Source organism: Lathyrus oleraceus, chromosome 2 (genome assembly GCF_024323335.1).
Source record: "Lathyrus oleraceus cultivar Zhongwan6 chromosome 2, CAAS_Psat_ZW6_1.0, whole genome shotgun sequence".
NCBI classification, from domain to species: domain Eukaryota; kingdom Viridiplantae; phylum Streptophyta; class Magnoliopsida; order Fabales; family Fabaceae; genus Lathyrus; species Lathyrus oleraceus.
Genome location: NC_066580.1, coordinates 8,795,801 through 8,867,889, shown reverse-complemented (window position 1 = coordinate 8,867,889; position 72,089 = coordinate 8,795,801). Strand labels below are relative to the sequence as shown.

Genomic DNA, 72,089 nt, shown 5'->3' with positions numbered 1-72,089 from the left:
GGTGACAGCTTCACACCATAAGGACTTTGGCAAGTTATTTTTCTTCAACATGCATCTCGTCATATCCAATATGGTCATGTTTCTTCTTCCTGCTATTCCATTATGTTGAGGCATATAAAAAGCAGCTACCTTATGATCAATACCATATTCTGCACAAAGCTCCACAAATATCTTGGGTGTGTATTTTCCACCTCCATCTGTTTGCAAAACCTTTATCTTCTTTTCACTTTGGTTTTCGATAAGCATCTTGAATCTCTTAAAGATTTCAAATACTTCGTCCTTTCGCTTGATCATATAAATCTAAAGCTTTCGATTATACTCATCGACAAATGAGACAAAATACTTGTTTCCACTAATAGTATGATCCTCGAATGGGCCACATACATCTAAATGTACTACTTCTATCAGATTTTTCAAAAAATCTATGAGTTTTTACCGGATTTTTCAAATATACTATCGAATTTGTCAAAAATCTATGAGTTTTTATTGGATTTTTCAAACAATCTATAAGTTTTCACCCTATTTTTTAAAAAAATCTATGAATTTTTACCAGATTTTTCAAATAATCTATGAGTTTTTAAAGAATTTTTTAAAATATCTATAAATTTTTATCATATTTTTATAAAAAAATTATGAGTTTTTACCAGAATTTTCAAATACACAGTTAGATTTTTAAACAAATATATATGTTTTTACCAAAATTTTCAAATACATTAACGTATTTTTTAAAAATTCTATGAGTTTTTATCGAATTTTCAAATACATTATCAGATTTTTTAAAAATATTATTTTTCTGAATTTTTCAAAAAAATCCAATAAAAAATTTCACCTATCAATTTAAAAAAAAACGTAAAAATACATACCAAAATTTTTAGAATGCACTAACGTGTTTTTTTTATTCATATTGTATTTTTCAAATGCACTGCTAAATTGTGAAAACTTTATCTAGTACCCCTACAATTGTACCCACACCTCTAGAAATAATTTTTTTGAACCAAAATATCCTTATATAAATAGGGTATATTTTTCAGACATGGAAATTTTTCCCATTTGCGCTTGAAGACTTCCGGAACACATATTTTTGCATTTTTTGGCATTGTAAACCGGAACACTAAGAGTAAATCTTCTGATTCACATAGTGTATACCGGAACACTTATCTAAAGTCTTCCAGTTTGTTGCCTTTTGGGGGCATTGAACCGGAAGTCTTTTAGAAAGTCTTCCGGTTTGGCTGGTTGTATACCGGAACTCTTTCTTAAAGACTTCCGGTTTTGATGAACTAAATCGGAACTCTTTTAAGAAGTGTTTTGGTAGTCAACCTTTTATTTTTCCACACCGGAACTCTTCTTTGAAGTGTTCCGGTGCATTTTTTTTTATTTTAATTTTTATAATTTTTTTATTTTTTAATAATTTTTTTATAATTTTTTTTTGTAATGGTTCGAAGACGAGGTGCAAATGGTAGGATTCCAGACCGCACTTTAGGTCGGGGCGCATCTTCATCTGCAGCTGAGCCGGTTGGATATCCAGGAGGACCGTACGATACGTCTCTTTTGGTGAAGTACGAGTATCATGTTGCTCGGCATTTATGGTTTGGTGAGGTAAATAAACGGGATATATTTGAAAATGAATAATAGTTGAATATTTTATATTGTGTTTTCTAATATGTGTTTTAATTGTTTTTAGGAAAGAGGTCCAAAGAAAGAGTTGAAGGTTGTTGGACATGGACTGAAGCTGACATCTAGGGTTCCATTGGCTCTTCCACCACAGATGGAGAGTTGGGTATCTAGATCTGGTTTATCTTCACTTCAGAGAACTAGTCTGAACAAGATAGACACAAATCTTGTCTCTGCATTTGTGGAAAGATGACATCTAGAGACATCTTCATTTCACATGTCGTTTGGTGAAATGAGCATTACTTTGGATGATGTCTCATGTCTGCTTCACTTGCCCATCAGGGGTATCTTCTGGAGTCCTCAGGATGTCACGGAAGAGGTAGCTGTTGAACTTGTTGTTGACTACTTAGGAGTGTCACAGGGTGAAGCACAATCACATGTTCGTAGCTGCAGGGGTTCGTATTATAAGTTGGAGTGGTTATATGATTTATTCATACAACATAGAGCTGCTTCCAGCTGGGCATATGCGACCAGAGCGTATCTGTTGATGTTGGTGGGTTCCACCATTTTTGCCGATAAGACCTTTACACTTGTAGAGGCACGATACCTCCTATTGTTTACGGACTTAGATAGATGTTTAGGATATAGTTGGGGAGCAGCTGCACTAGTTACCCTATACAAATATCTTGGAGATGCGTCCATGTTCAGTTGCAAACAGCTCGGTGAATATCCTACTCTCCTACAGGTATATAATTTAATTTTGTTTATTAAGTGTTGGATTCATTTTATAAAATATGTTAACTTAATTTATTTTTTTTATTATGTTTGTATTTTGTAACAGTGTTGGATTCACGAGTACTTTCCAACTGTTGGAAAAAGAGGGGAGAATTGGAAACCAGCTGATAATTGTGGTCTTCCTCGAGCGATGAGATGGTCGTATAGGCAAGGAGTCCTGAAGGTTGATGATTTACGACCTATTTTGGACGAGCTGACACCTGTCGACGTCATATGGCGTCCATTTGAGGATCATAGAGCACGGCGTCAGTTTGATGAGATATGTCTTTACATGGGGTATTTGAAGTGGGGTGACGCAGTTGTTCCATACTTGCCTGACAGATGTTTACGTCAGTTCGGGTACAGGCAATATGTTCCATCCCACCACTTGATTGTATGATGGCGACGGATATTGATGTTGATTGGATTGGTTACCATCAGAGCGTTATCACTGTGATCCGTCCAACTACCCTGGCCACCACTCCATTTGATGTAGAAGATGGTTATCTGGAGTGGTATTATTGTGTTTCACATCCATGGTTGGTACCTCCCCATCGTGACGATCCAAGAGAGGTACCAGTTCCTGTATATGACGCCAGACCATCTGATCTTGATTGGGCTCGTGTATCTACATTGATTCATCGCTATCTGAGACAAGTTAATGTCGAAGAGGAAGATCCACAGTTTGCTGATTTATTTGAAGCTTTGCATATTTCTCGTTCACATTGATTTATGTATTAAGTTTTAGAACTGAATATAATAGACATAATATAAAATTCATGTTTTTATTACATATTCATGTTTTGAGTACATATTCATGCTAATATAGGTGTAAGTAATTGCCAATGTTGTAGACGTCCTGCAAATCCTAACATCCAAGACGTTGTTGTATGAGAACGAAATTTCCTCCAATCTAATGCGACCTGTGGCAACGGAAACCCCTCTTTCATGTTAACATGATAAAGTGAAATAATTAAAATATTAAGTCATATACAATATTAAGTGAAATAATTAAAATATTAAATCATATAAAATAACTTGTCATACAAAATACGTACCTGAACCCAATGATTTTGGTTAACAAAACCAATGCAATAAATAGAGACATTTGGTGAATGTGAACTTGTCATCGGAAAGAAAGTCATGCACGGATTGCCTAAACAGACAAGTACAACATTATAGCGATTCTCTATCAAGTAACCCATATCTGGTAGAGTCAACCATTTTTTAGGTGGCTGTGAACCAAAGGATTCTATCATTAAAGATTCTCTCACTTCTGACAACCGATTAGAAAATAACTTGTCATACAAAGTTGACCTATCCTTGTCTATTATTTCCAACCCCAACTCTCTGCGAACCATTGGCCAACCACTCTCACCATATCCATGCAATGATGCAATGGCTCTAAATCCACAATTACCATCTGATTCAACATTAACTACATCTTCAATGTATGACCTAATATGATTAGGAAATTGAAGAGTGAATTGTGGTTGCTTCTTTGATAACTTTAACTTCTTCGAAGTCTGTGATGGTTAAGATTGCCTTTGTGAAGATTGAGATGCCTTATCAACATACTCATGATACGAAGGGTCCCTATAAACATCATATTCTGCTGGTTTTTTCCCTTTCTTCTTCACTCCTCCTTTGGTTTTTAGTTTCTCGGGTGGTGGACACAATGGAGTCATTGTTGGGTATGCTAGTTCACATACCCTACTCTTTAATGCCCTTTTCCCAATAACATCTAATGACCTAAATCGTTTCCACAATTCATCCATTGCACAAGTCATATCCACCTCTGATCCATCATCTGCACATACCTCTAATTCAACTTCCATAGTTAGTTTCCTCCAATGAACATGAACAACGTCTATGGGTATCAGTATACCACCTAATGCGTATCTTCCTAACTCACAAGCACAAGGTAACCCATAAGATGTTCTAAGAGTACAACCACATATTTGCCTGTTAGTTCCAACATAATCAACTCTCAATAACTCTTTAGCAATACGTCTCAAAGCAGCTCGAGATACAGAACCACACAAATAACCATAAAAGGGACTTATGTGCGCGTGCTCAACTTCGTAAAAACTCTTTTGAAAATAAGCTCTAATGTTTCCCAGTTGTAACCTCAAGTTGTTATTCATAGCTTCCCAACATTTGACCATATCACCTATACTGTTTCCTAACATCTGCTTTAACTTCCAATGAGCAGATTCAACCCTAAAAATATTGAAAATAACACATAAAAAATACATAGAAAAAATATCACATATAAAAATAACACATAAAAAATTATAAGACGTACCGATTAGTCGTTGTGTTACCCAAATGTAGCACTCGATTAATCCATGCTCCAACAAATCTATGTCTATGTGGAGTCAACCATGTGTCTTTCACATAATTCATAAATCCACTATAATTAACACATGCTTGCTCAAGTTGATGCAACCGTTGACCATACTCAACCTCATCCCTAGCCCAAACAACTTCCATCCATAATGTGTCTATCGTCTTTTGCAGGTCATTCACCACATGTTGTTTGCATTTGGCACCAATGTTTTAGTTAATGTGAAATCTACATAGCAAATTAATCGACCTGGGAAACACAATTTCAATTGCTTTCATCAAAGCAAGATCTATATCTGTCAAAATCACTTGTGGACACAAGTCTTTCTTCACAAACAACTCTTTTAGTTTCTCCAATACCCAGCAAAAATTCTATGTCTGCTCAGACTCCATATACGCAAATGCAACAACAAAAGTCAACTCGGTTGATGTCATGCCAACAATTTCAAACAAAGGTTGTCTATATTTGTTTGTCTTGTAGGTGATATCCATAACTAACACAATCGGAAAAATATTCAACAACTTAACTGAATCAGGATGGGCCCAAAATATCTCTCTCACAACTTCCGAGTCATCCTTTTTTCTACTCCAATAGACATAGCCTGCATCCTCAATAAGCTTAAACAGATGTTGTATCTCACTTCTAGGACCTCTTATCTCTTTTTGTATCACACCCTTATGCTTGTGTACTTGCGCAATCCGAGTGACATTCTCAGGATCTCGGTCTTGCAAGGAAAGCAATATGTGTCTAGGTGGTACATGTCTCTTTGTCAAATCAGCGACATGTTGCTTCTCATATGTGGTCAACCTACCAATAAATGAATGACCTTCTAATCTATCAGGTAAACCATGATTATGTAACCCACATTTTACATCAATCTTCCAACCAGACTCATCTTTCGCTGGAGCCGACCTGATTTTAAATGGGCATCCACATTTCTTAGACGCACTTTGGGTACCACTATCAGTACTCTTGTGTTTCCTACCTTTATCACAACCAAATATTAATTTGTTACTTCTCCCTCTCTTCCCTGTTTCAGTATCTGAACGATTGATAATAATAGTTACTTTATTATCGATTCCAACCTCTTTAATCCATCTGATCACCTATTCTCGTGTACCAAATCTTTCAGTCGTTATAAACGCATCAGAAGTATCTATACATATTTGGGGAAGATTTTCCATTCCTGCACAATAAAAAAAATTATAAAAAAAAAACAAACCGGAACACTTCTTCAAAGAGTTCCAGTATGTGTCACTTTGTTTACCGGAACTCTTTCAAAAAGTGTTCTGAAACGTGACTTTTTTCTTAAAGAACCGAAACTCTTTCGTGAAGACTTCCGGTTCATTACTTTGTGTGTTCCAGATGTCTTTTGTGAAGTCTTCCAATTTGGAAAAAATACATACCGGAAGTCTTTTTCCAGGAGTTCCGATGCAAGGGTGAAATGTGTAATTTTTGAAAGTTTCAACTGAATGGTAAAAATGAAATGGTAAATTGATTAAAATCAATTAAGGATAGAATTGGAATTTTTGAAGAATTATAGGGGTATGAGGCTAAACGTAGGGGTGCGAAGTAAAATTTTCCTAAATTGTTTATGTGCCTTTTTTTAATTAAATTATATCAAAAGTATTTTAGATATTATTGAAAATTGGGAAGTGTCAGGTTAAATTTTAGGGGTATCAGGATAGATTCTCTAAAACACCACGTAACGGCCCAAACCACGGCCCAATTTTAGAAGGAGGGGGTTAGTGAAGCAGCAACAATTTGGTTAACAAACGCTAAACTCCTTCCTCCTATCTGAGAACAAGAGGAAACCCTATTTCAAAACCTCTACGCTGAATTTGCAGTGTTTTCCAATTTTCCATTCAGAAGAAATCGAAAATGGCTCGTAATGAAGAGAAAGCTCAATCCATGCTCAACCGTTTCATCACCATGAAAGCGGAAGAGAAGAAGAAACCAAAGGAACGCCGTCCTTTTCTTGCCTCAGAGTGCCGTGACCTCAACGAAGCAGACAAATGGCGTCAACAGATTATGCGTGAAATCGGTCGTAAAGTCGCCGAGATCCAAAACGAAGGTCTCGGCGAACACCGACTCCGTGACCTCAATGACGAAATCAATAAACTCATCCGCGAGAAGGTTCATTGGGAGCGGCGAATTGTCGAACTCGGCGGTCCCAATTACGCTCGACATTCTGCCAAGATGACGGATCTCGACGGAAATATTGTAGATGTACCAAACCCTAGCGGCCGTGGTCCTGGCTACCGATACTTTGGTGCTGCGAAGAAGCTCCCCGGAGTACGTGAGCTGTTTGAGAAACCTCCGGAGCTTCGCAAACGAAGAACTCGATATGACATCTATAAACGAATCAATGCAGCTTATTATGGTTACCGGGACGATGAGGATGGTATTCTTGAACCCCTTGAGGCGGCTGCTGAGAAGGATATGCAACGTGAAGCGGACGAAGAGTGGCACCGGCTTGATATGATAAGGAAAGAGGCTAGGAAGGCTGTTCGAAGTGGGGAGGTTGCTGAGGTTACAACTGCTGCTAGGGAGATACTTCATGAGGAGGAGGAAGATGTGGTGGAGGAGGAGAGGATGAAGGAGAGGGAGATGAGGGATAAGTCGGATATGAAAGAGAGGGAATTCATTGTTCACGTGCCGTTGCCTGATGAAAAGGAGATTGAGAAGATGGTGTTGCAGAAGAAGAAGACGGATTTGTTGAATAAGTATGTTAGTGATGTTCTCATGGAGGAGCAGACTGAAGCTAAAGACTTGCTTAACATTCATCGCTAGCTAGGTAGGTGATTTTTATGTTCTGCCCCGAATTGGATTGGAACTGTTTACTTACATCAATACATGTTGCAGTTGATTTAGACTAGTATGTTTGATGTTTTCTGAATGACTTATCTATTGTTGTAAATTGCACTGGATGATGTTGTATTCATTAAGAGAATTTAAATGCATATAGTGTAGCATTGATTTGCAAGGAGTTTTTGAATTCGGATTAGTCAACAATTAATCATTGAGAGAATTAAAATTGCAATGGATGATGTTGTATGGTAAAAAATTTATAATTAATCATTATTAGTCAACAACCTTATCTTTTGGTTAACCATATAAAGATTCAAATCCAAGATAGACATCTCTTTTTTCATGTTAATAAGTAATCGCTGAAACTCTACCTTGCAAGTATTGCTTTGAGTGGCATTATATACTTATATTTTACTTCATTTTGAACTCTTTCATTGATATTACCTTATTAACTCTCTGTTCAGCCCTTATATAATTCTTGCATAGGTATTTGATATTTTAACTTGTGAGCTTAGTGGGTTTTTTTTATCTCTCAAGAGTATTTAGGAGTTAAAAAAAATGGGGAGCATGCTTGCATGAGTGAACAAAAGAGTTGGAATATATGTACCACTGCCAAACCTGTGAAATCATATTTTACTAATTTCTGTTTTGGGTTCTTAGTTATGATATGTATCGAATGTGTGAGCATTGCTTATTTAGGATTCCTAAATTTTGACAGCGTATGGTAAATAATGTTATTTCCCTTTTGAAAAATATATCTTCTTCTTTGTTCTCGTCACTTTTATATATCACACCTCAACTTAACCTAACCCCTCAAATCAGCCTATATCATATGTATAGTAGATCATCACTATCAAAATATGAAAAGGAAGAGAACTTCCTGTTTTGTCCAAATGTGCTTGAATGATAGTTTACATGAATGGTTTTTCTGTAGTCTTGAATGCTTTGGTTTACATGTTTAGGTATGGAGATCAAAAATATGTCATTTTAACTGTTAAACTTAAATCAGCCTACACATTCTGATATTTTAGTGTTTACTATAAGTAAGAAATTTTTGAAATCAGATTGTTCGGTGAAGCATAGTGTGTAGGAATAATTTGCAACAGGGGTGCTAATTTGGAATCAGTTAAGGGCATTATATTGTCTATCTAACGTGTTGGCTTAATCACAATTACGCAACATTTGCATGGCTTGCAGGAACTATATGTAGTGTAGCACAGAGAACCAACAATGAAACAGTACACAATGCAACAAAAAAAAAGGGATATGTACTTTTCATTGATAGTGGAGAGCAAGATACATTTAACTCGGTACAAATAGTAATTAGGCCTAGGAAAAGGAATTGGCTTAGAATGACCAAGTATGACATCTAAGAAGATCCTTATGTAATGTACTATGCAGGAAGATAGAAAGGAATATCAGAGAATCTAATCTATATAGGACTAGAAGGAGAAGAATTAAAATATCACTTAAGGATTATGTAGTAAAGCCTTCATAGAGTTTGTTAGCCTTCATAGAATCTTGTGATGTGCCTCAATTCCCTGTTTGTTGCATTGTCTGCCATCTGTCATACAACTGTCAATGAGTCTGTTATTCCTTCCACCATATCAATTCCCTAATTTGCCCTTTGTGCAACACTATGTTGCTGGGTTTGCTAACAGCAATTAACCTTAGACTGTTTTATGTATTTAGCTAATTTTTTCGTTTACATAGTATCAAGTATCAATTCACTAAGTTTGGAACCTCAACATTTACATTACAGGAACCCTACTGATTTTGTGTTGGATAAACACTGGATATAGAGCAAGAGTTAGTTCTGGTTTGAATAAATTTTGTAAAATAGATGATATTCAACATTAAGGCAGGGAGTTAGTTTGGCAGGGATCAATGCAATGAAGGGTTGAAAGCAGGATGAATATATGACCGGCTTACGGTTTTTCCATGTTTGTTGGCATCCTGTAGCTTAAATTATTTTCCAAGCAAAACTGGTTAACCTTTGATTTTGGACAACGTAACCTTTTGTAATTGGTATTTCTTTTCTGTAAAGAACCCAAGTTATGTTGATATGTATGTGTCCAAACCCAATGTTATCTAACCTACTAACCTTGAAAAAGGCTAAATCATCTTTAATATCATATGGGAAATAAACAATTTGACAATTGGTAGTGTTTCGAATGGGAATCAGAATACATCATTGAACGATTAATGTGGATTGCATTGGTGGACTTGAGTTTCTAGTATGAAGGAGAAGGAGAAGGAGGAGACGTGTATGATTAGTACTTTAATGCTCAAGTTAGTATGAGAGTGAGATAGGTCAAATGAGAATTGAATTTATGTTACTTATGGAATGTTGCGTTTTTCATCTTTTTGTTCGGTGTATGGTGAACACTTGTCCTCCAAGTCATTGCCTCAGTTTTATAGGGTGAGGGTTTTGCCATTCTCCTTTCTTGATTGGTCATTGTTAGGCCAAATGTAAGATTGTGAAGTGACATCACTTTTATTGGAAACTCGTGTCTTAAATGCATTTCACGTGTTAGGTGTTTTTTTTGTTAAGAAACACTACACATGCCCTCTCACTTACTTAACAATGATGGCCTTTGACAAGTAGGACACTTGAGAATCTATCTAAATCGTCTGTAGTGTCTTCTTCCATTTGAGAAGGAGGACACTTGAGAATTTATGAGGAGATCTAAATCGTCTGTAGTGTCTTCTTCCATTATTATGTACAATTCTTTTTGTTAGAAGTAGCTACAAAAGTTTCTTTGCTCTGTATTTTAGGTGCTAGTGTGAACACCACAACTTGCATATATAAACGTGTATACATGAAATTAATGTTTGGATGTCATTATTACTTGATTATGTATACGTGCAAGATTCAGAGTATGTTGCTCTAGGAGATAACTTTACTTTCTAGGTTTAACTCCAAGTTTATTGGTCGATAAAGTTTGTATTTCATTGAATTGTCCATCAACTTATATGTTCAGTAATGGATACAAATCTTTTGGAAATGTCAGGTTAAGGTCTGTGTAATCCACATACATTCTTTATTTCCCAAAGGCTTTCTTGACTAGCACAACGTTAGAAAGTCATTTAGTATATTTTGCTTTGAAGATAAAGTTGATGTCCATAGACCTTGAAACGTTTTGGTTAGTAGCTTCAACCTTCTCCAAGGACTATCTCTTTCTCTAGTGGGATATGTACCAGGCATCAAGATTGACATTCAACTGGTGGAAAACAATGACCAGATCAATATCAAGCATCTCATCAGGGGATATGGCAAAAGGATATGCATCAACTCTTAGACATTCGACCAATGTTTCCCTTACTCTTGTTGGAAAATTGGCCTTTATCTTCACTAATCGGACAAGGTTGGTGTCGAGTTGGATGGCCTCAAATTCATCGTCTAGAACAAATCTCTTATAGTGGAAGTCTGGTAGCTTGATCACCTCTAAGGGTGACAAGGATCTTTAGTGGAAGTCCAACGATGTAATCACCTCCAAGGGTGGCAAGGATCTTTCAATGGAAGCTCAACAATGCAATCACCTCCAAGGGCGACAAGGATCTTCTAGTGGAAGTCCAACAATGTAATCACCTCCTAGAGAAGCAAGAACCTTCAAGTGGTATTCCAACAATGTAACCACCTTTGAGGACGTCAATGATCTTCTAGTGGAAGTCCACTAATGCAACCACCTCCAAGGGCGACAAGGGTTTTGGAGTGGAAGTCCACCAATGTAATCACCTCTAAGGGCAACTGTGAGAAAACTTGCAAGGGGTAGATTTCGTCATCATTTATACTCACGCATGACTGTTGGTCATTAGTATGCTTTTTTATTTAGCTATTAATAATATTGTGGGTTGCTTTCATTGTATCTCATCTCTTACTCAAAGACATGAGATCAGTTATATCACTTAATATGCGATTTTTTGCACTATTAAATACACCAATATTAAGTTTCAACACTTACATGAAGATATTGATTACCAATTATCGGTATTATGTAGATATTAAACATAACCATATGTCTAGGCATTAGCATCCAATAAATGGAGACATAGATCTAGTAACAACCAACACCTTTTGTATGTCAAGTCGTACCACTAAAATATATTTTAGATAGTAAATCTAAAATAAGCATTAAAAATAAAAAATTATCAATATTAAAGCTCAAATAGAATTACATAAAATGCCATAACTATAATTAAACATGAGAATATAATGACTACATTCACCCCCAACAAAGAGATTGCTAGATACGCTTACTCATTGTAGTTGTATAGGTAATTTTGAAAAGATAAACTTGGAAGCCATTTGCAGCCTGTCACGCGAGCAGAGCTTTCGCCTTTAATCCCTCTCTCATATTCTTCTGTTGAGACCAATGTGACACTACTACGTTTTTGTACTCCCTTGAATCCACTGAAACTCCCTTGGAACTCCTATTTATAGGCTTGATAAAGGTAGATTTTTTAGATGCGTCGCCCATCCTCTCCTAATTTTTTCTCTGTTAAGTAATGACATTTCACCCTACAACTAGCCATAGCATGCACACCATCCATATTCTCTTAGTGCACTAACCATTCCTTCACTATGAAGTTACTTAGCCATGAAGTCTTCTCTCACGTGTGCTTACCTAGTACGCCCATGGGCGTGGCCTAGTGATAAGGTCTTTGTGTGTTTTTTGGTTGTTTTTCAGTCCCTTTACATGTTTTTGATAATTGTGTCAGTAAAAAGTCTAAACAAACATTCTATCACTTTCATAGATAAATCATGGGTTTTTGTATTAATTGTTTATAAAATAAATCAATAATTGCTTATGTATTTTACATCATTTTAGCACTTATAAAGCGCATTATTCATATTCTACCTTCATTTTTTAGGGCAACGGATTTTAAGAGGAGTGTGACTACCTCTTCCCCTTTCTAGACAGGGGGGAAAGAGTTTGGTGTCTTCAGTGTCTTTGATAGCTTGAAGACTTCTAGATCCTCTCTTGGTGAGTTTTCGTCGGAATATTTACTTGTTCCCCGGCATTGATTTGATTTCTTCGCGAAAGCGCTTCTTGTACAGTGTTGTTCTTTGGATTAGTGTGGTGTAGCCTTTCTTCGACCTGAAGTAGTCCTTTCGCTAAGGACTGAAAGTTATGTTATTGTACCATATTATAAACATTGTTCAACAGTTCATTATCATCTTGTATGTCGATGTTAGCTTGCAACAACTAGAAACTAGGGAGCGTTTCCAGTCTAGGCACCGTCGGCGGTTTAGAGGTCTGAGAGATGGTTTGTCTGTTTGAAATTACACAGCGGATTCTAAGACTGAGAGAGGTTGAAAGACTCTTTGAGATGTCTTGCTTTGAACAAGATCCTGAGGTGATGGTGTGGATGGATAATCTACGAGGACTTGATCTCCATCGCTTTGAGGGAGAGGCGGTGGATCCTTGGCAACTTGAGCGACGACGGTTGCGGCTGCTTCGCGGTGTACAACAGAGCGAGTAGCTTTAGAACCCACCATCATTGATGGATCTATAATGAGATATGAGAAACGATATTAATCTTCAATCGGAGAGGATCAATGATAGAGACCTATAAAACAAACTTAAGAGATCTCAATTTCTAGGTCAAGGAAGCTTCAATTCAATTAATTGATGGATTAATGTTTACATGTGAAAATGTGGGAATAAGATCTCGATTCACACATATGACGTCAATGTTCTATATGGTAACTAGAATTGATCGGTGAACGATAAATTTGGATCGCAACTGTGGACTTAAGCTTCTGGTATGGAGGAAAAAGGGCTAACCTACAACGCTAGCACTACAACTCCCAAGTCAGTATGAGAGTGAGATGAAGCGAATGAAATTTGAGTTCATATTCCATATAAAATGATGTGTTTTCCTCTTTATATAATAGAGCGATTATAATCACTCACATAATTGGAGGTATATTATGCGAAGGACCGTCTTATTAATTTGGACGCTGTAAGATGATCTAACATTTGAGATCATCCATCTTCCTGTTCGATGTATGATTGAGTGTATCGTCCGCTTTTGGATCTTCATTATTCGGCCTTTTGAGTGGCCGGAAACAATGAATGCTTATTTCTCTCATACTCTAACCATTGCTAACAAAATAAAAGCTCGTGATTAAAATATGGGTGAAACAACCATTATTGAGAAGATTTTGAGATAAATTGTCTCAAACTTTGATTATTTGGTATTTTCAATTGAAAGATTGAACAACCTATACAGAATGAAAATTGATGAGTTGCAGAGTAGTCTTCTTGTTTATGAGCAAAGGCTTAGAAACCATGCAGAAGAAGAAGAACAGACTTTAAAGATATCCCCTGAAGACAGATCAGGAAGAGGAAGAGGTAGATGTGTATTTAGAGGTGGCTAAAGTAGAGGAAAAGGAAGACAACCCGTCAACAAAAATGTCATTGAGTGTTTTAGATGTCACAAGCTATGACACTATCAATATGAGTGTCTAGATCAGGAGAAAAAATCCAACTATGATGAATTGGAAGAGGAAGAATAAGAGCTTTTATTAATGTCTTATGTTGAACTTAAACAAGCCAAGAAGGAAGAAGTATGGTTTCTTGATTTCGGTTGCAGCAATCATATGACTATAATTAAAGAGTGGTTTTTAGACTTGGATGAAAGCTTCAGGAAAACCGTAAAATTCGACAATGACACTATAATGACTATTGTGGGAAAGGAAGCGTTTGTATTCAAGGGAATAGAGTTGCTCAAGTAATTTCTGATTTCTAACGTTTATTATATTTCTAAGTCGAAAAGTAATTTGTTAAGCATATGACAACTTCAAGAAAAAGGCTTAGTTATCTTGATTCAACATGGGATGTGTAGGATATATCATTCTACAAAAGGGATACTTATGCAGACAAACATGAGGGAAAATAGAATGTTTTTCTTGTTGGATGCGATGATACCAAAGAAATCTGCACGTTTTAGAATTGAGTCAGAAAATGAATCTCATCTTTGACATTGTTGGTAAGGTCACTTAGACTATAAGGGATAGGGGACACTTTTTTTATTAAAAAAAAAAGGTAAATGAATTTTCTTCACTCAAGATTCCATATAAACTATGCACAAAGTGTTTATAGACAAGCAACTTTTAGAGTCTATGCTTAAGAAGAGTATATGAATGCATCAAACAAGCTACAACTTGTGCATGCAGACATATGCGGACCTATTAAATCAAATTCAAATAAAAACAAGAGATACATTCTAAGTTTATGCATGATTTTACTTGTAAAACTTGGATTTACTTCTTGAATGAAAAATCTGAAGCTTTTGCTATGTTTAGACATTTTAAAGCTCATGTTAAAAAGGAGTCTGGTGAATATATAACTTCTTTAAGAATAAATAGAGGTGGTAAATTTATCTCAAATGAATTTGAAGAATTTTTCAAAGTTCAAGACATATCCAGACAATTGAAAACAATATATACTCATCAACAAAACGAAGTTGTTAAGAGGAAAAATAGGACAACAATTAACATGATGCACTCTAGGTTGGCCGTGAAGTAGGTTCCCAAAATATTTTGGTCAGAAGCTGTAAAATAGAGTGTGCACGCCCTTAATAGATGTCCTACTACGATTGTGCAAAATACAACTTCAAAAGAGGCATGGAAGGGTGTTTGAACCAACAATTATATAAGTCAAAAGCCTACAAATTATATGATCCAGTTTTCTAGAAAATAATCATTAGTAAGAATATGATTTTTTGAAGAAGATAAATACTGGAATTGGGGCTGAAGTGAAGAAGAATGTTGGAATTATGGCAGAAGCGAAGAAGAATGCATATTGGATGTTTTAGAGTGCAAAGATGATTTTTAGAATGACATTGAAGGAGGAGTAGTGGACAATGAATATGGAGAAAATATTGTTGATGCAAGTGAATATGAAAATACCAATGATGACAAAAATACCATTTTGGATTGATGACTATGAAACAAGTGAAGGTTTATGAAGATGGTCTAAATGCAATGATAACACTCACCGGAGATGACCCACTTACATTTGAAGAAGTTGTCAAGAGCAAGAAGTTGGGGGACATGATGATGGGAGAGATTGAGTCGATATAAAAGAATAAGACTTGTGAACTAATTGTTTTTGTCTAAAGGAGTAAATCACATTCGAGTTAAGTTGATTTTCAAGATGAAACTTAACGAGAAAAGAGAAATAGATAAATATAAAACGAGACTAATGGCAAAAGGATATGCACAACAACACACAGTGGATTATACTAAAGTGTTTAATCAGGTTGCTAGACTTGACATCATTCGATTGATACTTATATTTGCAGTTCAAACAGTTGGAATATTTTTCGGTTGCTAGACTTGACATCATTGGATTGATACTTATATTGGCAGCTCAAAACAGTTGGAATATTTTTCAGCTTGATGTAAATAGTGCACTCCTTCACAGTGAACTCAATGAAAAAATATTTGTGCACCAAGCACTGAGATATGAGAAGAAAGGTGAAGAAAGAAAAGTCTGAGATTTAAGAAAGGCGTTGTATAGATTGAAGTAAATACCGAGAATGTGGTATAGTAAGATAAAGACTTAATTTGTTTGAGAAATCTTCGAAAGGTATTTTTGTGAACACATATTATTCACAAAGTTTAAATATGAAGATAAAATTTTAATAGTAAATCTTTATGTTGATATTTAATATATACTAATAATGATAGAAGTATGTGTGATGGATTTAAGAATTCAATAAAATTAGAATTTGACAAGTCTAAATTGGGGAGAATAAAATATTATTTTGGAATTGGGGTGCTCCAGAGCTCATGTGGGGTTTTTATTTTTCAAAGAAAGCATGTTCATCATGATATTTTATCAAGGTTTGGAATGGAAGAAAGAAATCCAATAAAGAATCCTATAGTACCATGCACAAACTTGTTAAAGGATAAAACTAGAACAAAGTTGATGAAACTTTATTCAATCAGGTTGTTGGCAGTCTGATGTACTTGACTGCTACACAATTAGATTTGATGTATGGAGTTAGTCTTATCAATAGGTTTAGATCTTGTCTAACTGAATTTTATTGACTTACAACAAAAAAAATGCTAAGATATTTTGAAGGGTGACATTGAGGTTGGGATTTTCTATAAAAATAAAGGTTGCACATATCCAATGGCTTATGCTGACAACGATTTTGTTGATGATCTAGATGGCCGGAGAAGTACTTAGGCTCTAGATGACCGGAGAAGTATTTTAGGCTTTGTTTTCTTACTTGGTTTGGGAGTTGTTTCCTGGGCTTCAAAAAAATAGCATGTAGTGACATTGTATACTACAAACGCTGAATCCATAACAATTGCATCTTGTGTGTGTCAGTGTGTTTGGATGAGCCGTGTGTTAGAGAAACTTGGTCAGAAAGAGAAGAGTACTCTAGTTCAATGTGACAAAAAACTACTATAAAATTGTCCAAGAATCTAATATTTCATAGCAAAAGCAAGCATATTGACATAAGATTTCATTTTCTCAGAGATTTGACAACAAATAAAGTTGTGGAGTTGACCTATGGTAATTCTCAAAGAACAAGTTGTAGACATGATGACAAAGCCTCTCAAATTAATACAGTTTGTAAAACTCCAAAATATGCTATGAATTGTTCGTACTTCAGTGGTAAACTAATGCTTATTGCATATAATTTTATAGAGAAAATGTTAAGTTTATTTATAGTTTAATATTTGCTGTTTTTATGCTTATAAGTTTGTTAACTCAAATATAGGAATTAAAATTTCTCTCTAATCACTTAAGTTTTCTGTTAGGCTACATAGCCAACTTTTGCTTTCAATTCAAAACTTCTAATGATTACTCTTAGTTTCAACAGTGTTTCAGTAACTTTGGATTGTTTTGTTATTGAACCAAATTTAACAACTCTCGGGATTTATTTCTGTGACAGTTGTCATATGAACACTTTGACAGAACTAGATAACCTTTAAAATTATCATTAATTATTTATAACAGAAGATCAGGTGCAGAAAACAATCACTTTCCAGTTCAGAGCAATAGACATGAATCTCAATAATATTCATTACAATTCGATGGAACTTTGAGTGATGTAACACCCAAGGGCTGGCGTATAAGTCGTCTCCAGTCAATAGCCAGAAACTATGTAGCCTTTCATTTGTGGGCTGTGTAGAGAGTGTGCCTTAGCACATCATCAAGGGATATCATAATATCCATAAAGAAAGCAGAATAATATCTAGATTTCATATTGCTAGAGTTTCTAGTGTAGCTTTATCTTCTTTTTTAGGGAGATTTATCCCTTACCTTTAACCATCTGATAACATGAGTCATGACCAAACGTACATGTCGCATACATAAATAGAAAAACTGTGGCCAAACTGTTATAGCACTGCACTAGCTATATTTCATCATGAATGACATCTGGTAATTCACCTTCTATAATCTTAAACATACCAAATTACAATACCTGAATTGGTGGAAAGAGAGACCAAACATGGGAAGTGTAATAGAGTTTAAACATTTTGAAATTTTTAAAAATCTTCAGGAAAATACCCTTAAAAAATAAAATAGAAAGTCCTAGGAACAAATCTTGCTTCTCACCCCCATCTTTAAGTTATGCTTTGACTAGTGTAGTAATAAAATCCTATAATTTTGTTTTTAATAACTCTAAATCTGTGTTCTATTTAGCCATTTTAGAAATCAATTATGTTAGTTTTGCAAAAGCAGCCCACTGTTTGCTTCATTTCAAACCAAGTTTGTAAAGAAAATATGGATTTGCAGATGTCCAACTGAAATTCAAGAATGCAGCCTTGCAAGAAACATTGGCGGCATCAAGAACAAAGAACAAATATTTCTATCAGACTAAAACAGCTTAAACCTATAAAATCGACAAGTTTTTTCCAGCAACGGAATTATGTAGGCCAAAAAATGATATGGTTCAAGGCACGAAAGAAAATCTACATTTTATCTTCAGTTTAATCACACCTCAATCTGCAGTGGCTTCAAAAGTCTTTGGTGAACTGACAAATCAATTATCATGAAACTGACAATCACTCTTTCTTTGGGTCATCTAATTCAGTATTGTCATTGAATCATTTCCAGAAGCGTTTCTGTCCTTGCGATTTCCTGCATCATTTGGAAAACACCCACAGTAAAAATGTTAGTGGAAATAAGACAGGATAAATCCTGTTTAGCATTTTTAGCATCAATTAAATGATTGGCAATGGGGTGGAGGTGCAGGTTATATATATCGAACCCACATCTGTCCTCCATTTCATAATCTCATTTTGTTTCCCATTTTGGGATCAGGAAAAAAATGCACCTCCACAATAACTTTTGCATCCAAATCCCAGACTATAGCAAAAATATAGAAATAATTCACAAATTCATGAAAAACTATTTTTCTACGGGTGAACTAATAATTAACCAGACAACCAGACGGGTGGGCATGGTTTGTTCTGTCTTCAATTTAGTTAAAAATATTTTTAATAGTAGTTACTATCATGATTTTAGTGTTGTTTCTTGTTTTCAAAAGTTTTGATAAGAAAACAAAATTGACTATCCAAAATTTAAAAATTAGTTAAGAAAATAAAAACAATTAGAATGTTACCTCATATGCTCTTTGGAACGCCTAATGAATTCACTTGGAATATCAGATCCTTGGTAAGACTGTAGCACCGGTCTTATATCAGCCGGACTACTACGGGCAACAACTGCATATGGATAATGGAGAAGGAAATGCAATATTTACCAACCATAAAATGTAACAACAATACTTCCAAACATGAATTTATTTAAACACGTCTTAAGAGGAATGCACTTACACTCAAGGAATGGTATGAAATCCACAAGAGCTGTATCATCTTTATCAGTCTGCAGCCATGGCTTAATAGGGACACAGTTTTCAGGTTGTAGGCAACTTTCAAGAGCATGGCCACTTAAGTACATAACTTTTGCAGGGTTCCTGTTTAGTTTTGTAAGATCCTGCCAATGAAGGGCAAGAGGGGAAACATTTCATTAACGGTATTCAAGATGCCACATTTTATGTAGTATCATAATAAAACGACAGGAAAAAGCAAAGGAAATAATATTTACAGGTCTGTTATAACATTCTTTAGGTGTAAGTTATATTATGAATACAAGTTACAATCCAAGGCATATGTTCTCTAATATAATTTATAAGCAACACTCGGTCGTACACTTAGCACAAGAGTATATATATAAACTCAGACATACTCTATAGTGTTTCCCATCCTGATACTTAGTAGCAGGCCTTGATAGCCTGTACCTAATGCAGTGCTTGGGATCCAACCTCTCTATAACAGGGTCTACAAACTGCACAAATCAACAAAAGCATGAGCATATGAATACTCATAAGTCATAATAATGATAAGGATCCATTCAGAATAGAGAAACAAAACCAGATTACCATATTTTGTTCATCTGTATACACTACTATTTCATAGAACTGAGCTAGATGTTCTAAGAAAGCATCAACTCCAGGTCTTTTAAAAGTCTGCCAGCCTGTATCTCGCTTCACATTCCAAGGGAAAAAAAAGTAAAAGTCAATATATTTAAGTCAGATGTCTGCAGCATGTAAGCATCAACTCCAACAATTTTTGTGTGACATACATTATAGAAATAAAATTGCCGATAAAAAATCATATTTCTCAATCCACAAAAATGGAGCATTTTCAGTAAAAGTCTTACCGTCCAAATGTAGTGAATCAATGTTTCATTGAGATCTAGAACAAGTGTGAACACATGTTGCTCTTGAGGAAGCAAATCTGGAAGGAGCTTGTCTGTGTATGGCTCTGTATAACTCTAGAAGAATGCAAGACCAGAGTATTAAAAGTTTAACACAGGTGGGAAAATAATAGCTGACAAAAAGGAAAACGTACAAGGCCAAAGTCAAGGAAGTAAAAGTATGCACATACCCTAACTTGTTCTTCAATTAACCTTCTTGTGTCCAAATAAAGCTCTATTGCTTTAGCAGGCACTGAGATATAGCATGCAGGAGAATTAGCAGGCCGTAAAAATGACAAACAAATGTATATAACTAATTTGGAGTTTAATACCCCCTCCCCCAAAAAAATTGCACACAATATCTATTAGTTTATGCCAGTCTTGATTGGCAAAGGGGGGCATATAATAGATGTTGATGTTAGTGTTGTCTATGGCGGATGGCGGTCCATGGCAAAGAGCCATAATCCCGCCATACCGGCCGCTATGTGGTTATAGCCGAAAACCCCGCAATATCAGCCGATATTTACCATTGCGGCGATCCCAAAAACCACAATGTATATCCGCCATAGCGGCCATGGCACCGCTATTTGATAAATCAACTTCATATGTTTGAACAAAGTACAGATCCAATGTTACATTTAAAAATTACTGTTAGGTTTAATATCATAAAAACATTTTTTGTACGTAATACGCATGCAAACAGATATTTCTCCATGGGACCCCTACTACATGTTATGTTTGGTTGATGAACCAATTTAAAAGAAATATTGCTTATGTATAGCTAAAAGCACTTCACAAAATCACAAAAAGATATATTGATTAACTCATCCATTCGTTTCATGTAACAAAAACATTCCAGGAATCCGAAGGAAGAGAAACTCACATGTAGAAATTCAAAGTATAAATTATATATTTAAAGGAGCAGAACATTCCTGATATAAAAGATAAGTTATGTACAGAATAAAGTCACGGAACTCACCTGTTACTGCAGTTGAGTATACCAGTCCTTGAAATTTCTGCAAGCATGAAATCAAGAAATGTCAACCTACTAATGTTGAGGCCTATTAACATATTATACCAAAGGACAGATGTTCCAAAGATACCATACCAAGACTAAATTAACAAAATGAGGCAAAAAAAAAAAAAGGTAAAATTCACAGACAAATTTTGCAAATCATTTAAAATTCAAGCAGCGTTTCAAATAACGTGATAACAACATTCAAAGAGCATTCTCATCAACCAAAAACTAATTAATTATTCAGAGTTTAAACAACAATTCATGCCAGAAAAATAAGTTCAGATAAAAAAATTAGCAGAGAAGATCGAATGTGAGGAAAGACTGAGAAACCCTTAGCACAACTCACATCAAGAGCGGTATCTCCATCAGCTGGAGTGTTCTTAGCCGATTGACGAAACAACTTCGTTTTCTCATCTATTTCGTCCGCACTATAAGCTGTACATTACATTCAAACAAAACATAAACAGAAAAAGAAAATCAATTAGTCATCTACATCTAAAAAATCATCATTTCCAGATCAATAAATTTAATTCGCAAGAACACAAAAAGTGTGACTACAGTGAGCACGTAAACAAAGAAGGAGAAAAACGACTAACCGTAAGAAGCATAGCCAGTAAGGAGAGTAGTTCCGGTGAAAGCCCCGATGACGGCGTATTTGAGGAAATTCCAGCGGTTAGGGGAAGTGGCGGAAGAAGGAGGAGGAGGTTGAGGCGCAGCGGGAGCTGCATTGGTGGAGAGGAATCGCTTCGATGAGGATGAAGCTACGGAGGAGAATCGAGATCGGAGAATTCTGAGAGACATGGTTGAGAAGGCGATGAAATGTAGTGAATGGGGTTCAAGTAGGGTTTTGGGTTGGCTTTGCAGTGACGCCGATCAACGCTGTGCTCTGTTTGGCTTTCTGTTATTGTTACATTAACTAATTCTGTTTTGACTGTGGAGTCTTGACGCCGTTAGTTAAACAAACGATAATTCTAGAACCGTAAAAGAATTATGTTTATATACATGGGTAGATGATTTATTTCTTCACCCCAAAGATTTTTTTATTTTTATTTATATAAGCAAGATAATATTCTCCATGGAGTAGTAGGGATAATCCAACCCAAATACAATACTAGCAATAGCTTACACCAAACACACTAGAATTAAAGAAAATTTAGGGGACATTTACACCATTCATAGTAATTACATTTTATTTTATCTTTGGACCCAATCACCAATCACCACCACGAAAAAAGTCTTGATTCTCTGCACGATTTCTTATGGATCCCCTATTTCATTGTTGAATATGATCGCATTTTAGACCACCATATACACCAACAAACGATAAGTCATATGACATATTTTCTCTTCTTAGAACATCTTCCTTTCAACCTTTCTAACCATAATATTAAATGATTACAATACAACACCTCGTTTATCAAATTCACTCCAATCTATATGAGAACTTTCTACCACACTAACATAATCGTAGGACAAGAAATCATAACATGATGAATGTCTTCATCCTGCACAAAACAAAATACACTAAACAAAATACACTGACCTTGTCATGAGGATTATGGATAATCCATCTTTTAGCAAGTTGACTTCTAGTTGGAAGTTTGTCATGTAATAACCTCCGCCCAAAAATCTTAACTTTAGAGGGAACCCTCGCTTCCTAAATCACCTTAAGTGTTGCCTTGACTAAATGATATAGTCTCACCTCCCTAGCAAGCTGCTACAACATTTCATAGCAGGATTTGACAGAAAAATTCAGGAACCCATAGGGTCATAACACCACGTCAGAGTCATTAAGTTTAGGACATATTTCATTCACCAGTACTAATAGATCATCATATGCCTCCCATAATAATGGGTCCTCCTCAAAGTTATTAAATCCCAAATGCCACTTCCATTGATGTCCCTCATAAATCCCCATATCCCTCACACTGCCGTCTTTGGTATTAGATAGAAGGAACAAACCTGGGAATTCTTTATGTAGAGACCTCTAATCAAACCACTTGGAGGACCAAAATGAGATATTAACACCATCACCTAGCCTGAAGGTTAGCGGGTTAGAAAAGCTAACATCATCCATTGAGTCCCCAATCAACATCAAATCCCTCCAACATAATGATTCTTGAGATTTAATTTTAAACATGTCTTTGAACACTAGCCTCATAGCAAGGTTCTCATATCTCTCTTCCAAAATTCCAACCCAAATTGCACCCACGTCCTTGAGAAACCTTCACAACCATTTAGTTAGTAGAGCCTTGTTGAATAAAGACACATATTTAATGTCAATCCCTCTGTCTTCTTTAGGCTTATATATTGCTTCCCAACTTACCCAACAATGCCTTTTTTAACAATAGAATCAGATCACATAAAATTCCTCTATATACATCCACCATTAAAAATACACACATGCGCCAGAGGCATTGACGCCTTCTCATGAGGGTCAATGCAGGCGCCACAAGCATTGACGTCTCCTCATGAGGCCCAATGCGTGTGCGCTAATGCTACTGGCGCCTCCTCTTATTGGTATGAGGATGCGCCAATTCATCTGGCGCATCCTCTACCAAACTTAGTTATTTTGGTATTTCTTTTGAGAAATTGGTAATTTTAGATTTTTTTTTGAAAAATTTGGTTATTTTGAAAAAAAAATTCACCATTATCTCTACTCATAATTATCTAACAATATGAATTATAATTTCAACAATCCATAATTATCTCACTAATATAACTCATATTCAATACAAATGTAGTTAATTTCTTATATCAAGAAAACCTCATTTTAGAAAATATTTATACCAAATATGAAAAAGATATATTTTTTTGGGATAATTATAAATTTTAAAAAATCAGATTTTTTGGAATCACTTGAGTAGAGAACGAGATAATAAAAGTTATTTTCTGAATAATTGTTACAAAATTGATTAAAAAATTATTACTAGATAAAAAGTTTTTCATAGATGAGATAACTTTCACTATTTTCATAAATTTATTCTCACATAAAAAAGTGAGAATTTCTCACATAAAAAAAGTGAGAATGCACATTCCTATTAAACTCTGTCTCATAATTTTTTAGTTTATAGTTTATAAGTTTATATGACAATTTAGATTTTGTTGATAATATATTTTCATCATGAGCGTATTGTTTATTTTATTAGCTTATAGTTTATTTTTCAGACATTATTTTAAATAGAATTTTAGCTTATAATTTATAGCTTATCATCTTTTCTTTTCTTTTTATCTTTATTATTTTAACAAAGACCATCTTTTATCCTTTATAATTTATTTTAGTTTAAAATAAAATAAATATATCTTTTATGTCATTTCATATTTATAATTGGTTAACAGTTAATTTTTCCAAACACTTCAATTAATCTATTAATTATCAGTCATCAACTATCATCTATAATCTATAAGCTATCACTCATTAGCTATCGATCGTCATCCATAAATTATAAGATAGTTTATCAATCAACCGTTATTTTTATCAAATATTATCTAAATCAAAAATCAAATACTCATATTTATATTTTCAAATAAGTTATTTCTAAAAGTAATTTTTGAATCAGTAAAGCAAACATTTCATTTGAGTTTTTTAATAAAAAAAACTAAAAATCATATCAGTTGAGTGGGTCTTGGGAACTCAACATAAAAAGACCACCTAATTTTTATTCTTATTATTAACCAAGATCACTCTGCATGGAGGCTGTTGTTAATTTTGAACTCAAATGGCAATGAATGCTACTTGACAATCAAACCTCAATGAATGCTACTTGATAAAATTGCAAATTTCTATGACAAATAATACTCATGACAACTGGCTACTAGCTTAGTTACCCTTCAAAGTACCTATCAGTGCTCATGACTAGGGGTGGACAACGGGTCGGGTTGGGCGGGTTCGGGTCCAAAAGCACCATCCAACCCAAACCGCGGATGGAACATCAATGCCCAATTTCGTCCAAATTAAAAATCGGTTTTAGCGGGTTGGGTCTTAGCGGGTTACGGATTTATTCGGGTTGGTAGAATTTTAAGACCCAATATAATTAAGATTTTTTAACAAAATTTAACTTTTTAACTCAACATTTATAAATAATAGACAACTTTTAACAATGTTGTTTTTAAAAACTACAATTCATTTTATTGTTCTGTATAACCTATTAAATATTGATAAATATAAAACAATATCACATTTAAAATTCAAGTTGCAATTTATTGATTGAGCTAAATAATATTGAACATTTATGTGTTTAAATCAAGCATCAATGACCTATTTTTTTTAATATAAAATAATAAATCAAACTCCTTAAAACTCCCAAAAACTTGTTTGCCAACTATTTAAACATTCAAGTCTTCCTGCACCACTTGCTCTCATAAACAACAAGAATAGGTTCAACTCTTCATATTTCAACAATTGAAAATTAATGGGCACCAATATTTACATACACTGAGTCTTGGTTCAATTTAATGCAGCTACAAAATACTAATCCAATAGCAACAAAATAATCAATAACAACAAAATAATTGGACCAATATCAATGCAATAATACCAACATAGTACACCAACAGATCAAATAGAAAACTAATTTTGGACCTATGGTTTCTGATAATTCAGTGCACCAATATCAGAGATCTTATCCAATAACAACAAAATAATCCAATAACAAAATACACCAGAGACCTTATCCAATAAGGACAAAATGCAGCTGAAAAATCAATCCCTGGGAGAAAATCTAAACTTTATTCTACAAAATAAAAACATTCCAATACCAACACAATACAATAACAAATCAGATAGAAAAATAAACCATTGTATAAAAAACAATATTAAAAAACAACAGCAACCAACATATTTCTCTGACTATTGTAATATGAAAAAGAAGATAGCTTCAATCTTACCATTTTATTATTCTAATAGATTGGGTTCAACAAATGATTAACTATTATAAACTTTTAACCATAAGAAACATTCTACATAACAAAAACTCAAAAGTTAGTGTTAATCCTTACCTTTGATCTGGAAATGGAAGATTAGAGAACATGAAATAAAGAATCAAAACAAAAAATTGTTAGAACTCTAAACTCAAAATCAGAATTGTAAAATTTAAAATTAAAATTTTAACCTTGCAAAGAAGAAGAAGAAGGAAGGATATAGCTTCAACAAAAGATATAGCATCAACACTATGAAGGTAGAAGGAAGGCGTAAGATGAAGGAGGTGAAGGTGAAAGTGGAGGAGGAGAAGGGGAGGCGGCAGTTGAACTAGGATTTTTATCATTTGTGAGGATGTGAGTGTGAAGTATATCACTACTGAGTGTAAAAAAATAACAAAATGACATCTCTTAGCTTCTCTATTTGGGCGGGTTAGGGTACCCGCGGTTCAGAATTTGATACCCTGCCCGCCCATTTAAAACCAACTGAACCCGCTATTATCACCCGTTGGACCCGTTAAACCGTTTGAACCCGCCCATTACCTTCTTTTTTCCGGTTATTAAAGGGTTGGGTCGGGTTTGCGGTTTATGTCCACCCCTACTCATGACAAAATACATTCCTCAATAGATGTAGACATGCCATCTTTTTAATAATAATTTTTTAGTTAAATATATTTATGATTTGTTTTTTTAAATATCTCATATTTCATTTTTAATTTTTAAATTTTTTAAAATATGATTTTTTTTTTAAATTTACATCCATATTATTTATACTAAAATCGACGTTAAATAAAAAAACCACCACTAAAATCATCGTTAATTTTATCGCTAAATTGTAAAAATATTTGTTAAATTACAAAAAGATAAAAAATATTAATGAAATTCTTTTTGAAAACCATTTAAACCATTTTCTAGAGACTAAAAATGAATGGTTAGATATTAACGAATTCTAACATGAATATTTATGAAACACAATTAAGATTCTTATTTTTTTTACTGAACTTTCATTTTCTTCTCTCACAAAAATTATATAATCGATTTATTTATTTTAAGAAAATCTAATTTTTAGTCTAACAAAAATAAATGGTACAGTATTCTACCACCTCACATTGATAGGGTTTGGTAAGAGGGACATGGATCGGTACCTTTGAGACCAAATGATGTTAACACATTGTAACAAATTTGACTAAAAATAATATCATGTTATTTAATTCGAGCTAGTTTTTTTTATTAGCCAACTAGATTAAATGTTGCATCATATACAAGGTTATTTTCAATATTGAATGCACCTCACTCTCTTGGTCCTCGTCAAAGCGGATTATCGAATTCTAAAACAAGATTATCCAATTCTAAAACAAGATTATAAGGTTACTACGAGTTCAAAATATATTAACCAAATCCAACCTTAAACAAGAACCTTAAATAAACAATTTATTATTATTTTTATAGAAAAATTCATAATATTTATCATATATAATATATTTTATTTTTATATATTATATTACTTTTAAAACATAATCTAACATGTTTTTATTTACGATATAAATTTAAAATCATTCAAAATAATGCACAAAATATTTAACATAACACATATTAATAAAATACAAAAAAGTTTAAAGTGAAACGTTAGATAATTAAATATCAATTTAATCATATCAATATATAATATTTAAAATAAAAAATTAAATATAATATAAGAGTTAAAATTTAGTGAAGTGTGAATTTAATGTCATATGATATCTGAATAAAATAATATACATATTATTATAGTTTTAGTTATATAAGTCAAATAAGCTACTTGTAACTTAAATAAGCTACCCGTAACTTATATAGACTATCTATAATAAATAACGAATTTTTTAAAACAAAATTTTAAGAAACTCAGCCAAAATTTACTCTAATTTTGAAATTCAAAATTTATATTTTATTGAACTTTTCAGCCAGTTCATATAACTACCATTTCTATGGAGTATTTAACTTGCCATATTAGTTGTACCTGACACTCTCCTAAATTCAATGAAGTGACATATAAACTTTTGCAAATGTTTTAACCAATTTCAAAATTCAATTAAAATTTGCACAGATTTCAAAAATCAAGAACAATATCGGAAATTCACAAGTCTCTAACAGAAATTGTAAAAATAGTAAGTTTCTTTTTTCAATTTTTTTTTTTTTTAGAATCCTTCGATTTTGAGAGTTTCAGAAATTTCTGTATTTTCATATGTATTTATTTTAATTTTTTTCTTCAGAATTCCCGATATTTTGTTATAACATTTTATCGGAAATTTCTGAATTTTCTGCAGTGTAAAAAAATTAGATTTTTTTCGGAAATATCAGAATTTCCAGTGATATGTGAAAAATTTTAAAATTTCCAAAAATTAACTAATATTTTTTTTTCTTTTTCAGTAAAATACAGGAGAAAAGATGACACCATTACAAGCAGGGCCACACACACACACACACATATATATATATATATATATATATATATATATATATATATATATATATATATATATATATATATATATATATATATATATATATATATTAATTTTAATTTATTTATTATTGCTCCATGATGTGTTGAAAGCTAAGTGATAATTTATTTAAATTAGGTTCTTACAGGACCGTCTCCCACTAAAGGTGCCGTCCCACGGGACGAAGATGAATAACTTCCTAAGACTCTGATGCCTGAACAAGTCAAACGAATTGTACATGATTTTAGTCTCCTCTCATTTGTCGGCTACTCATTCACCATGCTCAACGCTCCATTTCTTATTGTTTTTGTTGAGAGATGACACAATGAGACATCTTATTTTCATCTTCCATTTAGGGAGATGACTATCACGCTGGATGATGTTTCCTCCTTGTTCCATCCCCTCATCGCCAGTAAATTCTTCACCGCTTTTGTTATTAGCCAGAAGCTTGCATGTATGGTGGTTGTACGAGATTTGGGAGTTACTGAGGAGGCCGTGCTAGAGGAGTTTGATTTTAACAGGGGAGCTCACCTTCAGATGTTTTTGCTTCAGGATAGGCAAGAGGAGCCTGTGGATGCACGAATGTATGAGGCTTCCGCTAGGGTGTACATGTTACATCTAGTAACATGTACTCTCTTTGCTGATAAGTCTCATGTTTATATTGACACTTAATACATGTGATTGTTCAGTAGCCTTGACAATACCAGTTAGTCTTGGGGATGCGCTGCATTGACCATCTTATATACATCACTTGGAGTTTCGACTACCTTTGAGACCAAACAACTTGCTGGTTATTTGAGTATATTCCATGTATCCTTGAAATTTTTTTGTTATGAATAACATTACTTAATTATTATTTATTGTGTATGTGTTTTTTATTAGTGTTGGATATACGAGTATTCTCCACCATCTATGAAAGAAGGGTGCAACATACCCCTGCAGGTGCCCCACGAGCCAGGATATGGAAGGTCAGGAGGCACACCCAGGTGGTGTTTTGGAGTACAAGAGGAGGCTTGATGCGATGATTGTAGATGATGTCATCTGGACACCATACACATATCACATAGTTCACCGTGAGTTTGACATGTCTTCTTTATTTTTGGTTATATACGGTGGGAGATCTTAGTCGCTAGACACTTTCCTGAGAGGTGTCTGCGACAATATGGTTATGTCTAGGGATTCCCACGATAAGTTCCAGATATTCCAATTGTGGACATTGGCATGAAGTTTTAGAGTAACATTATTAGCTCTACTTGTGTCATTAGACATACCACAATGAGGGTTCAACATGACTTTCAATGCAAGGATGGTTACCTGGAGTGGTACCTCACCATACCACACCCTCGAATCATCCCACCTATTGAGCATACAAATGATGATAGACCTTTCGAGGCTGGAGTGCCTATCGATGATGTGTTGCCATCGCCACACCCAGTTGATGCGATGACCAACAACGCCTGCAGATGATTGTAGTTATTATGGATAACCTCACGGATTTGATAAACCCAGACTGTAAGATTTTTACTGGATTATTATGGGCATCACATATAGCCCGTGGGGGACCTATTTAGACATTATTGTTATTTTTATGTATTATTTGTATATCATGTGTAACATTACTCAGAGATTTGCACACCATTTTTATTAGATAACATTTTGGATTTTCCATTGATGCATGATGAACATGATTTAACATTCCACAAAGGGTTACATAACTTAGACAGACGATTATATAACTTCAAAAAATAATAATAAATAAGAAAACATAAACACTACCAGATGATTCTGGATGTTTCAGCATCTTAATTATGTCGTCGACAAATCTTGAAATCTTCACATCTAACTCGATCGATCCCTTAGTTAACCTACGACGAAATGATCTCCACATAACCGTCAAATCTTCATCGGTCTTCAACTTAATAAGGTTGTATTTCACCCTTCCATTAGTATCGATCTGATCTTCACGGATTTCGATCTTTCTCACCTTTCTGTTATCGGTATCAGGAAACAATTCATTTAACTTGGATGTCAAGGCGGCGAGAGATGTTGTGTCATCCGGAAGCTGAAACTCTACCGAAGGTGCAACTTTGATGAGGTACATTTCTGCCTTAATAAAAAATTGAAGAAGAGACATTTTGAGTTATTTTTCTCAATAACAGGTGACCCTTATTTATACAACCTTGAATTCATTCTAAACCACACAAAACCATTGATGCAATCACAACCGTTCAAAGTTATCAGCAAAATCCTAACCGTTTGAAATCTTATAAAATCGAACTATCAGAATTTCACTTTGATTGAAATTATGGTATAACTTGGTAATTTTAAAAATACTGGTAAAATTGCAAACTCCCTAGAATTTTTTTAAATTATGATATTAGGTCATATCGAAAATCCTAAATACACTATCATAAATTTTTGAATGTTAAAACTTTTGAATTGTCAACCAAAAATTTTGTATGCAAATTTAATTCAAATTTTTAGCATAAACACTTTTAAAATTATGAAATTACGTGGAATATCATGTACAAAAGAGGAGGTGACAACTTAAATAATTAACTCTATGCCTCAGGGCGGAGGTTTTGCCCGAAACCTCAAATAATATGAAACTACTTGACAATCAAACCTTAATTTGTTAAATACAAAGGAGATAAAAGGTTCAAATTTCTATGACAAACTAGGAAAAAAGACACATAGACGCATGAGATTATCTTAAATATTAATTAACAAAATACTAATTCATGTCAGTGACAAAATTTTGTCCATCTCCGATGCTTTTATATTAATCAATCACATTTTTTTTCAAATATTTATATATTAATTAACTACAAATATGTATCTTGTATTTTTTATATATATTAATGATAAATATTTGTTCATTATTATCTTTATACTTATATTTAACAACATAAGTTCTCTTATAATTTTCTAACAACATTTTAAAATGACTTGAATTAAATTAAAGTGTAAAATATTTCACTTAGTGTTTTATAATTGTTTTTTATTTTATTTTGATACATTTAAAAACGTAAATTTCTACTAACTGTTTATTTAAAATATTTCTACTAAGTGTAAAATATTTATCATTTTTAAACATTAAAAAATTTAAAGTATAAAGAAAATATAATTAGTGTATTATAATTATTATTATTTATAGTTCATGTATTGTATATACTCTCATATTTTTTTTTATAAATAAATAAGACTATATTTTAAAAACTAAAAAAATGTAAAAATAAATTGGAGTTAGGCCTAACCTAAAAAAGGAAAAGACAAAAAGAAAAATATAAAAATAAAATAAAAATAAATTTATAGAAAACTCAATAAATTATATAAATTTTATATCCTTTGAATGCGTAATATGCAATTGAAATTAATTTAATATGTTTTTCTTAATTGTCTCACTTTTATAAATGAATTTTCATTAGTCTTATTTTAAGTAACTCATTGCGTAAAATCATTTCATCAATTATAGATTTGAGATCATCAATTACTATAAAAAATACTATTTTATCCTTTTAGTTAAAAGATATGAAAAAAGGTAATTTAATTAATTTATTATTAATAATAGTTATTTCGTGTATCTGTTATGTCTAATGTCATGTAGACATATTTTACATAATTGAATGAAATTATTATTTTCATCATAATTTGATTTTAAAGATGTGCACTAAAATATAGGTTTTTATTAAAAAAATTATAATTATTCTTATTTTTATTTAAAAGATATGAATTTTTTTTTTAACTAATTTATTACTAATAATAATTGTCTCGTGTATCTCTAGATCCCAATGCTACTCTTAATGACTCATTTAAAAAAAACTATAATAGATAATATAGTATAAAAAACTATATTTGTTTTTGTTATGTCAAAAATATTTTTAAAAAATTGTACGAATTTGTTATATACATCATTATTATTATTATATATATATATATATATATATATATATATAATATATATAATAATATATATATATATATATATATAATATATATATTATATATATATATATATATATATATATATATATATATATATATATATATATATATATATATATATATATATATAAAATGCAGACGCCTCCTCATGAGGCTACTAATGCAGACGCCAATGTCTTGGACACCTCCTCTTGGTCTATTAGGGATGAGTCGATTCATCTGAAGCATCCTTTTTTAAATATGGTTATTTTAGAATTTTTTTTTAAAAATTATTATTTTGAAATTATTTTAAAAAAAATTGGTTATTTTAAAAAAAATCTATATTCTATTATTAAATTTATTTATGGTAGAAATAAGAGAATTCAAAATTAACCTCAATAAATAATACGTGTTATAATAAGTGGAAAAAGAAAAAGGATGAAATAATAACTTTTATAATAATAGATTATCTCACGTCTATAAGAGATAATAGATGACAACTGGCTATTACTTCTACTTACCCTTCAAGTACCTATCATCCTTCCTGACAAAATACCTCCCTAATAGATCTTTGTCGCAGTGCCTAACATGCCAATTTTCCTAATAATAATTTACACAATAAGAGACTTTCTATATATAACTGATACTAGTATAATTTAACTCTAGCAAAAATAAATCAGGACAATGTCATTTTAGTTATGCACCATAAAAGCTTCCTATAATTTGATCCCTAACATCTATTTTATGAGATCCTATGATTTTGATGGGTCTCTAAGATTGTGGATGCTCAGTTCTTTTCACAAACCAATAATAATAATAATAATAATAATAATAATAATAATAATAATAATAATAATAATATTATTATTATTATTATTATTATTATTATTATTATTATTATTATTATTATTATTATTATTATTATTATTATTATTATTATTATTATTATTATTATTATTATTATTATTATTATTATTATCATCATCATCTTCTTCAATTATCAATCAACACTATATATAGTGAGATCTTCATACATTTAATTCACCAACTTCTCTCTAGTTTCTTTTTCTTTATTTCATAGAGAGAAGAGAACACTATGGATACCTGTCAACTCAAGTACCAAAACATTTGGATGAAAATTCACAATACCAAACTCATTAAATTTACACAATTATTCATTTTAGTGTCTCTATTTTCATTCATCTTTTCACCTTCTTTGTTGTTTGTTTTCCTCCATTATTTCAAATTCTATTTCTCTACGATACCTTTTGAACTCTACACTCATAACATAGACAAGAACAACATGTTCCTCCTTTGTAACGGTCTCCTTGTTTTTGTTGGTTTAACCAAATCTTTCTCAACTTCTTCAATAGATAATGATAAACCTTCCAATAACTCACAATATATTATAGTTGAAGAAGAGGAAGGTTTGCAATCTTGTATCGTTGATGATGAGGTTAATGAGCCAATGTTGGAGAGAGAAACCGAGAAGAGAATTAGTGAACCAGATGAAGAAAGTGCTGAAGAAGAGGAAGAAAAAATAGAAGTAAACATTGAAAAGATAATTTTGATAGATGAAGATCAAGGTCAAGAGATGAAGGAGGTAGAAGAAGAAGTTGAACTATTTGATAAAGATTGTGAAGAGGGAGATAAAGAGTCAGAAATTGAATGCATTCTAATTGAAGAAAACAGCATAGAAGAAGAGGAAGAAGAAAAAGATTATGTAGGAGAAGAAGAAGAAGAAAGTAACATGTTAAATACAGAAGAGTTAAATAAAAAGTTTGAAGATTTCATTAGAAAAATAAAGGAAGATCTAAGAATGGATGCTAGACGACATTTAGTAATGGTCTGATTTAGTTAAAAACAACCATCATCTTATTTCTTGTGAGGCTAGTAATTTTGTAAACTATTTTCTCTTAAGCAAGAGTTTTATTATCCGTTGTAATTCAATTTAAAAAAATTAGTCCATGTTGGACACAAAAATTAGTAGTTTTTCAAATGACATGATCTTTTTTTAATTATTCTTTTAATGACAAATAAAATATATTAATAAAGAGATTGAACAAAATACATACACAAATGGAGATAATAAGACACAAGTAATGCACTACAAACTCATCAAAAAGCATAAGACTAAAAAAAAAGCAAACACGCATATCTAAATAAAAAGAGCCATCACAAAAACCAAAGCTACCCATAGAAGAATCAGGTTGGAGCTCAGGAAAACAAACCACCCTCAATCGAACAGAAGTCTCTAGACATGGCTTGGAACCACGCCCCAAGGCAATTAGAAGACACACTCGAAGTGCTATGACGCTGCTTGGAACCACACCCCAAGGAAAGTAGAAGACACACTTAAAGCGCTATTAGTGTAGGCTAACGATAAAGTGCGCAACTCAATTAGAGTAAGAACAAGCACACCCCAACAATCTACCAAAACCATTTCTACGAAAGCGAGATACACTTATATTTCAAGACCTCCTCGTCGATCAGTAATCTTGAAGACACTAATTTGTTCCTGGTTTTACATAAAGTCAAAACCGTTGAATGAAAAAACCTCTAATCCTAGATAAATCTCCTAAGGGGATAAAAAGCTCTTACAAAGATAAAGTATCACCTGATAAGACAACTATTCTCCCTAGCCATAAAAAAAACCACATACCACAAAGAAGTAGGTATAAAACAAGTGAAAACAGACTCTAAAGATCCAATGCATAATCCTTAGGAACATTAAGTAGATCTAAAATTACCCTCCCGATACGAAGGTTCTCCTTAGTCTGGATCTTATCCTAAAGAAGCTGCCAAGAAAAGACCAACACTTTTGAGGAAGACCAAATACCCCAAATAAAAGCTAAAGAACTACCTAAGGAAGAAGAAGAAGAAGCATGAGGCACAGAAAAACTGTAGTAAGTAGAGGCAACAATGTAATTACTATTATCACTCGACAACCAACACCAACAATCACTTTCCAACAAGAGAGTAAAAAACTGAATAATATGGATAAGGTCGTCCACTAAAGGCTGCTCATAGTCAAAGAGAAGTCTTTTCCTAAGAAAACTCTAGACCATCATTCCATCTACACACTCTAATATCACCCACCTTACTCCTTTTCCGCTCAAAGAACGGGAAAGCCTTTAAAAATTAACTCTAAGAGGTTATCATAAAATAGAAAAACCTATAATTCCTTCCTGGTTTAAGTTTGATTAGCTTTTTCAACTAGAAATTTAATACTTTGACTTGTGCTTAATTCTTTAGCTGATGATGCTTATGATTTATTCTTTTCTTTTTGAGTTGTCATCATCAAAATCTTTAGAAGATATTACATGTGTAATACCCCAAAATTTACCCTTCATTTTTCCTGGAAGCATACGCTTTACACCTCATGCATGCATTCATTTTTAGGTCATTTAGCATTTGCATTTCATCATGGCAATCGGAATCGGATCCAAGAAGCTTGAACATCATCCAAGACACTTTGTGGGCTCTATTTAGATGATCAGTCAACACAAGGGAAAACTTGAGTTACTTCCAACAGGGGTCTATTCGTCAGTCAAAACGTTAATCTTGAAGGAGCAAAGGTTTGTTCATGAGCTGTCATGCTCGCTAGGCGAAGCCCACGTGTTTTGAAAAAAAAAATGAAAAAAAAACGAAATAAATAAATAAATAAATAAAAGAAAAAATCTTGGACTTGGACCTCTCTCATTTGAGCCCACAGGTCCACAAAAATCAGGTTATAAATTCAGAGTTTCAGTGAAACAAAATTTCATTATATTCCTATTACCCTGGCTGGAGGAAAAAGATAGTGAGAGAAGAGCTAACAGAGTTCATAGCAACCTCCAAACCCTGAAGGGAACTCAACTGCACAGAATCACCTCTGCCTCACATAAACCCTAAAGATTGTTTTGTAAACCTCACGGGTGCAACTCAATTTCAATCAAGCTCTCCAATCAGTTTGGCCTTATTCCCATTACCTTTGTGCTTTGAAGTTGAATACTCTGAATGTTTGAGGTATGATGGATGAATTTCATTAGGTTTTTGCCCACGGGTTCATAATTATGTATGAATGTATAAATAATTCCTTGAATGCTTAATCGTTTAATTTCTGAAGTGTATGCCACAGGGTTTGAGGTTTCTGAAACCATACTGTTATCCATGAAAAACCATAATGTTTTGCTTTAATCTGACTTACGTTTGTCATAGCATGTTTTCTCCTAATCCTTATCTTGTTTCACTAACCCTTTTGTTAAGTTTTTGTGAAGGCTCACATGACTTTTGTAGGGATAGCTCGCTGGATATTCCACTTTGCTTGTGGGATACCATTTGGGAGATTTATTCTGATTGCCTTGTTGGCACATTTACTTTATACATGTTTGTTTTGTATGTGTTCGTATCCCCGCAGGTAGCGCGGTTCCTTCGTCAAGGACTGCCTTTTTGCATGAGCATCCCAAACCCTAACCCTTCATTGATTTTTCTTCTCCTAAACACACATTTACTCCTTCTACTACAGGTGAGTAAGTCTCCAAAGGTCGAGCATCCGGTAGATTGCGTAGTAACGTCGTCCTCCCCAAAACATAATCCTTAACCCCGTAGTTAGCCGAACTACGGCTTACTCTGATTCTCATTCCAGATGAGATACGTAGGCATAAGACGCGATGTCTTAGCGAGCACATATCCCCCCAACCCATAGGTCATCCGAGCTACGAAGACTCTGATTCTCATATTCAGATGAGATATGTATGCAGTGGATGCGACATCCGTGCGAGTCATTTTCATTTAACCCCTTTTTTAGTAAACAACACAAGATAAACTCACACCCTTTAGACAAGAACTACAAAAGTGGATCCCGTAGAGTACTACAGATGCGTAGGGGTGCTAATACCTTCCCTTCGCATGACCGACTCCCGAACCCAAGATTTGGTTTCGAGACCTTGTCTTTTCCTTTCCTCTTTTCAGGTTTACTTCGAGCGTTTCCTTTCCCTCCTTTGGGATAAATAACGCATGGTAGCGACTCTTCTGTCATTTTCTTTCGCCGGTTGTTTTTTCGCACACTGTATTTTTCAGGTTGCGACAGCTGGCGACTCTGCTGGGGACCCAGTTTCCCTAAGCGAGTCCCTCCTAGCTTTTGTAGTTTGTTTGTTTATTGGGTGTTCATGCTTTTGTACAGTTATTTATTTACCTGCTTTACCTTATTGCATTGTGTACATATCATTGCTGTATCTGTTGGCTGGCTATGGCTGCTTGGTGATCTTTGTGAGATGAGTTCTATACCCGAACTCGAGTGCATTTAGGATAGGAGAATGACATAGTCTTGTCGACTTGTGTGGAGTTATTCCTTAGCAAGTTGACTTGCAAGCCCATTCACTTGGTGGAGGTCATGTTGAGATCAATAATGTCACACAAGTAAGTTGTGGTTAGACATTACTTTTTCCAATATAGACCTTAGAAGCCTAGGACCTTAGTTTACCAAACCCATCTTGGCCTATTCATAGGACGTAGTGCGAAAGTCGTTCAAGTGTAAGATTTGATACGATTGTTACGCGATACTACACTCATAAGAGTCTCTCTTGAGAATATTTTTGGAATACGAGTAGTCGTTCCTCCGATAATATCCGAAAGATGGGATTATGACTATGGGAACCTTTTGTAGAACATGTTTGGCAGGTTTAAACCTTAGTACACTCCTTTTGGGTGGTTCTTAACCTAAACTCCATGCTCGTGACTTGCAACAAACCCTTGATTCATGGTTGATCCGATCAGGTATCCTTAATATCAATGAAACTTGGGTGTTGATAAGGTGTAAACCATAATCCACCAAAATGGATGGTTGATATTAAGGATAACATGATCCATCCCATGACCTTTGTTTGGTGTGCTCTTAATTTCTCTCCAGACAGTGCAACCTGACAGATGTTCAAGCAGATACAACGATCCTGATTCCCATGCCACTGCACTGCATTCACATCATTTTGCATCACATCATTTTGCATTCATAATCATTCACACATGTTTATCCATTTCTGTGGGGTTTATATCTTCTACTTGATTCTAGTCGGAATTTTCTTGGTTCTCATCAACGACTTAGTCTTTTTTTTACATCGTTTATCTATTGAGAGACTGGAATCAAGGGGGTAGAATACCTTTGGATTGATAAACATGTCATTGCATTTACATATTCATTAGCATGTCTTGCATAACAGGTACCGCCACAGTGTTCTTAGTTTGTTTGGTGTTCCATCGACAGGATAGCTGACCCAGGCATTCACCGGTACGGTACCCGCAGAAACCAATAGAGAGTAATGGAAAGCCTACAGGCAGAGTTTGCCGAGATGAAAATCCGCATGAATCAATTCATGGATGTGGTTCAAGGGGTGGCTCAGGGACAGCAAGAGCTCAGGCAGATGATACAGAGGAATCCCCCTGCTCAACCAGAGACGGTGACTGATCCTCCAGTTGGAGAGGCTAATGGACCCAATGGACCGGGGCCTATCCCAATCCTACATGTCACCTCCGGTCAACAGCCCGTTCATGATGATCAGGACGATCAGTTCCCCCTGCTGCAGGAAGACTTTGGTATGGGTCATGGTGTGGACCCCATGTTTAGAAGATTGGAAGAGAGGTTGAAGGCAGTGGAAGGACAAAATCCTCTGGGAGTAGATGTTGTTGACTTGGGGCTGGTCCCAGGTGTGAGAGTGCCACCGAAATTCAAGGTCCCGATATTTGACAAATACAATGGCAACTCTTGCCTGAAGACCCATGTGCAAGCCTATTTCCGTAAAATGGTTGCATACTCCGATGACGAAAAGTTGCTTATGTACTTTTTCTAGGACAGCCTAGCTGGGGCATCCCTGGAATGGTATATGAGGCTGGACAGAGCCCACATCCGTTGCTGGAGGGATTTGGCTGAGGCTTTCGTGAAGCAGTATCAGTATAATGCAGATATGGCTCCAGACAGAACTCAACTTCAAAATCTGTCTCTTAAAAGCAATGAGTGCTTCAGAGAATACGCTCAACGCTGGAGAGAAACAGCTTCCCGTGTTCAACCTCCTATGTTGGAGAAGGAAATGGCTAACATGTTCATGAACACTCTGCCAGGACCTTATTTGGAACGCCTGGTGGGTTGTAATGCCTCCAATTTTGCTGATGTAGTCTCTACCAGAGAGAGGGTGGAGAATTACCTGAGGACATACAAGACCCAGAGTGAAGGTGGATCCTCATCAGGGGTGAAGAAGCCGTTCATTCAAGGATAGAAGAGGAGAGAAGGGGATGCAAGTGCCATATCTTCTTATAAGAATAGGGATAACCGGAGGAATAACTTTCAGAACTATCATCAGCAACCGTATGTTGCGGCTGTGACCATTCTAGCTGCAGCACCACTACAACAACAACCATAGCGTCAACCAGCTAAGTACCAACCATAACAACCGGGTAATAGACCCGCCTATCAACCGAGGCCAAGGACGATGGACCGGCGTTTCGACACCCTTCAAATGTCGTACGCTCAGTTGCTTTCTAGTTTTCAACAACTACAACTTGTGCAGTTGCGCACTCTGGCTCCTCCCGTTGGTAGGCTTCCGGTGGGTTATGACGCCAACGCTAGGTGTAGCTTCCACTCTGGGGCACCTGGCCACAATATTGAGAACTTCAAAGCTTTTAAGCACGTAGTTCAGGACCTCATTGATTCAAAGGCCGTTAACTTTGCACCAGCTCCTAATGTCATAAACAATCCCATGCCCCATCATGGTAGAGCCAACGTTAACATGGTTGAAGGAGAAGTCGAATTAGTCTCTGCGGTCAACAATGAAGATGGGGATAGTGATTGCGACATCGATAACTGGGTGCGTCCGAGGATCCCGGGTGAAGTTCTCAACAATTGGTCTTCTGAGGAGATTGTCCAAGCTACTTGTCTGGAGGAGTAATTTTCTTTGTTTATTCATGCATATCCAAGTCTTACGTTCCTCCAGGGCGTAATGACTCATTGTAGGGCTCATCTATGTGACACTTGCATTTTTATCATAAATAAAGGACATCTTTTTGCATTCAAATATTTCGTTCCCTGTCTTTCTATTTTTGCAGTTTTTCAAAAAAAAAATGGCAATGTTTTGTTTAGTTTCCACTTTTTTTTTCACACTCATAAGCACATACCATCACTCATGCAGATGCACATCACCGGATCCTATTGATAATGGTTATGCTATGGCTCGCTTCGACTTTGAAAATCCAATCTTTCAAGCTGAAGAAGAGGGTGATGAAGACTGTGAACTCCCTGAAGAACTTACCAGGTTATTAAAACAAGAGGAAAGGGTCATTCAACCGCATCAAGAGTCTGTGGAAGTGATTAATCTCGGCACCGAGGACGCCAAGAGAGAAATCAAGATAGGGGTTGCTTTGGAAGACAATGTGAAGAAAGGGCTGATTGAATTGCTGCAAGAATATGTTGACATCTTCGCTTGGTCTTATCAGGACATGCCAGGGCTTGACACAGATATTGTGGTACACCGTTTGCCTCTCAAAGAAAGTTGTCCTCTGGTCAAGCAGAAGCTCAGAAGAACAAGACCAGAGATGGCTGTCAAGATAAAGGAAGAAGTGCAAAAACAGTTGGATGCAGGGTTTCTAGCAGTCACCCATTATCCGCCATGGGTTGCAAACATCGTCCCAGTACCTAAGAAGGATGGAAAGGTACGGATGTGTGTCGACTACCGGGATCTGAACAGGGCTAGTCCTAAAGATGATTTCCCCTTACCTCACATTGACGTTTTGGTGGATAACACGACTCAGTTCTCGGTATTCTCCTTCATGGATGGCTTTTCTGGATATAATCAAATTAAGATGGCACCAGAAGACATGGAGAAGACAACATTCATAACCCCATGGGGCACCTTCTGCTACAAGGTGATGCTGTTTGGTCTGAAAAATGCCGGAGCAACATATCAGCGAGCGATGGTGACTCTGTTCCATGATATGATTCATCATGAAATCGAGGTTTATGTTGATGATATGATTGCCAAATCTCAGACAGAAGAAGAACATTTGGTGAATTTGCAGAAACTTTTTGAGCGTTTGAGGAAATTCAAGTTGAGGCTTAATCCGAACAAGTGTACTTTTGGGGTGAGATCTGGAAAACTACTGGGTTTTGTTGTTAGCGGAAAAGGGATTGAGGTGGATCCGGCCAAAGTGAAAGCGATACAGGAAATGCCTGAGCCAAGAACAGAGAAACAAGTCCGTGGTTTCTTAGGGAGGTTGAACTACATTGCAAGGTTCATCTCTCACCTAACAGCCACGTGTGAGCCAATATTCAAATTGTTGAGAAAAGATCAGGCTATCAGGTGGAATGATGATTGTCAAAGGGCGTTCAAGAAGATAAAAGAGTATTTGCAGAATCCTCCTATCCTTGTGCCTCCGGTCCCAGGGAGACCGCTGATTATGTATTTGACAGTACTAGACAATTCCATGGGTTGTGTTCTCGGTCAACACGACGAGACAGGTAGGAAAGAGCATGCCATCTACTACCTGAGTAAGAAATTCACAGATTGCGAGTCGAGATACTCAATGCTTGAAAAAACATGTTGTGCACTTGCATGGGCTGCTAAGCGATTGAGACAATACATGCTGTCTTACACAACCTTACTGATCTCCAAAATGGATCCAGTCAAGTATATATTTGAGAAGCCAACTCTCACCGGAAGAGTTGCTCGTTGGCAAATGGTACTGACAGAGTACGACATCCAATATACTTCCCAGAAAGCCATCAAGGGGAGTATTCTGTCAGACTATCTTGCTCAACATCCGGTTGAAGATTATGAGCCGATGAAGTTTGATTTTCTAGATGAAGACATCATGTTCCTCAAGATGAAAGACTGTGAAGAGCCAGTTGTTGAGGAGGGACCTGACCCAGACGAAAAGTGGACTTTAATGTTTGATGGGGCCGTCATTACAACTCCGAAAGGTGCCCACATGCCTTTCACCGCTCGTCTGACTTTCGAGTGCACCAATAATAAAGCTGAGTATGAAGCATGTATCTTAGGTATTGAGCAAGCCATTGATTTGAGAATCAAGACTTTGGACATCTTCGGAGATTCAGCTCTGGTGATCAATCAAGTGAATGGTGATTGGAACACTCTCCAGCCCAATCTGGTCCCTTACAGAGATTACACGAGAAGACTATTGACTTTCTTCACAATAGTAAAGTTGTATCACATACCTCGTGATGAGAACCAAATGGCAGATGCTCTTGCTACTCTATCCTCCATGATCACGGTGATCCGCTGGAACCACTCTCCCAGGATCGATGTGATGCGCCTCGACAGGGCCGCGTATGTGTTTGCTGTTGAACTGGTAGTTAACGACAAGCCCTGGTATCACGACATCAAGCGCTTTCTGAAGAATCAAGAGTACCCTGCAGGGGCATCCAACAATGATAGAAAGACTTTGAGAAGATTGGCAGGCAGTTTCTTCTTGAACAAAGACGATGTGCTGTATAAGAGGAACTTCGACATGGTTTTGCTCAGATGCGTGGATAGACACGAAGCGGACATGTTAATGCAGGAAGTTCATGAAGGCTCATTCGGTATTCATGCCGGCGGACATGCAATGGCTAAGAAATTGTTGAGAGCGGGTTATTACTGGATGACCATGGAATCTGATTGTTTCAAATATGCTCGGAAGTGTCATAAATGCCAGATTTATGCTGATAAGGTGCATGTGCCGTCGAATCCTTTGAATGTGATGTCTTCGCCGTGGCCTTTCGCTATGTGGGGCATCGATATGATTGGAAAGATTGAGCCGACTGCCTCCAATGGGCATCGCTTCATCCTTGTTGCCATCAACTATTTCATCAAGTGGGTCGAAGCAGCGTCATTTGCGAAGGTCACCAGACATGTGGTTGCCCGATTCATCAAGAAAGAAATCATTTGTCGCTATGGGATTTCCGAAAGAATCATTACTGATAATGGTTCTAATCTCAACAACAAAATGATGAAGGAGTTGTGCCAGAACTTCAACATTCAGCATCACAATTCTTCCCCTTACCGCCCTAAGATGAACGGTGCTGTTGAAGCGGCAAATAAGAACATAAAGAAGTTTGTGCAGAAGATGGTCGTTACGTACAGAGATTGGCATGAGATGCTACCCTTCGCCTTGCATGGGTACCGTACTTCAGTACGTACATCGACCGGGGCAACCCCTTACTCCCTTGTGTATGGTATGGAAGCAGTCCTACCTGTTGAAGTGGAGATTCCTTCTCTAAGAGTCCTGTTGGATGTCAAGTTAGACGAAGCTGAATGGATTCGGACAAGGTTCAATGAGTTGAGTCTTATCAAAGAGAAGCGAATGGCAGCCATTTGTCATGAGCAGTTGTATCAAAGTCGGATGAAGAGAGCCTTTGATCAGAAAGTGCGTCCTCGATGCTTCCAGGTCGGAGATTTGGTGTTGAAAAGGATCCTTCCTCCTCAGACAGATCACAGGGGCAAGTGGACTCCTAACTATGATGGACCATATATTGTCACCAAGGTTTTTGATGGTGGGGCCTTAATGCTTGCAACTATGGATGCTGAAAACTTCACTTCCCCTGTGAACTCAGACGCAGTTAAAAAATACTTCCCATAAAATAGACCCGCTGGACAGTAAAAAGAATAGTCCAGGCAAAAAATGGGCATCCCGACGAACCAAGAAAATGAAAAGGTTTGGGCAAAAATTAGGGATTAAAAATGAAAAGATCGTACACCCGGTAAGTTGAAAACCTGAAAAGGCAACTTAGGCAAAAATGGGTATCCCGGTGGATTGAAAACCCGAAAAGGGCGATCCAGGCAAAAGTTAGGGATTAAGCGAATGACTGCGTTCTGAGTAGTTCTGAATCTCATCTCGTGTCAATGACTGGAAACTTTTGAAGGATAGGAAACAGTCCAATCACTCTTTTCAGAAAGTTGATCATCTGGGGGATCTTGAAGACGAGCAAGTCATAGCAGAATTGGAACCCAATAGAAATCCATTTCACATTGCCATTAGATTAATGTCTGTTTTTATCTGTTGTGCGATTACCTCTTTCCAGGGATTGCTTCCTGATGTAAATGCCTATTCAGAGGCCGTTCAATCAATAAAATCATGTTATTCAATATATCTTTGCTTTCATTTTCATTTTTCTGTTTTGTTTGCAAAAATGACGTCCGAATTTTGATAAACATTGCATCATGACACATAAGAGCTTTACAGGTACATGCTTAATAAACATTTAAAATTGCTGTAAATTTTAAGTGCTTTGGATCGTCTATTCAGAACAGGTACCCTCAGGGCATTTCCTTAAAATCCCCTGCAGATGATCGTGAATGTTTTTCGCCAACAGACGAATTCGGTATCTTATCCCTGCAGAGTTGATCAGAGCGTTGGATTCTTCAATCCCCAGCAGGTTCTCACCACTGTACCTCCCCCCAAGCGATGGTTTCAGATTATACACTCCCCAGTAGAGTTGACAGTGTCAGACTATATACCCCCAGCGGAGTTGACAGTGCCAGACTGTATCTTCTCAGCAGAAGCGTAGTTTTGAAGTGTAGTTTTGGATTTTGGCACCTTTTTGGAGGTATCTCAAGGGATTGGCTGATGCTTCTAAACACCTTGGTTTGTGTGATTCATGTGTTAAGAGTTGGAGATATTGAGAAATATTTGGATAGAAAATAAGATTTGTTATTGAAAATATGGAATGCTATTTTCTTGTAACTCTCAAAGTACAAGATCAAACTAAACAACTAATATCATAACCAACAGAGAAAAAACCAATAAGAAAAACCATCAGAGAGAGATGAGCAACAACAAAAGAGAGGAGAAGCAACTGAAGAAGTCGTATAGAGAAACAAACAGAGAGAGACAGAGAATGAGCTTTCAAAGAGAAATACCAAACCAAATGAAGCAAAAAAGAAGCATCCATAGAGGAGTAACCAAATAGAAGAACCAATGGATAAAGAAACAACCAAATAGAATAACCTATAAGGACATATGATCGGGAAAATAGCAAGTGTATTATTTTGCCTTTTATAGTAATAATGGGGAAATTCCCCGAATGTCGATCTCAAGGACTGCACGTTAGTATTGAGTTTAAATTATCATTCAATTAAACAAAAGGTATTAATTTGGGTTTTTGAGTGTAAAAAGAAAGTAATAAAGAAATATGAAAATAAGGGTTTATAGAGAAAAAGGAACAATGCCAGGGAAGGTGTATGATTTATCCTTGTAATTACTCTGAGTTACTATTGCATCAACAAATATTAATTACTACCAGTTCTCAAGGGTATTTTCTCCCAAGTCCTTGGTGAGAAAACCTTTAATCAATCTACCCTCATTCCTATGTCCATAGCCAATGAGTGTGAAGTTAAGCTGTATAATATCAAGAATGCTCTGGTTCATACAGGGTATCCCTAGTCCTAGGTGATATCTACTGCAGAGTAACCTGATGAAAACCTTATCACTGGCGGTCTAGCCTAGGTGATAACCATAGATCAATCTCGATTGGTCCGAAAGAGAAAGCAATAAACACATCAAAAGGTTACCGTAAAAATATTATAAATGCAAATGTAAACTCAAATTCATTACAATTCTAAATCAGGGACACCCCCTAGCATTGAGGGGTTTAGCTACTCATATTGTTTAAAATCAATGCAAGATAAAAATTACACATTACAAGTAATTGGATGACTTTGATCTTCAATCGCTCCCGCTCATGAATCTCTTCAGCTCTCCAAATGCCTTGATCTCTGTAATGCTTGATTGCTTCACAATATTGTGGTTTGCTGTACTCCATGATGATTTTTCCTTTGGTAGAAGACCTCTTTTTATAGTGAAAGTTCCCAGCAGCAGTTGGACAGGTCCAAAGATGTCTCCACAAAGCCCGAAGAATGAAAAGCTCGGAAAATTGGAAATATTGGGCTTGGGGCTGACACGGCCCGTGTCAGTTGACACGGGTGGCCGTGTCAGCCTACTAGTTCACCTGACACGCCCATGGCATGCCTAACACGGGGGGAGTCTCTGCCTGACACGGCCCGTGTCAGCTGACACGGGGGGCCGTGTCAGGCTACTGTTTTCTTCTTCTGATTCCCTTTCCCTGACACGGCCCGTGTCAGGCCTCCTGTACTGGAATTTTCTGCTCTTTTTCGTACCGGACTCTCGCACCGTCGTGTTCTGAGTCCCCCAGTTCTTCTACCTGGATCTGTCTATCAGAAACACAGCTATCCCACGCATAAAATCAAAATAAACAAAATAAAACATAATAAAGATTAAAAATGCGTAAATGACATAACGGAAGTAAAACTACTCGAATTGTACCTTAAATGCGTGCACAGTGTGTCAAATGTCTCTGTTTTGCGTCGGATCAGTAATGAAAACTTACTATAAATGGTGACTGATCAACATACGTAATCAAACATAAGAGCCAAGGGGATCAACCAAATAGAAAAAGAAATTAACCGAAATAAATCAAACTAAACCAAATAAAAAAGTCATACCAAAGTAAACCAAATCAATACGAACCAATTCAAATCAACCGAATAAATCCAATGAAATCGAATCAAACTAAACTAAATCAAACATGATGATAACATGTAAAATGCATCATTTAATTAGCTCGATTTGCACTTATTTTAGAGTAAATTCATACACTTTGTGATTTTATACTAGTATTTTATGTGTGTTTCAGGTGCTTGTCAGATAAAGGTCGCTACGTCAAAAAACGATGAAAAATAGCAAAAACAGAAAAATATTCCAAGTTCTTTATTGCCATGACGGGCTCAGCCCAATCATGACGGCCATCAAGCAGCTTAAAGGAGCAGACAGTCAGCCATTTAGCATGAGAACAAGGGGGTGCGTGTTCCAGACCCATGACGGGAAAGCCGTCAGCCTAGCTGACGCCTATCATATCCCACTACCAAGTTGTCTTTTGAAGGAGTCATGACGGGCAGACTGTCAGCCCAGCTGATGTCCGTCATGACGGTGATGACCAACTTTCTTGCCCACGATCCAAGAAGTAGTTTTTCTCACTTTCAGCATTATCTCCACCTTTTTGGCACGAACTCGGAAGTTTCAGAGCAAGCCTTAGGCTATAAATATGACCTTAGTTCACTATTTTTGACATCCAATCTTACATTTAGCCATAAAATTTACTCTTGTAAAACATAAATATTTCACATTGAAGTGAATATTCAATTTATTTTTTGCATCTTTTAGAGTTTTTGCTGCTGAATTTTATTTCATGGTGTTGTAATTATTTATTTCATGCACTGTTATTTCAAGTTTGTTGTTGTACCGAATATAAGTCTCCCTTTAGAGCAATTTATTTATGCAAGTTTCAATCTTTACTCACTTTCCAGGTTCCTTTACTTTTAATGTTTCTTCAATTATGTCTTATTTAATTGCATGCGTTTTAGCTATTTACTTTACCATGTTGTATTGGGTCCAAAACATAATGACTGTTTTACCGGTAAAATTCACACGAAATGCTTAAATAATTAATTAAATAAAATTAATGTCTATTTTTCAAATTTCGTTTAAACGATAGAAAATGTTTGCTATGAAAGTAGCAATCTAGAGATGCCATTTATGCAGCTACGAGGCGATATCAGACTTAAAAATTCAAACGATCAGTTCTAACAACGTGCGAAAGCGGGATCATAATTAATCGAAAAAATGCTTAAAATTTCCATTTTGAAATACTTGTTTTGAAAAGTAAAAACTTACTACAAAAGTAGAAGCTAGAGATACCAGTTACGTATCGAAAGAGCGGAACCAGTATCCGGCACCATTATTCAAACAATTAATTTCAAGGTAGTGAAAGCATTTTGAAATTAATTGAGGATTTATTTTCAACTTTAAATTTTTTTTAGATATATTATTTTCATTGTGAAAGATGATTTAACATATTTAGGAATTAGGTGATGGACACACGAAAGTGAACGTCGCTATTAGTCGAATATTTTCTACAGATTAATTTTTATTCTACTTACAATAAACAATTGTATTTTGTATGAATGGAATTGGTAGGCGGGAATCAACGTTTCGGTCCCTTACTTGTTATTTGATTAAATTAAACCAATTTACTTAATTATTTACCTTTTCACTAAAACAAACCATACAATGATACCCATAGCCTTGGACAAACACAATAATAATAGATAATGATACTTGTCGATTGATCTTTATGGGATTTGACAACCTTTTATACTAAAACCAATAAAATAGTGCACTTGCGGCCTATCAAGTTTTTGACGTCGTTGTCAGGGGCCAATTTCGTCAATATCATAACTCCGTTATTACAATGTATAGACTAAGGCATTTTTTGTTTTAATTAATTTCCCCCTCATACCGGTTATATGCGAAGAACCTGTAGCACCGGGATCCTAGTTGAATCGATCAGCAAAATCGAGCGCTACCTACATATTAGACGCTAAATCCAATGACTTCAATAAAAAAGGCTTAAAATGACAACCTTCCCCTTAAAGACTTTGTCATCCACTATGAGGACGAGCCTCACTCAAGTATTGTTAATTCTGCAATCCAGGCTGACAACTTCGAGTTAAAACCTTATATGTTGTAGATCATGCAGCATAACCAATTCTCTGGTAACCCAACAAAGGATATGAATATTCACCTCTCAGTGTTTGTGCAATTCGCTGACACACTAAAAAAGAATGGCTTCGACCTTGAAGCCATTCGATTGCGTCTATTTCAATTTTCCCTAAGGTATAGAGCCTGAGTTTCACTATAATCCCTATAGTCAAATTCCATTACGACATGGAATGAACTTAAGAAAGTGTTCCATGCTAGATACTTCCCGCTGAGTAAAACGATACAGTTAAGGAACCAAATTACTTACTTTAGGAAGATGGACTGTGAATAACGTGGAAGCAATATAAGGAGTTGATGAGAGCCCGACCTCACCACAAATTAGAGAAATGGTTAATAATTCATACATTCTACAACTATCTTCTCTTTAACACGAGAGTGGTCATTGATGCCGCAACTGGCGGCGTTTTGATGAATAAACCTTTCAATGATTCCTATACTGTCATCGAGAATATGCTTCAGAACCACTATCACCAGGGGGAACAAACACACTCCTATAGAGAATTCAAAATTGAAAGGAGGAATGTTGAAAGTTAGAAACTTTGATCATATGAATGAGAAACTCGATGCTCTTACCCAAAAAATTTATAACTTGAGTATTAATACTGCAACCATCGTAGCTGTCGTGACTTCCAATTGCGAGATCTACTGAGTCACTAGACACATCACTGCTAAAGTATCAATTGTTAGCTGAACTAACCTCAGACATAGCAAACTATGCGCAAAGAAACCCATATTCCAACACGTATAATCCTGGATGGAGAAATCACCCCAAATTCTCCTACAAAAACAACAATGCCATGTTTTCACCTAGTCCTCCATTAATTGCATCACCTATAGTTCTATCCGATTATCAAGGCCAAATGGGAGCCCCCGCTGATACCAAAAAGTCTAACTTGGAACTAATGATGAAGAATTTTATCATGACCAAAACCTGACAGAATGAGGAGTTCAAGAACTAGAGCATATACAAGTAGCGATTAAGGTTGATGCCATGGCTACTCACAGCAAGATGCTTGAAACATAATTCCACAACTAACTCATCAACAAGCATCAACAAGAGCCCCTGTTGGAATTTTCCAGGGCAACCTCAACCCAATCTAAAAGGGCATGTGAGCTCTATAATGCTACAAACTTGAAAAGAGATGGAAGTAATTGCTAATAAGAGGGATGGTGAAATAAATGATGAGATTGAATCTTTACCATCTCAAAAGGAGGGAGAGCCAACACCACCTATAAATGAGGTAGTTGAGAAAGAGTCATATGTGCCTCCCCCGTCATATAAACCTCATATCCCGTTTGCGCAGAGATTAGTGAAAACCAAGATAGAAGACCATTTTAGGAAGTTTGTTGAAGTGTTGAAAAAGTTGTATATCAACATCCCTTTCACTGAGGCGTTGCCACAAATTCCATATTATGCCAAATTCCTTAAGGAAATTCTATCAAACAAGCGAAAACTGAAAGATACTGATATTATAGTTCTGATATAAGAATGCAATGTTGTCATAAAATATAAGCTGCCTCTGAAATTAAAAGATCCTGGGAGATTTCCAGTTCCTTGTGTTATAGGCATGATGAGTTTCGAAAAAACTTTGTGTGATCTAGGGGCGAGTGTGATTTTAATATCTCTGACTATCTATGAGAAACTAGGCCTAGGTTGTATAAAGCCAACTAGAATTTCTCTATAGCTAGTAGATAGATTGGTCAAGTATCCTGTATGAATTGTAGAGGACGTGCAGATAAGGACATGGTAACTGGTCATCCCTACAAACTTTGTTATGATGGATATACAAGAAGACACTAAAATCTCAATCCTACTAGGAAGACCCTTCCTTTCCACGCCTAGAACAATTATAGATGTTAAGTGTGGGAAGCTCATATTAGAAGTATGGGATGAAAATATCGAGTTCTTATTGTCCAAACTTATAAAAAACCCTACTTTTAAGAACTTTTGCTGCAAATTTGGCATAGTTGAAAGACATGTCGATGAACCCCCCTTTGAAAGGGTTCCTTCTGACATAGTGAAAGCACACCTAGTGAGTGATACCATCCTAGATAGAAAAGACAAAAAATTTGAGGCTTATGAGAAGGTGATAGATAGAAGCCCTGCTATTTGATACCAAAATTTAAGAAGGAAGACTTAACCCTAGTACATGGGACGAACCTGAAGGTGAATAAGAAACCTCTACCGCCAGACCTCAAGTATGAACCTCCCCACAAATAGGGTGACAAAGGTAAAATACATGGTAGTTGGTTCGTGATGTTCAAATGGAATCCTAAAGTTGTTGGGCATAATGTTTAGCATAATGTCAATGATACAAGTCAGAAAGAGGCGCTCTCTTGATTCAGAGGGCCAAGCAAGTCGATATACCGACGTTAAAAGATGTGTTGTGTGGGAGGAAACCTACGGGTTTTAATTTAATGTTTTTGCTTTTTCCTATTTGAATTTGCAGAAAATAAAGAGATCGGTAGCTTGACACCTATTAGCTGCATGCAGGCGTGAATCTCCAGGTTCTACCCTTTATTTCTCGCGCTTTTTTCATTACATTACAGAAAATGTATGATTCAAGTACAAGGGAGGAAATTTACCGCTTTTATTAGTTTAGGTTTATTTGCTTCTTAGATTTATTTTCTTTCCAATTAAGATTTACATGCTTTCTAGTTAGGATTTATAATTTTTGTTGATAATTTAGTGTCATCGAGTCAATGCATCTATTGTCGAAACATTTATGCGTGTGTTTTTACTATGTTATTTATTCCTCCAATTTCTTGAACTGAACTAGTTTTTATGAAAATGATTAGGATTAGTGGCCCACTTAGAAAATATATAGGTTCCAAAGGAGGAGAGGCTAAGTTTAAGGACACTTGGATTTTTTTTGACAAAATAAGTATTGTCACAACACCTAAAACCTCCCAAATATGGATATTAGTTCAAATTTATGTAGGTTAGTCAATGAACATAAGAAAAACATTTGAAGTGTAAAGCAAATAAAAAGGGACAATTGCATCTACTAAGTTGTAGTTAATCAAAACGTGATTCTGTTTGATTCCAAGGAGATTTGTCATTTATGAGTTGTATCTTTTAAAATATGTTTTTTAAAGAAGATTGGCTAAAAAGATTTTCCAAGATCAAATCAACTTAAATGAGATTAAATCTCTTGGTGGACATTAACGAATAAGCAAATCAAATTAGCATGAAAAGTAAATCTGCATCAAATAAAATTTATTTGTTTTGAAATCAAGTTCTCAGGCCCAATCGATGGTTTGCTATATAAGAAGGCTCATTCCTAACAAAGAAAATACTAGCAAGAGTTACACATCTATAGTGTTAGGGTTTGTTATTTGAGTCTTTGTTCTTGAAGTTTTTTTTTGCACCTTTATAGTGTCTAAGTTTCCTATCAAAGGCATAAAGGTCATTTTGTTAGTTGAGTTATAATTCAACATTCTTTAAACGTGTTGTATGCATCGATCACTAGGGTTAGTGATTAAGAGAAATTGAGTGGGGTTCTCATATTTAGGGGTACTCCTAAATAGAAAAACATAAGTAGTATTAGGAAGAGAAGCATTGGTTTGTTCATATATGACTATTTGTGCTAATACTGTTGAGAGTTGATTTCCTTTCTTGGGTAGGAAGTCCCCCAGACATAGGTGACGTTGCACTAAACTTGGATAACAATCCTTTGTGTTCTTTATTGCTTTATGATTTATTTCCCATTATCTGATAATCTGTTATAAGCATGTTGTACACATTGTCTCATACTATGCGTTCAACATTTGTCCTGCTAAGAACAAAATTTAAATTGGCATAATAGAAGGCACTCTGTTTTTTTTGGGTGAGCTCTTGGGAAAGTGTATTATGTTAAATGGATAATACTAAGGAAGGATGATTAGTCAATAGACCACTTGTCTTGGATGACACCAACTATGATTATTGGAAAGCTAATATGATTTATTTCCTTTTAATCCATGGATACTAAAACACGGAAGGCTGTAATAAAAGGTTGGAAACACCATGTGACTACCTCTCAAGATGGAACATCAATCTTAAAGCTAGAAGCTGAGTGGTCTAATGCTTAAGATGAAGAAGTTCTTGGAAAATCCAAAGCCTTGAATGTTATTTCCAATTGTGTGGAAAAGAACATGTTTAGATTTATAAACATATGTATTGAAGCCAAAGAGGCTTGAAAAATACTAAAAACTACACACAAATTCACATCCAAATTTGAGAATATTAGAAAGAAAGAAGATGAATCCATCTTTGATTTCAACATTCGCCTTCGTGACATAGCCAACACTTTTTTTTCCTTAGGAGAGAAGATGTATGAAGAAACGTTACTCAGAAAAATCCTCAGATCACTACCGAAAAAGTTTGATATGAAGGTTACAATTATTAAAGAAGCCCAAGAATTAGCCAAAATCAGAGTTGATGAACTCATTGGTTTTCTACAAACCTTTGAGATGGCTATAAGTGACATGTATGAAAATAAGAACAAGAGTATAGCCTTTGTATCCAACACTGAAGAAAATGAAGATCTATGTGAGAAGAATACTAAAGAAAGTATCTCAGATGCTATAGCTCTCCTTGGTAGAAAGTTTAACAAAGCCTTGACGAGACTGGACAAAAGATCAAGGAAAAATGTCAAAGACAACATGCCATACAACTTCGAGAATATTGGTCCCCAACGCAAGAGCAAAGATGAAGATAAACTAAATAAAGGAAAAGGAATAAGATGTCATGAATGTGAAGGTTTTGGTCACATTAAAGCTGAATGTACCACATTTTTAAAGAATAAAAAAGGGGAATGTCATCCAATTGGTCTAATTTTGAAGATGAGAGTGAAGAAGAAATAACTAATAGGGTGATGACTTTCACTATAAAATATGAATTTGATAGTGAGTCTAGTGATGAAGACATCTCTGATCAAGAGTTAACTGAAACATACAAACTTTTGTACACTAAATGGAAGGAATCATGTATGGTAGGAGAGAAACAAAAGAAAACTATAAGTGCTCTCCTTCAGGAAAAAGAGAAACTTATTTCAATCAACAATCGTCTAAAAGAGGAGGTCACCCTATTAAATTCCAAACTAGAAAATATGATAAAATTTGTTCGTATGTTAAATAATGGTTCAAACATGCTGGATGAAATACCAAAAGTTGGGAAGATGTCTAGGCATGTGAGTGGAATATGATTTGACTACAACTCCATGAGCAAAGAAATAAAAGTTCCCACTCAGAAGTTTGTCCCCCCTGATAAGAAAATAAATTTTCTGATGGTGGACCATATGCCTCAATAACATGCTCGACATATGCACCCTAAGTATAGAGGAAACAAGAACTCTTCTTAGAAATGTCATCATTGTGAAATATATGGCCATGTTGCTATAAACTGTATGGATATCCTCGACCCTATATTCAACCAAGGGTCAGCAGAAAAAAAGGCAAGAACATTCAAGTTAAGAAAGTGAGGAAACCCAAAAAAACATCCACAAGTCCCATAGCTCATACATCTCTTAGAGTTTCCTCTAGAGAAAAGTTATTCTTTGATAGTGGATGCTCTAGGCACATGACTGGAGAAAAGAACTATCTAGAAGAGTTAAAACCCTACTCCAATAGTTTGTTACTTTTAGTGATGGAGCTAAAGGAAAAATAAAGGATATAGGCAAACTGGTGTGCCCATGTTTCCCTTGCCTTGATGATGTGCTGTTGGTAGAAGGACTAACTGCTAACTTGATCGGTATTAGTCAACTATGTGATCAAGGTCTGAATATGAACTTCAACAAATGAGAATACATTGTTACCAGCAAAAATCAAGAAGTGTTAATGAAAACTTCAAGGTCCAAAGACAACTGACATGTGTGGATATCTCAAAACAAGAATAAACCCTCAACATGCTTGATATCCATAGTAGATAAGACCAGGCTATGGTATCAAAAACTTGGTCATCTCAACCACAAGAGCATGAAGATAATATTTGAATAAGAAATAAAGGGATTCATTGATTCTACCTTTCCTAATCATGTGTACAAGTTGAAGAAAGCTCTATGGACCGTCTTGCGTAGCTTTAGAAAGGAGACAATTAAAACAAGCTCCTAGATCTTGGTACGAAGATTAACCGAGTTCTTGATCAACAATGGATACAAGAGAGATGGAATAGATAAAACCTTATTTATGAAAAATGATAGAGTAAAACTCATGATATCCCATATTTATGTTGATAACTTTGGTGGAATGTCAGACAAGATGGTGGAATATTTTGTTCATAAACTACAATCTGAATTTGAGATGAGTCTTGTAGGGGAACTCACCTACCTTCTCGGTCTACAAGTAAAGAAAATGGAAGACATCATCTTTATTTCTCAAAGAAAGGATGCAAAGAGTATAGTGAATATGGTTGGGGTTGAAAAGGAAAATCATAAGATAACTTCATCTACAACATATGTCAAATTATCTAGAGATGATAATGGTGTTGATGTTGAACAAAGTCTATACAGAAGCATGATTGGTAGTCTACTATATCATACAACAAGCATATCTGATATCACATTTGCTGCAGGTGTTTGTTCTAGATACCAAGCTAAACCCAAGGATAGTCATCTCCCTAAAGTGAAGACAAGCATGAAATACATAAATGAGACTTATGACTATGGTATTCTAGATTCTCATGATACTAACTCTATTCTAGTAAGATATTCTGATGTTGATTGGGCTGGGAATGATGATGATAGAAAAACACATCTAGTGGATGCTTTTTTCTTGGAAACAACTTGATCTCACTATTCAGCAAGAAGCATAATTATGTCTCATTATCTACTACAAATGTTGAGTTCATTGTTGCAGGGAGAAGTTGCACTCAATTGCTTTGGATGAATTAATGTTGAAGGAGTATAATGTAGAATAAGATGAATAAGATGTCATGACATTATATGCGATTATTAAGTGCTATTAAAATTTCAAAGAATCATGTCCAACAGAGTCAAACCAAGCACATATACATTCATCATCATTTCATCAGGTAACTTGTGGAAGATAAAATTGTAAACCTTGAGCATGTAGCAATAGAAAAGGAACTAGGAGACATTTTATCTAAAGCCTTAGACATTGTTCAGTTTGAAAAGATAAGGGGCACTCTTGATATTTGCATGTGTGAAAACTTATAACAATTAATGCAAGGGAGGTGTGCAAGAATAAAGGAAAGTTTCTCTCTCTTATGACCATTGCAACACTAAAAATAAGGGAAATCACTCCTAATTAATTCTTTTTCTCATAACTACTCCTTCCTCACATGTAAAACCAACCTCCCCCCCTCTCTATTGTTATACCACATATGTTCATCTTCATCTCTCTCAAGTTCCTTAAACCACTTTAAAAATGAGTCAAAAAACTAATGAAGCTAAATCTCCTGGACCCAAACCTGTTACCAATTCGTAGAGGATCAAAATTCTAGAAGTAAAAGTGGGGGAGAAAGGAACATCAAAAAATCTAGGGTTCCTGTTAGACTGGTTATTTCAGCTAAGTAACAATTCAACAAATTGATGGTCAAGCCACATTAAAATTACTAAATGTCTAAAAGCTATCCAAACATTTAAATCCAAGTCACACACACTTTTCACTATAATTTGTCTTTGAACAAATTATCTTTTAAGTGGACTAAACTCGTTAATCTTTTAAATGGACTAAACTCGTTATTGTTTATTAAAAACACCAGTAAACAAATTTCCACACCCAACGGGACCCTTTTGTGTAGAGAGTTTAACTTTTTATAGAAAATTTGTGTTTATTTTATCAAAATACTTTGTTATGTATTTATCAAATGGCCTCGGTTGTCGAGTGTGTATGCATTTGAGGAGTGAAAGGTCTCTTCCTGAAATGGCATATCCATCGTCTAGATACCTTCCCACTCCTCTGAACAATGCTCCGAACTTAGAAGAACAACCTGTCGAATCGACGAAGGGTAATGTAGGAACTTTAACTTCTGTTGGAGAAATGTCTATTGTTATAAGTTGGATAACGGCGTCGACTGTATCACCAGAAATGGTAGCGTCCTTACCATAAGTAACAAGTGTGTCCACTACCCCTAGGGCTACGCAATATGTGATAGGAGACTAAATGCCTCATATTCCCTTGAGATTCACATTACCTCTTAATGGCAGGGAACAATCTTATGGCATGTCAACTGCGATGATGACAAACATGTACCCTAGTGCATATATATATACATATATATATATATATATATATATATATATATATATATATATATATATATATATATATATATATATATATATATATATATATATATATATATATATATATATATATATATATATATATATATATATATATATATATATATTATACAATGGCTACTGCATCACCCGTAAATCCATACTTTGCATCAGGGTTTGCAATTAGCAACCTTGGTCGAATAGCACAACCACCAGAAGGGTTAACACATATTCCTCCAAGGATTCCATCCTTAACCAATAACTCTCTCTAGTATGTAAAACAACAGATCGACAACAGTAATCATGAAATGGCTAACATGTTGACACAACAAATAGGCACAATGTTTAATCCTTTGATTTAGAACACTAACCATAATTACCTACAGTTGGAACACCAAATGGGTAAAATCGATGATTTCTTTGGTGCTCCTCTAACACATATTCAACAAATACCTGATAACCAAATACCATAATAGACAGTACCTGTTGAACCACCCATACCCAAGTTAGTTAAGGGAAACACATGCCAAAATGGATCTGAGGTAATAATGGTGCATAGGAACAAAAATGCTGACTAAGTAGTTAGAAATACACAACAAAACAATTTGGCAAGAAAAAATAATATAACTAATATGGTCGAACAAATTTTTGCCCATAATGGCCTCAATGTTAGTATGCATAGGCAATATTTTGTCTATGCACTGACTGGTCTTGTATTGCAGACTGAATTACCAAGGGGTTGGGAAATCCCCAAGTTTACTAAGTTTGTGGGGATACCAATGAATCCCGTGTCGAATATATGGTGCGGTATCAGTTAAAGGCAGGAGACATAACTAATAAGGAGAATTTTGAAGATGGATATTTTTCCAAATTCTCTCACAAAAAAGGCTTTCACATGGTTTACCACCTTACCCCCACGTTCCATATGCAGTTGGAACCAATTAGGAAGGGTATTCCATGAACAATTTTACATGGGACAATCCAAGATTAGTATCAAAGAGTTAGCTAGTGTGAGATGCAAGGTGGTTGAATCAATAAATGACTACTTAAACATGTCTAGAATACTGAAAGAAAGGTGCTTCACTCAAGTGCTTGACCAGGAATTAGTCAAACTGGCCGCATGAGGTCTAGATTATTCCATTAGGAAGGATTTAGATACCCAATATTTAAGAGACATGGCCCAATTAGCAGACAGAGTTCGATAAGTCAAACACTTGGAGGATGAAAAGGCTAGGTCAAGCAAATACCATAAAAAAATAAAAAGTAGCCTACGTCAAAATAGATAAATTTGACCAAATATCTGATACTGGCAGTGTTGAAGAAAGTGAGGTTAATCTGGAAGAGTTAAAGCCATGACCACCTTACATTTGTAAGTTGTTGAAACCTTCAAACAGGAAGAATCTCATCGATCCGAGCAAAAACGGGAGATTTGTTACAAAACATACACATTTGATGTAACTAAGTGTGACAAAATTTTTGACTTGTTAGTTTTTGATGGCCAGATCATAGCCCCTCAGGGACACAAAATTCCACCATTGAAACAAAGAAATAAAAAAGGATTTTGTAAGTTGCATAATTTTTTTGGTTATAGAACTTCTCAATGTGTCCTTTTCAGGGATTTAGTTCAGAATATGCTGAAGGAAGGGAGACTCAAGTTTGTTGAAAAACATAAGTCCTAGAATGAAGCTGACTCTGATCCCAAATTAGAAGAAGCCCTTTTTGTAGTGCCTATGGAGATATTAATGGTCGATGTCACTGACAGCCAAAACACCAAATCTGATGAGGTGGACATGCTCGACTACAAGGAGCAAGTAAATGTGGTCTATCCTAGGGATGAAGAGGAGCTGATAGATTTCTTGAATAGGTGTAAGCTCAATGATTCTGAGGTTATGCTTTACCCCCGTTACAGTTTAATCTTTGACAAACAAGTTGCCAAAGAGGTGGAAAAAACCAGACCTTAGACTTACCAACCTTTGAGGTCTGGTAAGAAGGACATGGATGGAAGCCCTGTCTTCGACAAGAGGGAATCCCCATAGATTACAACAAAGTAGGACCTACGTCCCACCAATCAATGTTCCATTAGGCGAGTGGATCAGGCATGCAAAGAAAAGTGATAATGATCAACGTAAGTGGCGATTAATCGAAGTTGATACGGGTTCAAAATTACTCATGAATCGATAAATGGTGCTAAGTAACAATCTTTATTCCCCTCTCTTAATTATGATCATATGTATGATTCAATCAATTTTGAAGAATTATATGTAAATCGAATACTAAATGGGTTCATGAATTTATAAATATCGGATTTATTTGATTCCATACAAAAATGATGCATGTACCTAAATGGTTAAACATAATTAAAAAAATAAGTGAGTCTTAACATTAAAATCACTCATGTGCACAAGTTTAAAATTGATATTTCTTAGAATAGAAATTATACTTACGTGCACCATAAATGTAGTATCCATATGTCTAGCCACTCATTTCCAAACAAAAAATCCCTTATATATTTATGATCGATATAGAAAACCTCTATTTCTCGATCATGATCTAACTTAAGTGGAATATGAAACACACCATTTTTCTTAAAGAAAAATGAGAAGGAATCGTCATTTCATTATGGGTATGGGTATAGACGGCTGGACAACTTTATTTTATGCTCGCACCACGTAAAACATCTCTTTCAGTACATTCATCATCTTCATTTTTACTCGGTTTGACGATTACATCCATCAGTGCCAATTTCTGCAACATATAAAGAATAACAACACAAACTGCATAAAAACTATTTATCCTACAACAACACAAAACATAATCAACATACAAAACACTATTTTCACATAATGCATAAATCTCCTCCAACTCTTTCTTGCACGTTTCCCACTCTTATGCTAATGCATCTTCCAACTTCTTATTGTACAACTCCTCTAACTCTTTCTTTTGGGATTCGTGATCCTCTTCCAACTCTTTCTTATATGATTCTCGTTCATGTGCTAACTTCTTATCAACGAGTTCACCCATATATTTCTTTTTCAATTCTTTACTCTTTCTCAATGTACCAAAGAATAATCTCACGTCGTTTCCTTTTCCAACACGATGTACACATCCACCATGTTCCTTTGTTCAGATTTCTTCTACTAATATATCATGTCGTACTTGTGAAACAAAGGAACCTTGACTTACCATATCAAAAAAAAAAAACCTACATAACATGAATAAAATATCATTACCAAAACAATTTTCATTACACATAACAAATCCTACATTTAATATTATAATAGATAAAAGAATCTACTTACAATCTTCTCAGCGACTACACGTGCGACATCTGAAGTGAACTCTCTAGTTCGTCTTTGTCGGGCCCTCTTCCACTTCTCATGTCGTGATGGTGGAGAAGGGACGCGATCACAACTTATTGAGGCCTCATCTCTTGGTTATTGTGTTTTTCATTACTCAATAATTCCTCAAATTTTCTATAACCCCCACGAGACAATTATGATGGTATTTTTTTTTCTTGTTTAGCTTTCATGATTCACTTTTAACCTGTTATAAACATAGTGAAAATATTAATTTACATGGTTGTATATATAAGGCATAAGCATAAAATTATTATTTATAAAATAAGATTACTACTAACCAAGAAATCAACAGAACTACGAGACTTGACAAACTTCTCCCAAACATGCTTCTTAGTATAATTATATTTCACACTTAGATGCTCACGACCAGACTTAGGTTTTTTAATGTAATCGCGCATGGGTTGTAACTTAAAGCCCTTCAAATGCTCACTAGTATAAGAGATCTACTTTTTCTTCAACTTATCGTCATTAGTAAACTGAAAAGTCGACTATAATTACATCAATAAGTATGTATTAGTAATTATAAAAATTACTATCGAATCATGCATGTAATGAAGATACTTTCGAATCATGTAAGAAATAGCTTAGCATCTGTACATATTCTTTCTTTCAATTATTTTGATACTTGGGTCAATTTATCTATTAAAATACTCCTTTTGCTACGTCCAAGGAATGCAACATAAGTCTAAAAAAGGGAAGAACTCATACTATAACAATTCCAAGTTTTATCATTAAACTCAATCGAAAATTTCTCATCAGAGTTGAAGGCTTGTTTTAATCTAGCCATCATTATAGCACCTCTAGATTTTCCTTTTTTCCCATTGATAATAGAACTATCATTTGCATGCGTTTCGTCGCTAGATGAATAGTCCATCTATGTTTAAAAAAAAACAAAAGAAAAACAACACCATACCATTAAACCAATGTTAACGAAAATAACAACATATATTATCCTCAATCATGCAATAACATAATTAAAAACCTTTCTCATCTCAATAACACAAAACCATTATTTTACTAAAAAATAACAACAAGAACAATAAAAATATCAATAAACATCAACAACAACAACGATAACAACATAATTACAACATATCTCAACAAATGAACCTTTAGGATTTAGGCCTTTAACATCATCATAAATAATAACAACAACAACAAAAATAAAATAGGCACTAAATATTCATTAACATTCTCACTACCACCACCAACAAATAAATCTTTAAGGTTTAGGCACTAAACACATTATCAACAACAACAACAACATATCTCAACAAAACAAATAAGATAACTTCATTAACGTTATCACCACCAACAACTAATAAACCTTTATAGTTTAGGCACACAACAATGACAACAATAACAAATAAACATTTAGAATTTAGGCCCTAAACATCAACAACAACAACAACATAGACCCTAAACATTCAACAACAACAAAAACATGAAAATACATATCTTAACAACATATCTCAACAACAATATATATATATATATATATATATATATATATATATATATATATATATATATATATATATATATATATATATATAACATTGTCTCAACATTGTTTCAACATTGTCTTCTCATCAAATACAACATCTATACTAAGAACTACCTTTCTCTTAACCGAATCCCATAACTTGTACCCTTTCAGACCTTTATTATAGCTAGTACAGATGGACTGTTTTGACTTGGGGTACAATAAAGGTGTGAAAGGGTACAAGTTGTGGGATCCAATTAAGAGAAAGGTGGTTTTTAGTAAATATGTTGTATTTGATGAGAAGTAAATGTTGAAACAGTCAGATGTGACAGTTGTACCAGATACCGAGGTATAAAATTCCAGTCATTACAATATTCAAGTGGACATTACATAACCGCTAGTGAGTCCAAGGCAGATTGTAGCCCAACATCAGGATGAACCAAACTCAGATTCAGGTGTAGTGCAAGATTCATATGAAGTACAAGACTATACAATTGTGCGTGACAGAGAGCCTTGTCGTATTACACCTCGGGTGATATATATATATATATATATATATATATATATATATATATATATATATATATATATATATATATATATATATATATATATATATACACACCAAAACCTACAAAATCTCAATAACACAAAATCATAAATACCAAAACCCACAATATCTCAATACATAACAACAATATAGATAAACATATATTTATCCTCCACCATAACACCCATCCACTTATCTTTCTCCTGGCTAGCCATAACTTCTCGAAAAGTTGAATATTCTCCTGAATTGGTAAGAAGAACATATGCTATTAAGTCTTCAAACCCATATCTCACTGGAGTTATAATATGATGGAGCTCCTTATCACACACAAGTTTATAGTCTTGTACTTCACCTGAATCTTGCACTCCACCTGAATCTGAGCCTGGTTCATCCTGCTGTTATGCTACAATCTATCTTGGACTCACTGGTGGTTCCTCAATGTCCACTTGAATCTTGTCATGGCTGGAATTTTCTATCCCAGTATCTGGTACAACTGTCAGATCTGATTGTTTCAACATTGTCTTCTCATCAAATACAACATATATACTGAGAACCACCTTTCTCTTAACCGGATCCCATAACTTGTACCCCTTAAGTCCTTTATTGTAGCTAATACAGATGCACTGTTTTGACTTAGCGTACAATAAAGGTGTGAAAGGGTACAAGTTATGGGATCTGATTCAGAGGAAGTTGGTTTTTAGTAAATATGTTGTATTTGATGAGACGTAAATGTTGAAACAGTCAGATGTGACAGTTGTACCAGATACCGAGGTATAAAATTCCAGTCATTACAATATTCAAGTGGACATTACAGAACCGCTAGTGAGTCCAAGGAAGATTGTAGCCCAACATCAGGATTAACCAGACTCAGATTCAGGTGTAGTGCAAGATTCATATGAAGTACAAGACTATACACTTGTGCGTGACAAGGAGCCTCGTCGTATTACACTTAGGTGAGATATGGGTTTTAAGACTTAGCAACATATGCTCTTATTACTAGTTGAGGAAACCATGGATATCCAAGAGAAAGATAAGGGGATGAATGCTATGGTGAAGAAGATGTAGTCCTTGAAAAAGAATGAGACATGGGATCTTGTTCATCTACCATATGGAAAGAGAGCTATTGGTTGCAAGTTGGTGTACAAGAAAAATCTAGCATTAACAAAAAAAGAAGGGGAAAAGTTCAAGGCTCGCCTAGTTACAAAGGGTATTCACAGCTAAACGAGATTGATTATGATGAGAGTTTTAGTCTGGTCGTTAGACACAGTTCTATCAAAGCATTATTGGCCCTAGTAGCCAGCAGAAATATGCATTTCGAATAGATGGATGTGAAAACAACTTTACTCCATGTGCAAGTTGGCGTCGATGCTAGGGAAGCAGCATTGGGAAGCAAACAAGTGGATCCTAAGGTACTTCAAGGGCACAATGTATTATGGTATCATGTTTAGCATGGAGCAGGGTATTCCATCAGTTATGATATATGTGGATTGTGACTATGCAGGTGATCTATATGATACGAGTTTTATAATAAGGTATGCTTTTACTCTTGCGGGTGGACTTATATACTGGAAATCATCAGTTCAATCCATAATAGTTATGTCAACAACTGAGGTAGAATACATGGCAGTGGTTGTAGCTGACAAGTAAGCATTATGGATTATAGGGTTAGTGAAAGAGTTAGGTGTTAAGCAAGTGGAGTTCAGTTACATTGTAATAGCCAGAGTGTTATCTATTTACCAAACAATAATTTGTATCATGCTAGGACCAAGCATATTGATGTGAGGTTCCACAAGATCAGAGAGTTATTGGCGTCTAGACAAATACTACTTCAGAAGGTTCACACGTTAGAGAATGTAGCTGATATGTTGACCAAGCCAGTCACCAGTGACAAGTTCAAACATTGTTTGGACTTGTTACATGTTTCTCAGTGTTACGCAAGAGGTGTACCTCCCAAGTTTCAAGGATGAATCATTATGCAAAAAGTATTTATAGGGGTTTGATGTTCTCTAAGGTGGAGATTGTTGAATATGGCTCATATTGTTGAGATAATTATGGATTGTTGAGATAACTATGGGTTGTTGAGAGTATAACTCCTATTGTTGAGATAATTATGGATTGTTGAGATACTTATAGGTTGTTGAGATAATAACTCATATTGTTGAGATAATTATGAGTAGAGATAATTATTTATTGGGGGAAACCAGGGATTAGCGTTTTAGATAAACTAAAATCGGATATTATATATATGGCTAATAACAATCTAATTCAATCAATTCACAAGATATAAATAAAGGGAACTATAACTACTCTATAGTCGTAGACACAAACAATTTGGCCAACTGTGTGAATAAATTTTTTGTGTGTTTCTCTATACTCTGATATGCATTTGTGTTACTGTTCTAACAGGTTGCACCCGGGTCAGCTAGTGTTTGCTGCAATCCGAGGATGGAGCGTGACTGCCTCAGTCTCCACCCGGGATCCGTGCAGGAGAATTGCATTTTTTACCTTTTGAATGGTTTTTCAGTCTGTCGGAATGGTTCCTTCTAGACATGACTTCTTGAACTGTGTTCGCTCGGGTCTGAGCTTGGTGGAGGCTTTCTTATAAGCGAAAGAATCTTTCCTCTACCTCCTTGGTGCTCTGTTGCTAAATGATGTTGTAGATACCGTTGAGAAACTCATTCGCACCTTAAGTGCCTAGGTTTGCTTCTAGAATGTTGAAACCATGCAACATCTTCAGTTTCTCAACAAGAAGAGGAGTTGGAACTCTAAGTTGCGGTACTTAGACGATCATTATTCTTGGAGCAGGAAAGATTAAATCTGAAATTCGTTCCGCTATGGGGAGAATGAGTCACGTTTTCATGGACTGACAGTTGTATGTGTTGCGCCAGTAACAACTAGAGCAAGTTTACTTGCTGTGGCGGAACGAGTAGTTGTAGAGCTAACAATTTCCATGGATCGACGAGATCAAAGATATGGAGTTCCGAAGATTTGAAGAATCAATGAGTTGTAATCAACGTAGAGTTTGAATTGATCGAATGCAACAAAGTTGGGCACTCGATTTAGTAGATCTCCATTCAAAGGTTGAAGAAAACTTCACACTGAAAAACTGAACGCAAAGATAAAGAGTCAGGGGAAATGCAGGCGGTGCCACTATTCCGTTCTGGAACCAGAAATGAAGAGAGATTTACGTGGAAGCTCCGGCGTAGTAGAGCTTCCGATGCAGCGGAGTGGTGGTGTACCTACAAGGTTAGGACTCTGAAGCTCAAGTTAATATGTGAAAAAGTAGAGAGAATTCAAATTGTGTTTGAAACTTGTTATCTGATTTGACGTCTTTCCCTATATATAGGGAAGAGAAATAACTGTCTCGCTATCTTTCGGGCGTGAAATGTGGAGGACTATGTACGAGGTGTAGATCCCCTATAGCAAAGTATAAGATAGTTCTTCGATAAAGAGAAGATATTAAAAACATAAACGTGTAACCGATCAAAGGACCTCGACCCAAAAAGACTATCTCAAGATGGTCGATCCAAGATGAATATGGTCGCCCAGAACAATAAATATTACTATTACTAATAACAACAAAAAGAATACAAACTTTTACTTTAATTTCTGAAAGAGACCCAACAGTTTATCAAGTATTTGATACCATTAAATGGCTGATAATCCATAAATGCCCTGACCTAAATATTGTAGAAAATATAGACATTTCATTTTCATACTCTTAAATGTACTTTCATCAAAGAAATATTAGAAAGTAAATCCCAAATAATCCTCTAAACGAAAGTGAAGTCAATTCATTTTGAAATTGAAAGGACTTAAATTGATCTTTCCCTTTTGTAGAGAGTAACATCAATGTGGGTGAGGTGAGATCTTAGATGATACTTCCAAATTTGGTGTGACTACATGATAGTGGTAAGTACTCTAACTCAAATTTCTATACCACTGTCGACGACAGACAATGTGAATAATAAATTCTAAACTTAAAATATATTTCTAGAAAAGATGACCGTTCTTTTGTCCTTGAAAGTACTGATTGATGCATGCATACTAAATCAATAATACAAAGAAAGTGAAAGCTACGTATATAGTAATGTTATGAGTCCACGTGTGGTTGTATCATGTGGCAAGGGTGGCTCTTATAATTATACATAAATTATTGATTCTTGATTGGTATGGTTTAGAGAACAAGTCTTTTTCTGAGGTATAAAACTAAGTACATGAATGATTTTGCTGTATGGCATTAATGAAGTCAATTGATAAATAGGATTTTTTATTTGATCTTACCAATAATGCATAATGCATCCAATAATGAAATGGGTTTAAACAGTTTCGCAACAAAGTTAAGTACTCCTATATGGAACCTTAATCATTATTCAATATCCCAAGCATTATTCAACTAAACAACCTATATTATGCCAAATAAGCTCTTGAAAGAATACCGTACAACTTTTCAGTCAGTTCACAATTACAAATAATCAAACTTAACTCTTGGCAGGCGATAAATATAGATAAAGATTTCGTATTCTCTCTATTTTTCAAAAGAAATAGACAATATCATTACCAACGTTTTCATTATATACAATTTAATTAATACAAAATATATGTCAAGAATATTGTATTTATACACCAATAATACTAATAATTGTGTTCTCCATTTCTTTTAAGAATTCGAGAGGATCTCCACTCCACTCATAAATATACATACAAATTAAAAAAAACAAAAAAACTAGCAGGCTGGTTAAGCCCACGTTGAACTCGGGAATGATTGTTACATATGACATGTTGGTCTTCTTAGCCTTATGAGAACAAGTACGGCCAATGAATTTAATAAACACAGAGTCATTACTTGTCACATATGAAGATTCTGAGTTATTTGTCTTTGATATTTAAGTCAAGAATTTCATACGCATATACTACTACAAAATATATATTTCAAAATGGTTGAAATATACATATAATTACGGTTAAAGGTTTGTGATAATGCAGAGCGTGGTAGTAAACGAGATACTTACTACCACAGGTTATTAGTTGTGGTAATAAACTAGAAAACATGCTACATGTCATCATGGTTGAAATAAACAACCGTAGTGAAAAGGTTAAAGGTCATTGGTTTGATACTCAACAACGTTATTTTTAAATTGGATAACGCGCTACATATCACTATGATTGTCCTAATATATATATATATATATATATATATATAATATATATATATATATATATATATATATATATATATATATATATATATATATATATATATATATATATATATATATATATATATATATATATATATATATATATATATATATAAGTCATGTTTTGCGGACAAGGAAGATTATCCTACCCTTGATTGGGGAATGGTCTTCTATGATATAGATCATAATACACATTGAATCAACATACGCTGATTATAGTGAACAAACACAACAACAAAAACATGGTGGAAAACTACGTCTAATGTGCTAAACTATGAATTACAAGAGAATGTCGTCAAGAAAGTCCAAAGGACACTTCAAAGTATTTCGACGTAATGAGGCACCTCTTTTCCTCCCGAAGGCAAGTCATAAGGGGTCTGACACCCAAAAACAACTTTAATGGTGCCAACACAAAGTCTGCCGGTGTACACCAATAGTGCCCTAAAGTAAAAAAAATTTAAATTGCATAGATAAAGCTCAAACTCTAGCGCTACACAACAACAATAAAATAGAGTCAAAGGCAGAGCTTAAAGTTAAACAATGCACAACTCACAGAGGGAAAAATGTTTTTATAATTATTTGTCATTACACCCAAGCCACAAAGCCTAGGAAATGTTATAGGGAAAAGATAAAAATACAAAGAAGAAGACAAAATAGTCATGCATTAGCGCCCGAGGCCGAAGTACTTGAACCATCCTCTGGAATTCCCGAGGGAGCAGCCTTGAAGGGGGTTCAACCATTCAAGAGGAATAGGAGTAGTGAGGCAAAATCCCCTCGTCTGTTCCGGGACTTCATCATGACCCCATACACAACATGCATCTTCCATTGAAGGGGATCTTGGAACGTCTTCCTCAGACTAGCAATCTCACTCTCAAGGGCCGCTAAAGTTGTGGCATGAGTTTCAGCCTCTCATAGAAAAGTTTCTCGATCATCCTCCACGATGCGGGTTATCTTATAGCATCAGAAGCCTTTTGACTCTGCTTCTTCCCTGCCTCCAGCGTCATCTCCAACTGACTAATCTAGACTGCCATAGTAGAAGGAAAGTCGTAGGTCTTTTCCTCCTCTTGCTAAGAGTCAGCAAGTGTGAATTTCTTCTTTAGCTCAGTCATCTCCTTCTAGAAAGCGAAACACTTCTTCTCTATAGCTTTACATTTACCTTGTAAAGTGTCTATCTCCTTAGAGAGATTTCCAGTGGTCAAGACATCTCCCCTACCAGTAGAGCCAAACAGAACATAGAAGATACCTAGTACATATTGTAGATTATCTTAGAGAGGAGATCCATTTTCTTCGCTTCAAAGAGGTTTTGGAGGAAGGATAGCTCCCCCGCTGAATAATAGTAGTAGCCTCCTCATGAAGTTGGCAATCGATGAAGGAAGTATATAAGGAATCTGCTAAAAAGGAGTTATCTCCTCTAAAGAAGCATCCACGATTAGGCGAGTCCATTTGGGAGATCCCTTCCAGAGGGAGGGTTGGTCTGCATCTCGAACCTCTGTTGAAAATGGGGACGAGGAATTTTCCTCCAGGTCAGCACAACCACAACATTGACGATCAGTTTGACCCTAAGGGAAGTGGCAGTGATTTTCACTGTTGAGAAGGGAGTCGTGGTCGGATCCATAATAATGGTCTGAGGATGGGGCACCATAACTTTACTAGTAGGGTTAGACTTGATACCTTGAGCGTTAGCAAGTTTGTAGAAAATTTGCAACTTATCGATGTTATGTGCAAAATACAATCACACATATAAAAAAAACTTTAGGACTCTGCCCTCACCAAAAATCTCTTTTCTTTCCTCCTAGTTAATCGCACTTAATATAAGGTAAGTGTTAATCCAGTTCTTCCTCGCCTCTGAAGAAGGTACCTAACTAGGGCCAAACCCTTCTTCATAACCAAGTTGTTGAAACCAGAAATGCAGGGTTTCCTTCATCGCTGCCTCCTCAGGGAAAAAAAGACTTAGTTTGGTACGATGGAAATAGACGTCCCAATAGAAATGAGACAAAGACCAATACTTCAGAAAGACACCCTTATAGGTGGAGGAAGACTCGACAGGGGAGTAACAGAAGGTTAGATGAGCCTTTGGTGTAAGGGGTCTCACCAGCAAGAAGCTCCCTAGAAAATTACCCTAACCCCGGGTGAAATGGCCGAACCAAGGTTTGTTCGTGTGAAAATGAATGATCCAATGGTCATGATTTTTATCCCGAGAAGTGAGAACAAAGTAAAATAAGTTAAAAAAGAGCCTAAGACCTCCCGATGAATCTAGAAAGGAACAAGCTTTAGATGCTTCAAAAAAGACACTTAGAAGTCAGAGAAGGGAATTCATAGTCCTATCATATTAAACAAACACTTATAAAGTGGGACCGCATAGTCGTCAAAAGAATCACATATTCTCCTCTACGTGCCCACCCGAAGAACTGACCAATCCTGAGGGTTATCGACCACGATACCAACAACCTCTATTACTGCTTTAGTACTCAGAACACACATGTTACCCACTTCCTCAACATCCACCCAACCATACATAATCGCATCGGGCGGCTCCACTAGTGTCACGCTTCCTCGGGCCAAGTTGTCTGCCTTAGAGTGTTCACTGGGTGTAATCCAAGAGACTGTATCTGACATAGTGCTAAGATCCAAGTGGGAATTGACTTTAGGGTCATTGGGCTCATATATGTTGGTTCTTAAACGAAGTTAAATGAAATCCTTAGTGCATTCTTTCATCCACTTATTAGCTCAGTTAAAACATGTGGGGGCATATGAACCTCGATATAATCTTCCCTTCCATCATCATTTGATAAAAAGGCTTCAAATGAGTAAAATGAAGGAGATACTTCCTTTAGGAAACTCTAGGATTCCCTTCGTGAGTAAAAATTTAATTGAATTTAACACCCTGACTTTTCAATTAATTATTAAATTGAATTTTAATGCCTTTTATTTATTTAATTGTATTTTTTTATGAATTTTATTTATTTAAATTGGTGATAAATTAGTATGTGATTATACGAATTATATAGATTTTTTTTTAATTTTAATTGATTTAAATAATAAGAAAATGGTGGATTCATGAGATTTAGGTGGAAACTAGGAATAATAAAAATATCAGGTGAAATGGTGAGAGATTAAGGTAAGTTAGGGCCAAGGTGAAATATTTAGAATCATGGAATTAGGTTTTTCATTTAAATAAATGAGGAAACTAGGTTAGTGTGTTGGTACATAAAAGCTGTGAAAAGTGGAAAAGAGACAAACCTAAGAAACTCTTGAACGTGAAGAACATCATAGTAAAAGACTTTGAGTTTTCTATTGGAAATTAAGGTAAGGGGGAATTACTCTAATATTGGTTTAAAATACATGAAGGATAGAGAGGAATCCTCACCCACCTCTAGGTTTTTCATCTCTTTTCACCATTGATGATGTTTATTTTTTGAAGAAAACGTGTGAATGTTATATGATAATTGCTGCATTTGATATGCAATTTCGTGATCTGTGTATGATTGGAAACTATGCATATTATAATAATATGACTCTGAATGTTGTAGTTGTCATTGATGTGGTTTTGGTCTCATGAACATAAATGATTAATGGATGAGATTGGATGTTAATCAGTGTATATGTGATGTTTTAATTATAGTATAACATATCTCTCTCATTTTCTGGTTGATTTGGGTTATTGAGAGGTTAAATTCGAGCTTCGAATAAACTCCAATGTTAGAAATCACATTATGGATTTTCTGCAACATGATGATGGACGTCACCAGCATGACGGGATGTTGTTACACACCTATGCGAGTTGACGGTCGTCAGCTGGGTTACGGGGAGACCGTCATGGCCCCCAGACCCAAAATTCTTGCTGGCCATCACCCTGATAACGAGTTTGTGAGGAGATATATGATGGGTTGGGTGACTGTCTTCACCTTGGTGACAGGCCGCTCATCATGAGTGTCAGTGGCCAATTTTGAGCGGTCATAGCAGTTATCGATGTTGGTTTCATGTGAGAATGTTGTTTTTCAGTCGTTTTAATGTGCTTTACGAGTTTAATTATTGTGATAAAAT

General features: G+C 35.3%; 4 protein-coding genes across 6 annotated transcripts; 3 read left to right on the top strand and 1 right to left on the bottom strand.

Moving 5' to 3' along the window:
* The first annotated feature begins 1,431 nt into the window (after window positions 1-1,431).
* On the top strand, window positions 1,432-2,107 carry LOC127121618 (uncharacterized). Its single transcript, XM_051052075.1, has 2 exons — window positions 1,432-1,596; window positions 1,682-2,107. The coding sequence occupies exons 1-2, from the start codon at window positions 1,432-1,434 to the stop codon at window positions 1,862-1,864; spliced, it is 348 nt and encodes a 115-aa protein (XP_050908032.1). The 3' UTR covers window positions 1,865-2,107.
* A 4,362-nt stretch (window positions 2,108-6,469) lies between these two features.
* Window positions 6,470-12,727, top strand: LOC127117592 (uncharacterized). Of its 3 annotated transcripts, none has more exons than XM_051047660.1 (2): window positions 6,470-7,532; window positions 12,422-12,727. In XM_051047660.1, exon 1 carries the CDS (start codon window positions 6,617-6,619, stop codon window positions 7,526-7,528), a length of 912 nt encoding a protein of 303 aa, XP_050903617.1. In that variant the 5' UTR covers window positions 6,470-6,616; the 3' UTR covers window positions 7,529-7,532; window positions 12,422-12,727. The 3 variants fall into 3 exon arrangements, with proteins under 3 accessions (XP_050903617.1, XP_050903618.1, XP_050903616.1); XM_051047661.1 differs by lacking the exon at window positions 12,422-12,727 and adding an exon at window positions 10,561-11,506; XM_051047659.1 differs by lacking the exon at window positions 12,422-12,727 and adding an exon at window positions 9,309-9,610 and having other exon boundaries at window positions 6,471-7,532.
* A 5,544-nt stretch (window positions 12,728-18,271) lies between these two features.
* Window positions 18,272-22,325, bottom strand: LOC127117591 (mitochondrial import inner membrane translocase subunit TIM50). Its single transcript, XM_051047658.1, has 10 exons — window positions 21,898-22,325; window positions 21,648-21,736; window positions 21,263-21,299; window positions 20,475-20,536; window positions 20,248-20,361; window positions 19,967-20,071; window positions 19,774-19,872; window positions 19,362-19,521; window positions 19,148-19,250; window positions 18,272-18,663 (listed from the first exon to the last, which is right to left on the bottom strand). The coding sequence occupies exons 1-10, from the start codon at window positions 22,100-22,102 to the stop codon at window positions 18,630-18,632; spliced, it is 1,008 nt and encodes a 335-aa protein (XP_050903615.1). The 5' UTR covers window positions 22,103-22,325; the 3' UTR covers window positions 18,272-18,629.
* Window positions 22,326-33,683: 11,358 nt separating this feature from the next.
* Window positions 33,684-34,558, top strand: LOC127121054 (uncharacterized). The gene has a single exon (XM_051051671.1). It carries the CDS (start codon window positions 33,719-33,721, stop codon window positions 34,472-34,474), a length of 756 nt encoding a protein of 251 aa, XP_050907628.1. The 5' UTR covers window positions 33,684-33,718; the 3' UTR covers window positions 34,475-34,558.
* The last annotated feature ends 37,531 nt before the right edge of the window (window positions 34,559-72,089 follow it).

What these genes read in the sequence shown, in the direction of transcription:
- LOC127121618 (XM_051052075.1), top strand. Translation starts at nt 1,432, where the DNA reads ATGGTTCGAAGACGAGGTGCAAATGGTAGGATTCCAGACCGCACTTTA. An exon ending in GGCATTTATGGTTTGGTGAG is followed by an intron (nt 1,597 to 1,681) that starts GTAAATAAACGG and finishes AATTGTTTTTAG; the next exon opens with GAAAGAGGTCCAAAGAAAGA.
- LOC127117592 (XM_051047660.1), top strand. Translation starts at nt 6,617, where the DNA reads ATGGCTCGTAATGAAGAGAAAGCTCAATCCATGCTCAACCGTTTCATC.
- LOC127117591 (XM_051047658.1), bottom strand. Translation starts at nt 22,102, where the DNA reads ATGTCTCTCAGAATTCTCCGATCTCGATTCTCCTCCGTAGCTTCATCC. An exon ending in ATGGAGATACCGCTCTTGAT is followed by an intron (nt 21,300 to 21,647) that starts GTGAGTTGTGCT and finishes TCATGCTTGCAG; the next exon opens with AAATTTCAAGGACTGGTATA. An exon ending in AGGATGGGAAACACTATAGA is followed by an intron (nt 19,522 to 19,773) that starts GTATGTCTGAGT and finishes CTTCATTGGCAG; the next exon opens with GATCTTACAAAACTAAACAG.
- LOC127121054 (XM_051051671.1), top strand. Translation starts at nt 33,719, where the DNA reads ATGGATACCTGTCAACTCAAGTACCAAAACATTTGGATGAAAATTCAC.